General features: G+C 39.0%; 1 protein-coding gene across 1 annotated transcript; it reads right to left on the bottom strand.

Moving 5' to 3' along the window:
- Positions 1–2,660: 2,660 nt before the first annotated feature.
- Positions 2,661–38,471, bottom strand: LOC121375303. Its single transcript, XM_041502728.1, has 8 exons — positions 38,071–38,471; positions 22,836–23,881; positions 22,115–22,313; positions 19,833–20,036; positions 10,182–11,158; positions 8,255–8,453; positions 5,723–5,918; positions 2,661–3,203 (listed from the first exon to the last, which is right to left on the bottom strand). Exons 2-8 carry the CDS (start codon positions 23,849–23,851, stop codon positions 3,127–3,129), a joined length of 2,868 nt encoding a protein of 955 aa, XP_041358662.1. The 5' UTR covers positions 23,852–23,881; positions 38,071–38,471; the 3' UTR covers positions 2,661–3,126.
- Positions 38,472–63,405: the final 24,934 nt, after the last annotated feature.

Below are 63,405 nucleotides of genomic sequence, written 5' to 3'. Positions count from 1 at the left end.
AAGAAACACATTCGATATACAGAAACTGATATTATGAACAATAAACTGTAGTCAAGGGCCCGTGCTTATAAAACTTAAAGTCTAGACTTTAACGTAATGCTATTTGAATGGCGTTACCATGACGTTAAAGTCTGGACTTTATTAAAGTCTAGACTTTAAGGTTTATAAGCATGGGGCAAGATGTAACGTTAGCTGTTAAAAAAACCCGGCCTCGGTGGCGTCGTGGCAGGCCATCGGTCTACAGGCTGGTAGGTACTGGGTTCGGATCCCAGTCGAGGCATGGGATTTTTAATCCAGATACCGACTCCAAACCCTCAGTGAGTGCTCCGCAAGGCTCAATGGGTAGGTGTAAACCACTTGCACCGACCAGTGATCCATAACTGGTTCAACAAAGGCCATGGTTTGTGCTATCCTGTTTTTGTTTTGGGTTTTTTAAATGGTTATTGATATTGACGTTTTAAGTATGTCACCTCCCTAAAATGGCTGCAAAATGGTATTTCAGAGTCTCTAGATTTCAAACCTCATAGTCTCTTGCACCTTCCATGCTCGTTCATTCCAAGAATTCATCTGTACCCCTACACAAAAAATCCTAGCTATAGACCTGGGGCCTAATTCACTAAACTCTCGCAACTTTGCGATCTCGCAGTGCAATGCTAAAATACTTGCAAAGAGAATGCTTTTTGGTCTAGCAGAGTCTAAGAGAGCTTTGTGAATTAGGCCCCGAGATGTTGTGCACATAAACCGATTTTTGCCTTTAGGTGAAATTTAATATTTGAAAATTGGTTTTAAATCATGTTCATGGTTTGGTACTGTTACAATAAATGCAGGCCTTTTGATTTCACAGAAACGATTGTTTCTTGTACTGCATCGGTAGCATGATGGTAAAACCATGGAACCGAAATTTTGTTTCTCATATCGAGTACGACTATTCAACGAAAATAATATACATATACCGGTATAATTACCTCTGATAGGTTCACAAGATCACAAGGCACGGAACTGAAAAAGTGTCTCCCATGAAATCCTAAGGCCTGAAATGACAGACTTGAGAAACTAAATAAGTGTTGCACCTTTCTTAATGGTTAATTACTGGCCTTGGTGAAGCAGTGGTTAAGCCATCGGACTACAGGCTGGTAGGTACAGGGTTCGCCGCTCGGTATCGGCTCCAACCCAGAGCGAGTTCTTACGGGCTCAGTAGGTAGGTGTAAGGCCACTACACCCTCTTCTTTCTCACTAACCACTAACCAACTAACAACTAACCCACTGTCCTGGACAGACAGCCAAGATAGCCGAGGTGTGTGCCCAGGACAGCGTGCTTGAACCTTAATTGGATAAATAAACACGGAAATTAGTGAAAATAATAAATAAATAATGGTTAATTTTACAATAAAGTTAGAACCAGACAAAACATATTTTGCTAAGTTGTAGCCAAATATCACATTACATTAGAAATGTTTTCATTTGCAATAAAGGCCATTTCAATTTTATAAAAAGAAATATTGAAAATCCGGTATTATATTGCTTTTGAGCGTAAATGAAAAAGTACCACTGAGTTAAATCCCTTGAACCATGATCTTTTTCCATCAACTACAGCTATGTAGAGAGAACCGGCCTCGGTGGCACAGTGGTTAAGCCATTGAACTACAGGCTGGTAGGTACAGAATTCGCAGCCAAGTTCGGGCTCCAACCCAGAGCGAGTTCTCATGGGCTCAATGGATAGGTGCAAGGCCACTACACCCTCTCCTCTCTCACTAACCACTAACCCTTTATCCTGGACAGACAACCCAGATAGCTGAGGTGTGTGCCCAGGACAGTGTGCTTGAACCTTAATTGGTACCTAGTTTTCCCCTTTTTTATAAGTGTATGGCCATATTCCACAAACATCTCTGTGACCAACCACTAATATAGCCAGTACTTATTGTTCCCTTAATTACGTGGGTGTCTTGCATAATCGCCACCCAAAGAAAAATACATGTTATATGACAAAGTCACAAAACCATTACAAATATAGTTGTACAATGTAATTACAACAAAAAACATACAATTTTAAATGTAGCTTTTAATTCTTTATTCCTTTGTTACGAATATCAATTGCAAGTCATTGAAAGACATTAGATGCACTGGTGTGTGTATATATATATATATATATATATATATTGAAAGACATTAGATGCACTGGTATATGTGAAGAGTTCAGGCGCAAAGTTCAGGCTTAGTTAAAGCCATTATTGTATGTCAGTAAGGGCTAATCGTAGGCCCGCTGATTTGCTGCAAAACGTGATTGATCCTTATGAAATTGTATTGGGTAAATCCCCGTTTTTTTTTTAATTATCAAAACGCGATATACCGCCAATTAAAACCCCCATTTTTACTCAAAATTAAAAATGGATATATCGCGTTTTGCACCTGAACTCTTCATGTATTGAAAGACATTATATGTTTTGAAGGAACTATCCCGAGTTTGCAGATGTTTTAGAAAGTTTTTGGCCAATAAAATATTTTTACATATTAAAAATGAATTTACTTATATTTCTTTGCTTAGAATATGAATATCTCTATATGTATATGTATAGGGATGGGTAGGACATAGCCTAGTGATAAAGCACTCGCTTGATGTGCGGTCGGGTTAGGATCGATCCCCGTCGGTGGCCCCATTGGGCTATTTCTCGTTCCAGCCAGTACTCCACAATTGGTGTAACAAAGGCCGTGGTATGTAATATCCTGTCTGTGGGACGGTGCATATAAAAGATCCCTTGCTGCTAATTGAAAAGAGTAGCCCAGGAAGTGGTGACTAATATTTTGTAGTGTCTTAATCAATATTAATTTCGGTCTAAAATAAAAATATTTATGTACAAGTTTATTATTTCCTCCAATGGCCAAATGAAATTTGAAATATATACGACCAAAGGTCATTCCAAATATATTTATCCATATAATGCTTGATATAAAAAGGAAAAAAAAAGAGGTAAAAGTAGGATGTGTTTATTTTATTGGGGGAGCAAAATGGAAGTCTTGCTAGCGCTGAAAACTCAGGATTAGTCCCTTTAAGCTACTGAAAGCAGGTGCGTGTGCAGGGGTGGGTTTCGGGTGTCGAAATCCCCTGCTGCTCAAGTGAATTTTGTCATTTTATAACATATTTTCGGAGGGATCATGACTTGAGCCCACTAGAAATTTCGCTTGCCGTAGACTCCTTCCTGCATACCCTGCAAAGACATATATTTTAAGCCACTGAAAGACGTTATATCTTAGGGCTTCTAGATTATGGTTAGTGATATTAAATGTTGGGCTAGTTAATAACTAATATTGCCATGCGCGACGGCTAGTGAAAACCCAAGTTGTCAACTGCTTCATTTAAGTCTATTTTGTAAATATGAATATCCTGCCCCCAATACCTAATCTTAATGGTTTTAAGCTCTATATCCTTCTTTAAGTGACATATCCAATTATTACCATTAGTAAAATTGTACTAATTTTAAAGTAAAGTAGGGCTAGTGAATTTTTAATTGTGGCTAGGAGATTTTTAAAATCACTGATCCCATGGCCAGTGGATTTCATAAAAATTCTAGAAGGCTAAGAAGCTCTGTATCTGCATGGGCAGTGTTAACCAAGATTAAAACTGTTACGTCTAAACAACATATACTAGTAAATTTATAACATGGGTTAGTTCCTCAGACCTTTATTGTCATGACATTTCAGGGCTCAAACTTAAGAATTTATCTCCCACAGCAATTTTTAAAAGAATTGCTATGGGTAAAACAGTCGACCGACGGCAATTTTGAGCCTGCCTATGGCAGTTTTTTAAAATTAACATTTGCAGCAAATATACCTGACTAAAAGGCCATCTTGTTATATGTAGACATCTTTTAAATGTGCAAATGTTAAATAATGGCAGATAATGTACACTACGGTATATATATTTCGACATTGTTGAGGAGCTTTATTGACGGCACAAAAGTGCCATCGGTGATGCGCTCTACCTACGGCAATTTATATCTCAATGACGGCATTTGCCGTCAGTGCCGCTGTTAAGTTCGAGCCCTGCATTTTAAATCTGCTTGATGGCATACAGTGAAACTTCTCTAAACCAGACACCCCCAGGACCAAGTAAAAAGTCTGGTTTTAAGAGGTATTCGGTTTAGAGAGGTTCTCTTATGTACAGATATTTAAAAAGGGCCCATGAAAAATGTCCGGTTTGGCGTGGATTCCGGTTACCAGAGGGTCTGATTTTGAGAGGTTTCACTATATTAGCAGTATTTTAGATAAGAATTCCGCAGAATTAAAAGCCTTGCCTACATCATAAACATTTTTGGTGCACTATGATGAACATCGAAAGTTGCAACTATAAACCAAGTTTCATTGATCTAGGAATTATAGTTTGTGAGAAAGATTTAAACGCGAAACTTTATTGCAAAAGTTCATGCTGATGCTGATACTGCTGGCATTAGAAAAATAATACATAAAATAATACATAATACTTCATAAAAGCGAGACAAAAAACATTTTATAAAAACTTATTTTCATTCTTATGAGGTGGTGTTCAATGTATCTGGTTCATCAGCTGTATTTGTTCTTTGGTCTATTGTTTAGTTTTTATAAAAGTTTTAATGTTTTATTACAAGTGGTAATATATAGTTGATACATTAACTTTTAATAAGTATGGCTTGTGTTTTATATGTAATGATGCTATATTTTGTTTATGCACGCTCTTTTTTGTCATTGGACCTAGTATAAAATGATTTTGAACGAAAAAAAAGTAAGCACCTCTGGACCAATCAGTTTGCCGTAAAGCGTATAGATACAAAGAAAATTTAATTATTCATATTTAAAAGAAAACAAAAATCAAAACAGGTCTGTCATTTACCTTTCAAACTGAAAGACACCTGAATCGTGTTTAAAAGAAAAAAAATCAAAACAGGTCTATCATTTACTTTTCAAACTGAAAGACACCTCAATCGTGTTTAAAAGAAAAAGAAAAGAAAGAAATGTTTTATTTAACGACACACTCAACACATTTTATTTACGGTTATATGGCGTCAGACATATGGTTAAGGACCACACAGATTTTGAGAGGAAACCCACTGTCGCCACTACATGGGCTACTCTTTCCAATTAGCAGCAAGGGATCTTTTATTTGCGCTTCCCACAGGCAGGATAGCACAAACCATGGCCTTTGTTGAACCAGTTATGGATCACTGGTCGGTGCAAGTGGTTTACACCTACCCATTGAGCCTTGCAGAGCACTCACTCAGGGTTTGGAGTCGGTATCTGGATTAAAAATCCCATGCCTCGACTGGGATCCGAACCCAGTACCTACCAGCCTGTAGACTGATGGCCTACCATGACGCCACCGAGGCTGGTTGTTTAAAAGAAAACAAAACTCAAAACCATTGAGAACATCTCAACCATATTTTAACCTGTCATTTACTTCTTAAACTGAAAGACACCTTAATCTGTTTAAAAATTAAACAAAAAACCAACAACAAAAACCCCTCAACCTTGTCAAATACTTCTTAAACTGAAATACAATGTTTTAAATCAATCATGTTTAAAAAAACATTTAAACTATTATTTACTTCTTAAACCATTGAAAACATCTTAATCATCTTAAAAAAAAAAAAAAAAAAAAAAAAAAAAAAAAAAAAAAAAAAAAAAAAATTAATACTTAGAATACTGAAAACCATTCTGCTCATATTTCATTTCTTTGAAATATATGTTTATTTACGTTTTAAACCCTTGTGAATAATAAACACTTCACTAGGGTCGTCTACTCGAATTCCTGTGGTTCCCTCCAGAAAGTGGTGGAAAAACGGACCACGGAAGCATAGGTAGTTTCCAGGAATGACCAGGTTCCAGTAGAAATATGGTTTGGGGTCATTGTCGAAATAAAACATCACAAATGTTTCCTGCCCAAGAGAATCCTGAAAAAGAGAAGGGTAAACGAGTGCATTAAAGCCATTCAATTCTCACGTGTTTTTTTTAAAGTTGTTATTTTCGTACATGAGAAATGTTTTGTAGCCATGAGAAATGTTTTGTAGCCATGAGATTCCTGAAATGCCAATGGGAATGAACACCACTAGTTTGGACATTCGGAAACAGGAAACAAAATGTGCTAGAAAAAAGGGAAACTGGTGAAAAAGAAATGGGGGGGGGGGGGGAAGAAACATTATATAGTCTTTAATACCGTAAGTCTTAAAAACAACCATAATTAGCATATTTCACATGATTTTATAAAAACTACATTAAATACAGCACTATGCATCAATTAACAAAATCATATATTCAAAAATTTAAAAGTATTTGGAAATGTGGATGTTGTGACCAATGCCATCAAGAAAGTCTGGAATCGTCTTAGATTCATTTGCAGAGGCTTTTGAGTCTTCTGAAGACATACATTGGTTGTACTATTACATCTAAAACATTTCATACTATCTATACTGAGCGTCACTATTGAAGGGTCACTCATATTGTTAGTACTACACATGTTAACGATGCCCGTCCAACACACTAATTATGAAAGAAGGTATACATGTATGGCCTTCATGGATTAGGCCCAGAGTGAGGTTTCCTGAGTAGCATTTGGATTTCAATATGAGTAATGGTACTTCCGGTTAGATGCCACAACAAAATGGTAAAAGTTATGCAAACACATGTACCTACTATCACCCCCAACAAATGGGTTGTCTCAACACACCCATGTCTGAAATTCTGTATGTTGTGCCCGTGCAAAGCGTTCTCACCATGGGTATAAAAGTGTTCATGATTGCCATCCACATATTCACGCACACTTCAGTTTAAAATGCGTCGTGTTTTGACTAATGTTGAGAAGGGCAATGGAGTAGGTCGGATACAGATTGAACACGGTCAACGAGAAGTGGCGAGGCACTTTAATGTCAGTAAGAGTGTGATTGGGTGGATGAGGCAACGACTTCAATTGACTGGATCTGTTTCCTATGCACAAAGACCAGGGCTAGCATTAAGCAAAGCAAAAACACGACGCATTTTTAACGGAAGTACCGGTATGCGTGAATATGTGGATGGCAATCATGCACACTTTTATTGAGACCTGTAGTGGCACCGATGGAAGTTCATCACATTTAAAAAAAATTAAAACTTATTTTCGTGCTTGTATCCAATTAAAGTTCAAGCACTCTGTCTTGGACACACACCTCAGCTATCTGGGCTGTCTGTCTAGGACAGTGTGTTAGTTGTTTGTTGGTTAGTGGTTAGTGAGACAGAAGATGGTGTAGTGGTCTAACACCTACCCATTAAGACGTTAAAACTTGCTCTGGGTGGGAGCTAGTTCCCGGGCTGTGAAACCTGTACCTAGCTACCAACTTTATGTCCGATAACTTAACCACGACACCACCGAGGCAGGTTGATCATGACAGTGCACCAAACTACTTTATAAGACTAATAGTTTCTTGCACTCGTTCATTTGTAGATGGTTTTTCTGATACAAGTCTCAAGAAAATCAATCCCCGGAGGTCGCTAAAGCTCACTAAAGCTCACTCCAAGGATTGATTTTCTTGAGACGAGAAAAACCATCTACAAAAGAATGAGTGCCAGATAGATTTTCTAGTTCAATTATTCTTATAATTTTAGTATAATTATTATAAAATTCACTGCATTCTATTTTAGTACTGTGACGTCATACCTTTTCTCAGCTGATATATATTACATCACTAAAAGGAATGCATGCAGTGTTACATATTATGTGACGTCAAGTACTATGTTGATTATGGAATGATGTCATGAACAGGTAGCAATGGATGTCTACCTCCTAAACGACAATCGCAATTAACCAATGGACTACTTTTTTCGATTAGCAGCGAGGGATCTTTTATATGAACCATCCCACAGCTTGTGGAACACCGGTTGGAACGAGAAATAGCCCAATGGGTCCACCAACGGTGATCGATCCTACACCGACCATGCATCAAGCGAACACTGTACCACTGGGCTACGTCCCACCCCTCTTGTTTATTGCTGCACGTCTTCCCTGAACACTAGGTGCCAACATTGTACTCTTTCCTACAAAAATCTCACATCTGCCCTTGTAGATTCCATACTTACCCTGGATCTGCATCAGGCATTTGTGAGGGGGAGGGGGAGGGAGGGAGTCAAACATGTTAAGAGGTGTTTGAACAGGCTTTTATTATTTTTTGACATCTATGACACAAAAGGTAACAGGCACCCCTCTGTGCCTCCCCCTGGATCGGCACCTGTGTATCTGACATGCAGTTTGAACAGTTACCTCGACGTGAACAGCGTGACGTCTTTTGTAAGGATGATATCTCGAAATTCTGGCCAGGAGGACGGTGGACATGTCCCGAGGTGTGAAAAAGAGACACTCCTGTGGTATCCCACGCAGATTCTCGATGATGTGAAGCAACGGGTAATGGTTTCTTGCCAACACCCGAGCATCTGCTATCGACATACATGGTTGAGAGGGCCTGCAAATATTGGAAGGAAGGAAATGGTTTATTTAACGACACACTCAACACATTTTATTTTCGGTTATATCTTAAAAACATTGGCTATTGGGTATCATAAAAAGGTAAGTATAAAAATCATTAATTAAAAAACAAAATCAAAAGTGAACTTAAACATTTGTTTTGTTAAACGACACCACTAGAGCACATTGATTTATTAATCATCGGCTACTGGATGTCAAACATTTGATAATTCTGACAAACATTAATTTTGTATAGTCTTAAAGAGGAAACCCACTACACTTGTTCAGTAGTTCGTCAGGACATAGGGCTTAACGTGCACATTCATAGCAAGCTGTTGTAGTGCACGCCTGTCATGGGTGCAGGTGTCGACTTATTCCAGCTCCTTTGTACATTAGAACCAAAGCATCTTTTATATGCATCATCCAACAGACAGGATAGCACATACCTTGGTCTTTGATATACCAGCCGTGGTGCACTGGCTGGGACAAGATTTTCACTATAATGGGCCCACCGACGGGGATCGATCCTATAGACCGACCATGCATCAGGAGAGCGCTTTACCACTGAATTAATAATAAGCATCAATTAAAAATAATCTTAAATCACAGTGTAATGAGTTGTGCACGAGAAATAAATAAATAAACATCACAAGATGGGACCAAGGCTGACAGACAGAGAGCGTGTCCAAGTTTTTAGGGTTCAGGAAGGAAGAAAGAAGAAGAAGTCTGTTTTGTTTAACGACACCACTGGAGCACATTGATTAATTAATCATCGGCTATTGGATGTCAAACGTTTGATAATTCTGACAGTAAGGCAGCAGTTCAACAAATATTACATCTCACCAGGTTAAAAAACGAAGAAGTTTGTTTTGTTTAATGACACCACTGGAGCACATTGATTAATTAAAATTTAAAGTTTGTTTTGTTTAATGACACCACTAGAACACATTGATTAATTAATCATCGGCTATTGGATGTAAATCATTTGCTGATTCTGACTCGTGGTCATCAGAGGAAATCCACTACATTTTATCTAATGCAGCAAGGAATCTTTCATATGCACTTTCCCACAGACAGGAAAGCACATACCATGGCCTTTGTTCAGTTGTGCCGCAAGGTTCAATGGGTAGGTGTAAACCACTTGCACTGACCAGTGATCCATAACTGGTTCAACAAAGGCCATGGTTTCTGCTATCCTGCCTATGGGAAGCGCAAATAAAAGATCCCTTGCTGCTAACTGGAAAGAGCAGCCCATGTAGTGCCGACAGCGGGTTTCCTCTCACAATCTGTGTGGTCCTTAACCATATGTCTGACACCATATAACCGTAAATACAATGTGTTGAGTGTGTCGTTAAATAAAACATTTCTTTCTTTTGTTCAGTTGTGGTGCACTGGTTGGAACGAAAAAAATCTCAATCAGCTGAACTGATCCACCGAGGTGGTTTGATCCTGCGACGCAAGACCGTGGTATGTACTACCCTGTCTGTGGGATGGTGCATATAAAAGATCCCTTGCTGCTAATCGAAAAGAGTAGCCCATGAAGTGGCAACAGCGGGTTTCCTCTCTCATTATCTGTGTGGTCCTTCAGCATATGTTTTATGCCATATAACTGTAAATAAAATGTGTTGAGTGCGTCGTTAAATAAAACATTTCTTTCTTTTTTTAGTGAGCCCTGAGTTCTTAACATATTCTTATTCTAAACAGCCAAACAAAACATAATAATTACACAAAGCGCATTTCGTGTTCGGATCTCTGGTCTATCATTTCCATCATATCTATGAAGTGTTGTAGTCTGGGATCAGCCGTTCCCGCTCGCTTTTTACGCTCCTCCTCTTTCTTCCATTTCTTAAATTCCTCCGTTTCAATTTTACCATCTAAGTTCAGGCATTCCTTCTTATGTGACGGCCAGTCTTCCCTCTGGCATTCTTTACAGCAGTAGAAAACCTTGCTGCATTTGGCACAACTCTTCAACCGTGCATCCCTCGACTTGCAGGTACGACATTCCTCAATCTTAGTAGAATCGGATTCCTTCCCATTTGTGGGATTAGATCCTGCTGCTGCTGAGGCACCATCATCTGTGAAATCTGACACAGTGATGGGAGAAACATCATTTACCTGCAGGCCACCTGATCGAGACATAGTCAAAGAACACTTTACAAACGTCATATCGTCTTTTGTCTTGCACGTGTCGTGGTGGACCTTAACATCTTTGGAACGACACTCGGCTGAGCAATACACAGTTTCTTCACAAAATGGGCACGCTTTGCCTGATCCTTGTTTAAAAAATGTCTTACAGGATGGACACTTCTGTTCTCTTGGTGTCGAACTGGGAGTTTTTTTTGCTTTGGAGCTGTTGATTTCTGTACTTCTAGAACCAGAATTAGTGGTTCTGGGATCAGTGAGATTGTCAAAGGTCTTGTTGGTTTCTGTACTTCTAGAACCAGAACTGGTGCCTCTGGGATCATTGTGATTGTCAACGGTCTTGTGGCTTTTCGTACTTTTGTTTTCACCTTCCAGTGCACCTGTCTGTTTCTGGATCTTCTTGCACTGGTCTTTGTGTGACTTCCAGTGTTTCCTCTGACACTCCTTGGAGCAGTACACTGCCACGTGACATGCAGAGCACCTCAGAGGGTTCGTCTGATGTTTGGAACAAAACGAACAGGAAGCAGGCATCTTGTTGAAATGATCGATGTACAAATGAGTCTGCAAGAAATGGAAAACACTTATGAAGTTAAGAAACAAGAATGTTAAACTGACTAACCTGCAGATTGAGTGGGTTTACAGGAAACCTTTTTTTTTCTATCTCTATTGATAATACAGCCAGTGCACCACGACCGGTACATCAAGGGCCGTGGTATCTGCTATTCTGTCTATGGGATGGTGCTTATAAAATATCCCTTGCTGTTAATTGAAAAGAGTAGCTCATGAAGTGGCAACAGAGGGTTTCCTCCCTCAAAATCTGTGTGGTCCATATCCTGATGCCATATAACCGTAAATAAAAATGTGTTGCATGCGTCATTAAATAAACCATTTCCTTCCTATTGATAATAAAAATATACCAAGCCACAGGATTTAACGAAAATTAATAAATATTACTGTTTCTGGTAGCAGGTCATTAGCAGATTAGGAAAATCATGGAACTGAATGTCTGTTAGCCATTATCATATAACATACTCACAATTGCCATTATTACTGAAAAACTGTTTCCGATGGGTTCCAGTGATCACAGGATATGGAACTGAAATAATGTTTTCCATAAAACTGAAATCATGTGGCTTGATATACAAATAATTATCTTAAGTGACCAAACTAAAATCTGCAAAACTAATTTCACTTGGTATAAAACCAACTAATACACTTGTGATTTAACTTACAATATAAATTGATCAAACGATTCCTTATCCATTCTCTTGTATCTGAGCAGAAATCCAGTTTTTGTTATATCTGGCTGAGAGAGCAATCATAACCGTCCAAATGTCCGTCTAGCTCTCGAATAGCCAAATACTCGAACTGAATGTGATATGGCCAACTTGGTTTTCAACAACTCCTTATTCCATACACAAAGGAAATCTAACATCAACTACAATTTGATACCAGTGCATATTATCTAAGTTGGTAAAATAAATGCTCTGGTATGTACTATCCTGTCTATGGGATATTGGATATAAAAGATCCCTAGCTACTAAATGAATAAGAGCAGCCCACAAAATAGTGGCAGCAGGTTTCCTCTCTCTTTATTTGTGTTACCCGTAACCATACGTTTGACAACATATAACCATAAATTAAAAAAAGGTGTTGAGTGCATTTTTAAATAAAACAAATTTTCCTTCTAATAGTTGACAACACTGTAGCTTTGTTTTTATTTTGTATTAATAAAGATATCGGAGGATGGGGTGGGGTGGGGTGGGGGTTGAGTAATTGTAACTTGAAAATTGAATGCACTAAAATATAGTGGGGAAACAACATGTAGCCCAGTGGTAAAGCGCTCGCTTGATGCGGTCATTGTGGGATTGATCCCCGTTTGTGGGCCCTTTGGGCTATTTCTCGTTCCAGCCATGGCACCATGACTAGTATATCAAAGGTTGTGGTATGTGTTATCCAGTCTATGGGATGGTACTTATAAAGATCCCTTGCTACTAATCGAAAAAGAATAGCCTATGAAGTCACGACAGCCGATTTCCTCTCTCAATATCTGGGATCGAATCCCGTCGGTGGGCCCAATTGGGTTATTTCTCGTTCCAGCCAGTGTACCATGACTGGTATATCAAAGGCTGTGGTATGTGTTATCCTGTCTGTGGGATGGTGCATATAAAAGAACCCTTGCTGCTAATTGAAAAGAGTAGCGCATGAAGTGGTGACAGCGGGTTTCCACTCTCTATCTGTGTGGTCTGTAACCATATGTCTGACGCCATATAACTGTAAATAAAATGTGTTGAATATTCGTCCTTAATTAAACCATTTCCTTCCTTATTTCTTTTAATTACATAAGAGTCCACTAATGAGGTTAGATCCTGTGTTTAACAGATGAAATGTGTAAAACAAAACATTATTTAAAGATATTTGTCAGAATAGAAGTACAAATTATGAAATCTAGCTAAAATATTTGTTTTTGAAATTAAGAATTTAGCATACCATATTGAATAAATCATAAGATATTTAAATTTTTTTAGGGAGGTTGATTCCCTTCCAACTATCCATGAATTATTCTAATTTTGTTATAAATCATTTCATTAACAAAAGAACAATTCTCTTTTTACAGTACTTACCTTTAAAAATACTGCTATTAATTTGATCTGACAGTTCTTGGAAAACGAAAGTAAAAGTAATTACCCGAAAGAACGCAGTTTAGTCTCGATCAGAAAATACTTTCTAGCTTTGGTAAATTCCTCCTTTGATACATCGTCTTGCTTCTTTAGTAAATTCCACCTTTGTGCTACTTACTAGATATAAAAAATAACGTTAAACTTTAAAGTTTGTCTTTGCTTAACGACACTTCTAGAGCACATTGATTAATTAATCGTCGGCTATTGGACGTCAAACATTTGGTAATTCTGACATGTATTTATCAGAGGAAACACGCAACATTTTTACTAATACAGCAAGTGATCTTTTATATGCACTTTCCCACAGAAAGGGAAATAACGGGGAATAAATATTTGGCCGTTTGTATATAAATAACACATTTTATCTATTACTATTGATATTATTTTAGGATTCTATTTATTTTATTATAGGATATTCTCGATCTGCGTTGAGAATATCATATTGATGCATTAGACAAAGCCTTTTATGGTTGTTTCTCGCCATACTGGAATGGCTATGTGTATTTGGTGTCACGTGATCGTGAGTCAGGTCCGTGCAGCGCTGAGTGTAGACAGTCACAGTACACGTTACATACTTACGACGACTTGCCTTTAACTTTTCCTGAGCCTTTCGTTGTCTTCAGACTTTCTTTTGGCACTTACAGGTTTGACTAATATGCATGTATTAATTGTTATAATGTTTATCACATTATTTTAGATATATGTAAATATAATGCATAATGTGGAAAAGTGTTTGAACGTCCATAATTAATGCTACGTAAATAAGTTTTAAATATTGAATTCACTAAAACACACTAAACGAATAAATATATATATGGACGAGTTAACTTTATAAACAGTAATAAAGTAAAGGTGTTGGATATATACTATTAAACGTATAATTATAGATAGAGGCGCAAGTTAATTGTATAAGCAGAATTGGTGATTAGTGTTGGATGAGATGTCTAATTGCTGTAGTTTTATTATCCATTTGAGTGTTAGCTTATATTTTACCCATTTATTCACAGGATGAAGCCCAGATACATGTAGTAGTGTTATCATCCTATACGGTTCATCGCCCACAGCGAAGGTGTGTAGTAGTAGTAGTATTGTCTATTTCTGTATTACATGCAATTCTTGCAGCGAAGGTGTTTCACGTGCGTCTTAACCAACGTACGTGACTTGTTTCACCTGTGCTGTAACCGAGTATTTTATGTATATATATTTTCTTTTTGAAAATCGAACGTTCCGGTTTGTATTCTGTAATGGTTTTTATTTTAATGTTTGTCATACAAAGCCGAACGTTGTTTTATATTGACAGCATTTGAAATGGGGAAGTTGTTTGTTTTGTAATCGAGTGACGTTGGCAATAATGTTGCCAAGTCTTTACTGCTTTTTGTAAAAAAAAATTATAACCGCATTTAATTATCTTAAATGCATGTAATTATTTTGATGATTGTTTTTGGCACTAATGTCACCGAAACGTATAGGTATATTTTTGAAGGAAAGTATTATGCCAGTAACTTGGCATAATTGTGATAATGGTTTAAATGAGTATATATATATATATAATATATATATATATATATATATATATATATATATATATATATATTGGTATGTAATGACATTTGTAATTTATTTTTATGATTAAGTCGAGGGTTGTTAATTGTTATTATCAGTGTATTTATTGTTTGTAATTATACTACTCAAAAGAATTTAAGGGTCAAAAATTTATAACCAAATAGGTTTCAGAGTGTGTTAGATTGATGATGTAAACTACACCAAATTTTTTATTTATAGTTCCATATTTACAAACAACCACAAATAAACGTCACTGTATACAAGAAAGTCGCATGACATGCTGTCAAAGTTGAAGGTTGTCAAACATGGATTTTACACTTTAGAACATTCGTTTAATAGTGTGTGAATCCACCCCTGGCGCGAATACACTCGACACATCGTTGCCTCATGCTGTTGATCAGACGTCTGAAGAACTCTTGGGGAACGGCCTGCCACTCTGCCGTAAGAAGTTGACCCAGATCATGAAGGTTGGCCGGGGGGGCATGGTTATCCCGAACTCTCCTGCCTAATTCGTCCCAGGCGTTCTCTATTGGGGCCAAGTCAGGCGAATATGCTGGCCAATCCATCCTGGCGATACCTTGTTGTCTGAGAAAGTCCGTTACCACCCTGGCGCGGTGGGGTCTGGCATTGTCATCCTGCAGAACTGCCCCGCCGCCAATCTGCTGAAGGCCTGGGAGAACCAACGGCCGGATAATCTCATTCAGATAGCGGATTCGATTCAGATTGCCATCCACCACATAGAGGGGTTCCTGTGGTGGATAGAGATGCCGCCCCACACCATGACGCTGCCACCACCGAACCGGTGACGTTGTCTAACGTTAACGTCAGCGAAGCGCTCCCCAGGACGTCTGTAGACACGAACCCGACCGTCGTTGAACTGGAGACTAAACCTGGACTCATCAGTGAACATCACTCGACCCCACTGAACACGTTGCCACCGCAGATGAAGTGTGCACCAGTGACGTCTGGCCATTCTGTGACGTGGTAGGAGTGGTGATCGAACAGCCTGGCGACGGCAGCGTAGATTATTGGCTCTCAGACGATTGCGTATGGTTTGATCAGACATTCGAGTTCCAGTCGCAGTCCGCAGATTGTCACGTAATCGGCGTGCAATGGTTGTGCGTTGCCGTAGAGCCATATTGGTGATGTAGCGGTCCTCTCTATTTGTAGTGCTTCGGGGTCTTCCCGAACGTGGACGATTTCAAACAGAATTCGTTGCTTGGTACCGTTGCCAAAGTCGGCCAACGACACTCTGACTGACACCAAGTCTCAGAGCAACATTTCTTTGCGTATTGCCATCCTGAAGCCAAGCAATAGCCCTTCCTCGATCTTCGATAGTCAGTTGACGTCGTACCATTGTCGAATTTGGAGTGTGCACCGTACACGAACGCAAGCTCCAATTATACGGAAATTCAGCATTGGGAACATGGAATACACATGCAAAGCTTGCAAATGAAGCGCTTTGTGAAAAAGCAAGTTATGGGCACTTAGCAGACCTTTCGCTTTCGCCCTAATTTACGTGCAAATGTAAGCATGTTTTCGCCATTAGAACTAGTCGACAGTGTCAATGACAGTGGATTTTAATTCATTTATGGGTTGCTTAGACCCACTTTCGTCAAAATGGAACAATACCATGCGTGACATTATGGTCTAGCTAATATAATTGACATTCAGAAAATAATTTCGAAAATATCGTCTGACCCTTAAATTCTTTTGAGTAGTATATTTTTTACAGAACCACGCGTATGGTGTGATAGAGAGAATAAACCCTCGAACCCTTCCCAGCGTTGTTGTTTCTTTTGGGAAATACTATCGAGTAGGCTACACATCGTCTTGCTTCTTGAGTAAATTCCACCTTTGTGCTACTTACTAGATATAAAAAATAAAGTTAAACTTTAAAGTTTGTCTTTGTTTAACGACACTTCTAGAGCACATTGATTAATTAATCGTCGGCTATTGGATGTCAAACATTTGGTAATTCTGACATGTTTTATCAGAGGAAACGCTCAACATTTTTAATAATACAGAAAGTGATCTTTTATATGCACTTTCTCACAGAGTGGGGGAGGGGGGGGGGAGGAGAGAAACCCGCTGTTGCCACTCCATGGGATTCTCTTTTCGATTAGCAGCAAGGGATCTTTTATATGCACCACACACAGGATAGGACATACCACGGCCTTTGTTACACCAGTTGTGGTGCATATAAAAGATCCCTTGCTACTAATCTGAAAAAGTAGCTCATGAATTGGCGATAGCGGGTTTCCTCTCTCAATATCTATGGTTCTTAATCATATGTGACGTCATATAACCGTAAATAAAATGTGTTGAGTGTGTCGTTAAATAAAACATATCTTCTTTTTTCTTTCTTGCATCGCCACAAAGAAGTGCGGTTAGGATGCAGCTATTGAAATCAATGGTTTCTAAAATAATCGCTCGCGTCCGGTTAGCATACAACTTTAAGCTATATCCTAACTAGCTGCGAGCGACATGAGCGATTATTTTAGAAATCATTGATTTCAATTGCAATATCCTAACCGGACGCGTGGGACGCAACATATTTATCTGTTTGATACAGCTATAGAGTGCTTAAATAAAGAGCACCGCGGCGAAACAATGTTACACCTGTCTGCCAAAATATATAATATGAGGCATTTCATTTTAAATTACCGGCCTCGGTGGCGTCGTGGCAGGCCATCGGTCTACAGGCTGGTAGGTACTGGGTTCGGATCCCAGTCGAGGCATGGGATTTTTAATCCAGATGCCGACTCCAAACCCTGAGTGAGTGCTCCGCAAGGCTCAATGGGTAGGTGTAAACCACTTGCACCGACCAGTGATCCATAACTGGTTCAACAAAGGCCATGGTTTGTGCTATCCTGCCTGTGGGAAGTGCAAATAAAAGATCCCTTGCTGCCAATCGGAAGAGTAGCCCATGTAGTGGCGACAGCGGGTTTCCTTTCAAAATATATGTGGTCCTTAACCATATGTCTGACGCCATATAACCGTAAATAAAATGTTTCGAGTGCGTCGTTAAATAAAACACTTCTTTCTTCTTTCTTCATTTTAAATTATTTTCGTGTTTATATCCAGTTAAGGTTCAAGCACGCTGCCCTGGGTACACACCTCAGCTATCTGGGCTGTCTGTCTAGGACAGTGGGTTAGTTGTTAGTGAGACAAGAGGGTTAGTGGTCTTACACCTACCCATTGAGTCGTTAAAACTCTCTCTGGGTGAGAGTTGGTACCGGGCTGCGAACCCAGTACCTACCAGCATTACGTCCGGCACTATCGAGGCTGGTAATGTGAGGCAGTTTGGGACCGCTCATCAGTTACGTAATCCTAAATGTGGCCATTTATTATAAATCACCAATAATGACACTAAAAGGCTGCTGAATTCTGTAAAAGTGTAACACGGAAATCAGTAAATGAAAATAAACGTTTAAACAGTGTTTTGAATATACATATATTATTTTTTTACAACAATATTTATTCAATAAACAAAATGGTTACATTTAGTTTCTTTTATTTCTTCAATAGTTTTAACATTGGATTGGCAATGCACATGTTAGTCTTCCCAAAATACAGTTAATAAAAACTTCCGTTTACAACAATGATATAGTATGTACATGGAACTGAAAAGCAAACATGCTGCTCTTATTATTGACAATATTTCATACAAAGTCGCAGACATTAATTTCAAGTTTTCAACCCATGAAAAAGGATACCAAGTTTGGTTAATCTACAAACCTGCAAAACATCTGGTTAAAGGCGCAGACTTAGTTTTAAGCCGTAAAAAAATGGACACTAAGTTCAGTTAATTTACAAACCTGTAACTCATTTGAAGGTTAGTTACTTTATAAAACTATAACTTATTTGGATAAAGTTACAATAGATTGAAAGAAGAGTCTGTGACGTTAAAACAGGAAGGGTGGGATGTAACCCAGTGGTAAAGCGCTCGCTCGATGCGCGGTCGGTCTGGGATCGATCCCAGTCGTTGGGCCTATTGGGCTATTTCTTGTTCCAGCCAGTGCACCACAGTAGTAGCAAGGCCTATTTAGCGCTATGTGCAGATGGTACCCATGTGGAAAAGTCTACTTAATCAATAGTTTTACAGAACTATTTACAGTAATAAACCATGTCCATTACCATTTTAGGGGCAACAGGTAATATTCCACAATTCCGGTATGTATTTTTGTGTCTAGAGAGCGTCAAGTAATTGGCTCATCTGGTTACCAATCAAATACACACCTGCCAATCAAGAATCACAGGTAGAAGGAACCAACAGCATAGACCAATGAACTAAGAAAACACTCATGTATCATTTCAGTATGTAGGTTAATGCATGGACAAAACATTGTTAATTATTTCAACTTGTTGTGTAGCCACTTTGACAATGGTATTTTATTTTGTATTGAAAACTAATATATATAGTGCTGGATATACTTATTGCTGGCTTACTAGGATGTGTATTATTACAGAACATTGCAAAGTACGACTATTCATCATCCCGCAAAAAACAGGTAGATTGTGTTTCTCTAGTTCTAAGGCTCATTCCTGATGTTATGCGTTAAGTATTACGTAACCACCAGCTCGTCAGAGGGCGTATTCACTTGGATGGTACAAAATGGCTGCGCCCGTTATATATAATAGCCGTCACATTTAACCGTTTTATTAATTAACTATACGATTATACTTGTTAATATTAAGCAATAATATGCATTATATATCGTTGAATATGCATACCAGGCCAATGCCTTAATTGTCCCCTCCTTTAAATTGAAAGACACCTTAATTTGTTTAAAAATTAAACAAAAACCAACAACAAAACCTTGTCAAATATTTCTTAAACATGATTAAAAAAATGTAAACTATTATTTACTTCTTAAACCACTGAAGACATCTTAATCATATTAAAAAAAAAAAAAAAAAAAAAAATTAATACTTAAAATATTGAAAAACATTTTGCTAATATTTCATTTCTTTGAAATATATGTTCATTTACGTTTTAAACCCTTGTGAATAATAAACACTTCACTAGGGTCGTCTATTCGGATTCCTGTGGTTCCATCTACAAAGTGGTGGAAAAACGGACCACGGAAACATAGGTAGTTTCCAGGAGTGACCAGGTTCCAGTAGAAATATGGTTCGGGGTCATCATCGTCAAAGTAAAACATCACAAATGTTTCCTGCCCAAGAGAATCCTGAAAAAGAGAAAGGTAAACGAGTGAATTAGAGCCATTCACTTCTTACGTCTTTTTTTAATAGAGTTGTTATTTTCGTACATGAGAAATGTTTTGTACCCATGTTTTGACATCTGTGAAACAAAGAGTACCAGTGAGGTACATGATACGCCCATCAGGAGTTTGATGGAAAATCATATCTATATTAATGAATATGTTATGGGTATGATTCAAGTCTAATTATGTGAAATTTTTGCAATGGGATGGATGAACAGTTTGTTTTGAACCAACCACTATCCCTACTGCAGGAGACAATTTCTCCTGTTAAATGACATTTTTGTAGGCATAAAGAAAAAATCGATCCCCTTTTGCCAAAATAACATAAAGGAAGTAGCTATGACAGATCTGAAGTGCCAGACTCTGGCCCAGAGTTGACAGCAATACACACAATGTTAAAATCACATGTCACAGCAAGACAAAGAAAATACCAATTAGCTATATAAACATACTTGTGTCAGTTAATTTTGTATGTTTGTGCAGTTGATAATAAGGGTATACTTCAATAGATTTTATTTTTTTAACAATTAATAAATGTTGTGTTTGATATAAAGTTATCCACGAAAATGGGTATAATTCCGGTATATTTCACACAATGTCCGTTTTACTTATGATTAATGGAAATACAAAGTACCACATCACTGTTCCTCATTTTAGTAAAAACTGAATATTAATTTATAAGATTTATATAAATTTGTCTTGGGTAATTCAATTTGGGTACACTAGCCACAAATGATGATGTAACGTAACCTGTAAGTGTAATGCTGTAAATGTACTAATTAAAAAAAATTATTTCTTGTTATGTTCTTAACATTTTTGGATAAAAGAGATTTAAAAAATTTTTTTTTATTAAATCATAACAATATTTAAACTTTAAAAAGAAATATATACACATATTTTTTTTTTTTTTTTTATTATTATTATTTTTTTTTTTAAGGTTCTAAGGTTAAAAAGTATATATGACATTATGTAGTGTTCATATAACTTACTGTAATAATATTTACAACAATCTTGCGATTTTGGGTTAAATTGTGTGAAGTTAAAAAATCTCCTGTTTTTTGACAAAATCTCCTGCTTTTTCAACACACACCTCCTGCTTTCTCTTGACTAAAGGTTGACAGGTCTGTCCCTACATGTGGTTTGATGGTCCTGTACATATGCATCTGTATGCAAGATAGGATCTGGACAAGGATTTACTGTTACACGCAGTAGACCATGAAAAGTAGGTTACAGTGACCTAGTAATAGTATCCGACACACCACCATCCCAAGTTCTTACATGTGAGGTTTGATGTTCCTGTATATATCTATATGCAAGATATGGTCCGAACAAGGATTTACTGTTATGTGCAGTAGACTGTGAAAGGTAGGTCACAGTAACCTAGTAATAGTACGTGACACACCAAGTTGTTTCTACATGTGAGGTTTTATGGTCCTGTATGCATGATATGATCCGGACAAGAAAAAGTTAACAGACGGACGGATGGACAATGCCATACCATAGTCTGACCCATCATAGATGGGTGTATAAAAAAGGGAACAGGCACCCTCTGTGCCACCCCTGGACTGGCACCTGTGTATATGACATGCTCAAGTTCAAGTTCTTATCAGCATAAATAAATACATATATGTTCACAATATATATACAATCACAATATATATACAAATACAGGTGGAGAGTGATTTAAGAATTAATGGTAAAATTAACATAGTATACTAGTAATAGTGCTGGGGTGTACATATGTATGTGCATTATAAACATCGTGGTATAGTAATAATTATATATATTGATGTATACCAGATGAAATATGATTAATATACTAACTAATGAAACAGCAGGTCAGTGGATGTCATATTTTAAGTAAGCTGCAGTCAATCGTCTCTAACTTTATTTGCCAAAACTAAATATTTTTCCAGGTTATTGATGTCTTTATTGTTTTCAGTTATTAATAGTTCAGTGAGCCTAAATATGCTTGGGCATCTGTGGTAACATTGTTTAATACACTTATTCCTCAAATCATTCATAGCAGTTTGAACAGTTACCTCGATATGAACAGCATGGCGTCTTTTGTAAGGATGATATCTCGAAATTCTGGCCAGGAGGATGGTGGAGTTGTTCCGAGGTGTGGAAAAAAGACTCTCTTGTGATATCGCACGCAGATTCTCGATGATTTGAAGCAACGGGTAATGGTTTCTTGCCAACACCCGAGCGTCTGCTATCGACATGCATGGTTGAGAGGGCCTGCAAATATAGAAAAGAAGGAAATGGTTTATTTAACGATGCACTCAACACATTTTATTTCCGGTTATATGGCGCCAGACATATGGTTAAGGACCACACAGATATTGAGGGAGGAAACCCGCTGTTGCCACTTCATGAGCTACTCTTTCCGATTAGCAGCAAGGGATCTTTTATGTGTACCATCCCATACAGGATAGCACATACCACGGCCTGTGATGAACTAGTCGTGGTTCACTGGCTGGAGCGAGAAATATCCCAATGGACCCACTGATGGGGATCGATCCCAAACCGACTGCGCATCAAGTGAGCACTTCACCACTGAGCTATGTCTCACCCCTGCAAAAATAGATACAGTGTAACGTTTTTTTGTCAGAGTGAATGAATGTTTAACAACATCCCAACACACAAACAACAAAACAAAAACTCCAAAACATTAGCTATCGGGTGTCATGAAAAGGTAAGTGTAAAAATTAATTAATAATTAACATAAAGTAAAAAAAAAAAAAAAAAGGTAATAATTACACAAAGTGCATTTCATGTTCGGATCTCTGGTCCATCCTTTCCACCATATCAACGAGGTGTTGTAGTCTTGAATCATCCTTTTCTGCTTGCTTTTTATGCTGCTCCTCTTTCTTCTGTTCCTTAAATTCCTCTGTTCCAATTTTACCATCTATGTTCAGGCATTCCTTCTTATGTGACGGCCAGTCTTTCCTCTGGCATTCTTTAGAGCAGTAGAAAACCTTGCTGCATTTGGCACAACTCTTCAAACGTGCATCCCTCGACTTGCAGATACGACATTCCTCAATCTTAGTAGAATCAGATTCCTTCCCATTTGTGGAACTAGATCCTGCTGCTGCTCCTGAGGCACCATCATCTGTTAAATCTGATATAGTGATAGGTGAAACATAATTTACCTGCAGGACACCTGATCGAGACATAGTCAAAGAATGTTTTACAAACATCATATCGTCTTTTGTCTTGCACACGTCGTGGTGAATCTTAACATCTTTGGAACGACACTCGGCTGAACAATACATAGTTTCTTCACAAAATGGACAAGGTTTGCCTGATCCTTGTTTAAAAAATGTCTTACAGGATGAACACTTCTGTTCTCTTGGTGTCGAACTGGGAGTTTTTGCTTTGGAGCTGTTGGTTTCTGTACTTCTAGAACCAGAATTAGTGGTTGTTCTTGGATCATTGTGATTGTCAAAGGTCTTGTTGGTTTCTGTACTTCTAGAACCAGAATTAGTGGTTGTTCTTGGATCATTGTGATTGTCAAAGGTCTTGCTGGTTTCTGTACTTCTAGAACCAGAACTAGTGCCTCTGGGATCATTGTGATTGTCAATGGTCTTGTGACTTTTCGTACTTTTGTTTTGACCTTCCCTTGCACCGGTCTGTTCCTGGATCTTCTTGCACTGGTCTTTGTGTGATTTCCAGTGTTTCCTCTGACACTCCTTGGAACAATACACTGCCACGTGACACGCAGAGCACCTCAGAAGGTTCGTCTGTTTGGAACAAAACGAACAGGAAGCAGGCATCTTGTTGAAATGATCGATGTTCAAACGAGTCTGCAAGAAATGGAAAAAAACGTATTAAGTTAAGAAACAAGAATGTTACACAGACTAACCTGCAGATTGAGGCCAGTGGGTTTACACGTAAATTTACAGGTAAACTTTATTTTTCTATCTCTATTCATAATACAGCCAGTGCACCATTTCTGGTACATCAAAAGCCATGGTATGTGCTATTCTGTCTATGGGATGGTGCATGTAAAAGATCCCCTGCTGCTAATTGAAAAAGAGTAGCTCATGAAGTGTCGACAATGGGTTTCCTCCCTCAATATCTATGTGGTCTGTAACCTAAGGCCATATAACCGTAAATAAAATGTATTGAGAGTGTCATTAAATAAACCATTTCCTTCCTATTGATAATAAAAATATACCAAGCCACAAGATTTAATGAAAATTATTGTTTCTGGTAGCATGTCATTAGCATATTAGGAAAATCATGGAACTGAAAGTCTGTTACCCATTATCATATAACATACTCACAATTGCCATTATTACTGAACAACTGTTTCCGATGGGTTCCAGTGATAACAGGACATGGAACTGAAACAATGTTTTCCATAAAACTGAAATCATGTGGCTTGATATACAACTGATTCTCTTAAAGGGACATACCCTAGGTTTTCAAGACCAAGGCTTATTTTAGACTATTAGAGCCGTTTTTGATCACTGAAATACTTTACTTAGATTTTATTGTTTAGATTATCCATTTCCGTACTTTTGAAGTGTTTTTGGTCATCCTGGTGTTTTTAATATCACAAAATGCATTTCTCATATTTTAAAAAATTCACGTGTCTGAGAGGTAACAGTTATGGAGTCGAGTTTTAGTCTGTTTTTAGCAGGTATTTCACCATTTCAAAGTTTCACTCAATTGTAACTTTATCCAGATGTGTTACAGGTTTGTAGATTAACTAAACTTCGTGTTAATTTTCATGGGCTGAAACTAGGGTCGGTCCCTTTAGGTGACGAATCAAGAATCAACAAAACTAATTTCACTTAGTATAAAACCAACTAATACACTTTTGATTTAACTTGCATAAACTATATGTATTTCTGTACCAATATAAATTGACAAAATGATTCCATATCCATTTTCTTGTATCTGAGCAGAAACCTTTGCCTACCCGGTGGTAGGCAGAAATTCTGTTTTTGTTATCTCTGGCTGAGAGCGATTATAACCGTCCAAATGTTCATCTAGCTCTTGATTAGCAGAATACTCAGACTGAATGTGATATAGCCAACTTGGTTTTCAACAACTCCTTATTCCATACACAAAGGAAATCTAACATCAACTACAATTTGATACCAGTGCATATTATCTAAGTTGGTAAAATAAATGCTCTGGTATGTACTATCTTGTCTATGGGATATTGGATATAAAAGATCCCTAGCTACTAACTGAATAAGAGCAGCCCACAAAATTGTGGCAGCTGGTTCCCTCTCTCTATATTTGTGTTACCATAACCATACGTTTGACAACATATAACCATAAATTAAAAAAAGATGAGTGCATTTTTAAATAAAACAAATTTTCCTTCTAATAGTTGACAACACTGTAGTTTTGTTTTTATTTTGTATTAATAAAGATATCGGAGGATGGGGTGGGGGTTGAATAATTCTAACTTGAAAACTGAATGCACTTAAATAAATTAATAATGGGGGGGGGGCTATTTCTCATTCCAGCCATGGCACCACGACTGGTATATCAAAGGCTGCGGTATGTATTATCCGGTCTATTAGATGGTGCGTATAAAGATCCCTTGCTACTAATCGAAAAAAGTAGTCTATGAAGTGCCGACAGTGGATTTCCTCTCTCAATATCTGGGATCGATCTCCGTCGGTGGGCCCATTGGGCTACTTCTCGTTCCATCCAGTACACCGTGACTGGTATATCAAAAGCCGTGGTATGTACTACCCTGTTTATGGGATGGTGCATATAAAAGAACCCTTGCTGCTAATCGAAAAAGAGTAGTGCATGAAGTGGCGACAGCAGGTTTCCACTCTCTATCTGTGTGGTCTGTAACCATATGTCGGACACACTATAACTGTAAATAAAATGTGTTGAGTGCATCCTTAATTAAACCATTTCCTTCCTTCTTCCTTTTAATTAAATAATGAGTTCACTGATGAGGTTAGATCCTGTGTTTAACAGATGAAATGTGTAAAACAAAACATTATTTAAAGATATTTGTCAGAATAGAAGTACAAATAATGAAATCTAGTTCAAATATTTGTTCTTGAAATTAAAGGGACACACCCTAGTTACGGCTAGTTGTTAACCATTACGGCGTTGTTTTTCGCTATTAAACCCATTTTTTTCACAAATAAAATTGCACTTTACTTACCGTTTATTATTTAGAATATACATTTCCGTTCACCTGAAGTGTTTTTTGGTAATCCTGGTGTTTGTAATACCACAAAATGCATTTTTCGTATTTCTGAAAAACGGATGCACGTTTGAGAAAAAACCGTTGAGCAGACAAGGTCTAATCTATTTTTAGACGGGATATTTCCATTTCAATGTCACAGACGATGGTATACCACGTGACCGTTATCATTTTGGTTCGGTTTGTTTTCTCGTGCACGGTTCGCGCAATCAACATCCGATTTGTTGTTGTTCATTTGTGAGATTTTTCTTCACAGTTCGTGAACATTTTCAGTAACAATAAAGTTCAGACAAGTAAGTACCTCAATACAAAACGTTACAAACCCTTAAAACCAATAATGTCCAGGAGAGGTGAAAAGAACGCACCCCAAGTCTGTGAAATTGTCGTGACGTACGCATTGTTGTGCTTCGAGCGACATCTACCGGTGTCATCAGAATACAAACTTTCAAAATTATTTCAAGCAATTGGGACATGGGGATTCCCATGGTATTTATCGATATAAAACCTGCTTTTTCAGTCCATTTGATAAAAACGTGATCTAAGTGTGTTACAGGTTTGTAGATTAACCAAATTATAATTTATTTTCGCTGGATGGAACTAGGGTGTGCGGCTTTAACAATTTAGCATATCATACTGAATAAATCATAAGATATTTTCAAATTTTAGGGAGGTTGTTGATTCTATAAGAGCGATCCCAGTTACGCAATATTTTTCCCGTGATGCAGTTCGGTCGGCCATTGTGAAGACAACCAAACCTTACTTTTACATGCGCTAAACGGACAAGAATCAAGAAATCGTAAATATGTGATACTTTTGTAATAAATCGGACAATGGCTAAATCGAACAAAGACTGCTTATCTTATAGGGATACACTGGACACGTCTGTACGGCTTAGGTACGACAACAAAATAAAATTAATTGATGGTAATGATCCGTATGAACTAAAGAATTGGTCAGACAATGTGGACATTTTGCCAGGTATAACATACATGGACATTGTGAATTATCTTTTATTTACTCCAAGTGCATACACTGCTGATGATTTGAAAAGTTATAAAGGACTCGACGCCTACAACCAATTTGTATGTGGATGGGTTAGAGAGAGAACTGCCATCGGATTTGAAGAACAAGTTTTAGTAACTGCAAAGGTAAGAACCACATGGATATATATGCATGTAGGCGTAATAATTATTTATATATATATATATATATATATGTGTGTGTGTGTGTGTGTGTATATATATAGAGAGAGAGAGAGAGATAAGATACATACATGGCTTCTAGAATTTTTATAAAATCCACTAGCCATGGGATCAGTGATTAAAATATTTTTACTAGCCACATTTAAAAATTCACAAACCCTGCTTTACTTTTTAAGTTACTACAGTTTTACTAAATAATTGTAATAATCAGATATGTCACCTAAAGAGGGAGATATAGCTTTAAAAACATTAACATTAGGGGTTGGGTGGGGGCAGAATAGTCATATTTACAAACTAAGACTTAGCTGCAACATTTGACTTTTTTTTCTTCTCACTAGCTGGCAATAGTAGCTATTTACTAGCCCAACATTGAATATCACTAGCCATGGGAGTGGGGCTACTATATTCTAGAATCCCTGTATGTATGTATGGCTTTCCAGTCGATTCGTCCACTGGACAATTCGTCCGTGGATGATTCATCCACCGGACAATTCGTCCACTCACCTCGGACAATTCGTCCACTCGATGACTGCATTTTTTTCAAACATATTAATAGTTATTTCTTTGACATTGTAATCGTTTCTTAACATTATTTTGTGTATACTATAACCAAAAAAGTAAAATAGAGTTAGAATTCAACATTACTATCCAGTTTTTATTAACTGTTTGTATTCATTATCATGCGGATGATTCGTCCACGGACGATTCGTCCACGGACGATTCGTCCACTCGCTCGTACACAATGTGGTAAATAGGTAATGCAAGCCTCCGTGGATATAAAAGATCCCTTGCTGCATTAGGAAAAAATGTAGCAGCTTTCCTCTGATGACTACAAGTCATAATTACCAAATGTTTTGACACCCAATAGACAATGATTAATTAATCAATATGCTCTAGTGGTGTCGTTAAACAAAACAAACTTCTTTTAAAAAAAACATTCTTGAGGTTTGGCTACAAATCTTGTGGCTGTTCTTTGGGTATTATTGCACCCAAGTTGCAATTTTATAATTTTACTACATACAGAAAAATAACATTTTAGTCTCAAAATTGTTGTCATCCATGACAATGTTTTTTAATTTATTTTGTTTAAAAATTGCTGTAGGTGAAACATTTTTAAGTTCGAGCCCTGATATATAGAGAAGGGCTTGAACGTAAGAATTTGACTTTTACAACAAGTTTGTTTTTATCAGGGCTCATACTAGAACATATTTTGGGTTAGCCATATTTCAGATATATAGAGTAATTCCTTGAAACTTATAAACATTTATTTATTTAAAGGAATATTTTATTAGCTGAAGATTAACTGTTGTAGCCACTTATATCAATTTCCGAGCATATGTGATTGCAGAATTTTTTTTATATTTTAAATTAGGCCTTAAAGCAAATATAGGTCCTAAATGTGCAATTAACAATATTTATTTCATTTAGGTTCTTCATTCACAAAGACTGAGGGAAAAACCGCTGCGACCATGGGTAATTTCACATAAAGATGGTGTTGTCAAGGGCACCCATTGTACATGCATGGCCGGCCTCGGAGAAGCGTGTACCCATATTGCGGCTCTGCTGTTTTCCATAGAGGCCACTGTACGGATACGGAATTCAGCAACTGTGACTGAAAGGCCTGCCTACTGGATGTTGCCAGCAGCCATAAAAAATGTGCCGTATAGCCAGCTTACCGACATTAATTTTACCTCTGCAAAAGGTTTAAAAAAGAAAATTAGATGACAATATTGATCAGATATATGATACTCCACAGGCATCAACTTCTGCGGTTTTTGTTCAAAGCTTCTTCCACCGTCACCACATGAACTGGACACCCTCTTCAAAGAACTGCACTCGACAGGAACAAAACCAGTTCTGTTGGCTACAATTGAGCCATACTCAAACTGGTATATTCCAAAACCTATAACATCATCGTTTCCCCAGATGTTAACCGACTTGAAAGATGACAGCTGTATGAACATGGAGTATACAAAGTTACTCGAACTCTGTGTTAATATCAAAGTACAAACAAGTCCTGAACAAGCAAAGGAAGTAGAGATTGCCACCCGTACGCAGTCTCAATCAAAACTGTGGTATCGATTCAGGGCAGGGAGGATAACGGCATGAAATGCCAAGTCGGCATGCAACACCAATGTTTTGAATCCAGCTAAAAGCCTGGTGAAGACCATATGTTATCCAGAATCGTCAACATTTTCTAACGAAGCTACTCGGTGGGGATGCAAGCATGAAAAAACTGCAAAGGCAGACCTTCTTGAGAAAATGGCCCCATTTCACGAAAATTTGAAAATCGAGGATAGTGGTTTTATTATTAGCACCGACTTCCCACACCTTGGAGCTTCACCGGATGGGGTAGTATCCTGTGACTGTTGTGGGAAGTTCTGTTTAGAAATAAAATGTCCATTTTCAGTCCGAGAGAATTCCTTGGACAAATGCTGTGACCCAAAGTTCTTCTTAGGAAAAAAACGACAATGGCATTATACAACTGAAGAGAGATCATGCATACTTCTACCAGGTACAGACTCAGTTGGGAGTAACATCATTGGGGACATGTTTTTTTGTTGTATGGACAAATGCGATTTGCATGTGGAACTGATCATTTTTGATCCAGAGTTGTGGCAGGTTATTTGTAGCAAAAAACACACTGTCTATTTCAGAGGGCAATTTTACCTGAACTGGTGGGTAAATACTATTCAAGAATGACGACAGACAATGCTTTAATACCATCAAATACAACAACTGACACACAGGGTCAATGCAGTACATCTGAGGAAACGTGGTGCTACTGTGATCAAGTTGAATCTGGGTTCATGATCTGCTGTGACAACGAAAATTGTGACATTCAGTGATTTCATTATCTGTGTATTGGAATGGAGAAAGCGCCCAGGGGGAAATGGTTTTGCAGAGAATGTCGGAAATTGCCTCAATTTGTTAAAAAAAAATTCACTAAGACAAAAGAATCCGAATATGCAAATATAACAAATATACCTTACACATTTTGTTCACTTGTACCATATCCCAACTAGTGCTGTATTGTCCAGTCTGGTTAAAGTACATATATAAAAGAGCACTAGCTGCCACTCAACAGCAAGGCTCGAAATTCATTGTGTGATATAAGAAGCAAATATTAGAAAATTAAAATTTACTTTTACTTTTCAGTACATGATGTACTGCCGGTCAGCATATTGTGTATTTTGAGTGGTTATTGCATATTGCTCCATGTCAGTTTCGAACCCTGTTTCAGTGAAAACGTCATGGAACATTTGACAGTAAATTTGTTTTGTTTTGAGATATTTTATTGATAAAAAAAGAATCAAAAGGATTGCACAACAGGCAGAGCCTATATAAGTGCTCTCCTAAACAAGATGGGCATTGGACAATATTCATAATCATATATATCTAAAGCATAATAACAATGTCTAATGGCATAAAATATGTACAATAGTAAATATGACTTATTTATCAGATTACATATATTTTACACTGCTTCATTGGCAAACATGATTCCAAGAAATGGAAAATGGAAATTAACAGTGTAAATTTCGGCAGGCCTGTAAAGTACTTGACTTTTTCATCATCTCCTTCGAATTCAAATACCTTGAACTGTGATGATGCACTACAGATTTGTCGACTTAATGTTACATTTTCAGTCCTAAGTGACTGTAATTCTTCATGCATGGCTGAAAAGAGTGGCTGGTCAATATCGGTCTGAATAGCAGTACCTGTTTCAGCATCCGAAACACAATCTGAATCATCATGTGCATCTGTTTCAAACATTGTGTTTAGTTCTAGCAAAGTGTTAGCTGCATCACATTTCTCTGCTCTGTCAACTTTTCTCTGGTACCGTTTGTTAGCAGCAGGTGACTTTGAATCTGGTTTTTCCTTTGCTGCTTTCGACATATCAAACTGTTGGTATCCAGTCTGGACTGTTTTTTTGGTACAATTCAGCCTTTTTTTCTGAAAATATATTATGTTATTAATACATGCACAAAAAATTGAGATTAAACAAGCCTTTTTCAATAATTAATTCTAAAACTGCCTTTATAAAACACTTCAAAAGTGTATTATTAATTAATAAAATTTGCCATTAATTTATTGGAGCAAGCACATTAATTACATTTATTTTTATTTCAATTAATCTTTTTTTTTCATCTTTAATCAACCAAAACATGTGCACTGAAAATGGTGAAACTGCCCCAAAAGTGTTTGTCTTGCCATGGCAGGGTTTTTTTTTTTAGAAAACACTAAATAACTAATTTATCCTCCATTTTATATGATGGTGTTGGTGTTTTCATATGTATATAAAGAAAAGTAATATTAAATGTAAAATTTGCAATTTGTTGGGTCTGTCCTGGTGAACACTATTATCCTGTTCAATTATTTAGACCCAAAGTTTTTTGCAAATGTTACGTTTATTTCCTATTCGATATTTGTTTTCTTTGCATTTACATGAAAACAAACCCAAACCCCGACAGGTTTTATATACAAATCATCATATAAAATGCACGAAGTTGACTTAATTCCACTTTTTAAAAATCTCTGTGTGTTCGGAATGCACGTTATTTCTCCTATAAATAACTAAGGTCATTTGCATATCAAAAGATTGGGATCTGAGGCTACGTGAAGGCCATTATAGCTTGTTTCACTAAATCAAGGTTATTATTGTTTTGCAGTGTGTAACAGCATTGTCTAATCTTTCCGTTAAACATAGATGTAAACAAACAGAACATGTAACCCTTTCTGTAGGTGCATTATATTTAATCAATTTAGCTAATGTATTATGTATTTTTATTTTATTATATCAATTATATATTAGCATACCATACCTAACCTAACACAACTGAGGTCTAGCACAGTAATAAACACAAATCACCCCACACACCGCAGGAATGTGCTTTCCAAATTTATAAATAAATTTAATGCAGAGCCGGACCCAGAAGACCTGGGGGGGGGGGGGGGGGATAAAATGTCAAAGGCCACCAACATCAAATAATAATAAAAATGTTATTTAATTTGCCTCTAAATTGGGAACTCATACGTATATATATATATAGATATATATATATATATATATAGTATTATGGTGGTGCTAGGGGCTGGGGTTTGGGGGTGGGGTGTTACATTTGTAATGCGAAAAACCAAAGGGCTATTGTTCGGACTCGTATGGGTTCAACCACTTATTCCCTGAATGTCCAAAATACGATAGCATTGCTTGGTCAATAACATCATTATTTCGATCTATGACTGCACGTGCTATTGTAGCAATGTGTAAACCACGTAAAATACAAGTTAGGTAGGGTATATAAATTCATTGAAAATGTATTAGTCGACATTCTTGTTATTGTTATTTGAGGAAAAATAGGGGTAAATCGAAAACACTTCAGTTGATGTAAAATCGTGTATTAAGAAACGTTTTCGATGTATTGTGAAGATGAATATCAGCGCGGTAGACCTAGGTATGCTCTTATCGAATTGTCGATCGAGTTGCCGCTGCACTTAAAGTTTCGGTTTTCAACAGTAAAAAGAACTGTGAAAAATCTAAGCTCTACGAATCCGAGCACAGAAATCACGTGTTAAAAAACGCGACCGGAAAACTACATCGATTTATTTGATAAAGATGTTATTAGACGACGAGTATACAGATTTTATAGAGAGGGCGAAATTACCTACATTACATAAGATTAACGTGGCTTTAAGGGAGGAATGTGGAATCAACATATCCATATGAACTTACGAAGAACACTCCATGACCTCGATTTTAAATACCAACAACCGGAAAAGTGATTTTTGAGGACGCCCAATATATCAGGCAGGAGACTGTCTTATCTCCATGAAATATCCAGTTTACGAGAACAGGGGTATTAATAGTGTTATCAAGATGAGACCTGGGTGAATGTCAACCAACACAACATCCCACCACTGGGACAGATATCCACCCGGGCACAAGTACCGCCAATCACCTGCCGAAATCAGACGCTGCTGATAGAGTCCTAAACTTAGTTCGGGACTGGGAAGGGAAAAAAGACTTATTATTTGTCATGCTGGCTGTGATAAAATATGGATGATAGATAGCTGTGAATTGATCTTTGAGGCTAAAAAACACAGACGGAGACTATCATGGTGAGATGAATCATGACAATTTCATCAAATGGTTTGAAGAACAACTTATGCCTTCTCTACCAGAACCTTCTGTTATCGTCATGGATAACGCGCAAGCTTACCACAACAAATTAACTGAGATACACGATGTCCTGCACTAAACGCTAAAAAGGACGAAATTCAGTCGTGGCTACGAAACAAAAATATACCTTTTGAGAGTAACATGACAAAGCCAGTTCTTTATGAAATTGTGAAAAGTAACAAATGTGCACAGCAATTTGTTACTGATGATATTGCTGAACGCCATGGGCACTTGTGTATAAGATGCCGCCAAGACATTCTGAACTCAATCCGATAGAACTGATCTGGAGGTCAAGTCAAAGGGCACATAGCTCGTCATAATGATGGTAAAATGACCACGGTGCGGAGAGAGAACTTGCACATGCATTGAACTCTGTCACAACTACACACTTCTGACGCAGTTAAAACATGTAATAAAGATCGAAGAAGATTTAGAAAAACAAAATAGTTTTATAAGAAATAAAAATACCCCCTGTGATTAGTCCCCCTTAACGAGATAGTGATGAAAGAAACTGAGTTGTCCGACTGATTAAGTTATTTCTCCATACCCATCAGGAGTATTACTTTAATGTATGCATGAACTCTTTAACACCCAAAAACAATTTATTTCCATATCATCACTATCAAACAACCTAACAACCTATAAACTTATCGACTAGAAATGCATATAGACTACACATACATACGAGAGAAATGTTTATTTAACGAAACACTCAAAGCATTTGATATACGTTATGTGGCGTCAGACAAAACGGTTAAGGAGCATTATGACAGTGAGAAAGAAACTCGCTACCGCCACATGGGCCACTGTTTCCGATAAGCAATTTTGATAAGCAATAAGTACGTTTTATATGCACCATCCCATAGACAGGATAGCACATACCACAGCCTTTATACATCAGTTGTGGTGCACAGGCTGGAACTAGACACAACCCAATGGGTCCACCATGTGGGATCGATCAGTCGACCTACCATGAGCGAACGCTTTACCTCTGAGCTACGTCCAGCTCCATATACAAAAAGAAGCCTTAAGTTGGGCTGGGGTTGTGCAGAGGGTCACACCTCCACCAATCGCATGCATACAATATTCTTCTCTCTCTCTCTCCCTATAACACATATAACCATAGATTAAAATATGTGAGTGCGTCGTTACATAAATGACGTCTCTCTCTCTCTCTCTCTCTCTCTCTCTCTCTCTCTCTCTCTCTCTCTCTCTCTCTCTCTCTCTCTCTCTCTCTGTATGTATGTCTCTCCCTTCAGCGCGCGCGCTTGTATTCCACAATATAATTATAATATTTGATACATATTTTTTTTTCAAACTGAGGTTTTGTCACTTGAACTCCCCACCTGAATCCGCGCCTGCTTCATGTTTACAGATATTTTCTTAAATATAGGTCATACTACAATTTGTGCGGATAGGACGATAGAACCGAACATTAGTTTGAAACGCACTATAGAATGATGCTTTTGGTATGCAAATGACCGTAGTTATTTATAGGAGAAATAACGTGCATTCCGAACACACAGAGATTTTTAAAAAGTGGAATTAAGTCAACTTCGTGCATTTTATATGATGATTTGTATATAAAACCTGTCGGGGTTTGGGTTTGTTTTCATGTAAATGCAAAGAAAACAAATATCGAATAGGAAATAAACGTAACATTTGCAAAAAACTTGGGTCTAAATAACTGAACAGGATAATAGTATACATGTGCAAATTGTTGAGTTCATAACATAATTAAAAGTTGATCGGTTGGTATAAACTGATTCCCAACACTAATTTTAGGATATGTAGAGTATGGCACAAAAAAATTATAAAAACTAAGAGTGGCCAGGTTAAAAAAGAAAATGTATTTGCCCTGATGAGCAGGGGATGTTAAAGGGACATTCTTGAGTTTGCTGCATTGTAATAAAATATTTATATGATTAATTCTGGGGTCTTAATATTTATAAGAAAGACCAAACTGGATTTTGTCTTCAAATAATTTTGTAGGTCTACGAAAAAACAACATTTTAGGGAAATAAGATGAAATTTAACTAGTACAAATATTAGAACGACCAGAAATATGTTTAATATACAGCCACTAATATTTTATGCAGAAAAAATATATTTGATATGTAATTACAAATCGTTAAAAAGTCTGTTAGTCGATAACATCTTAAAAAGTGCAGCAAACTCAGGAATGTCAAGATAGGCCATAACAAGTTAAATAGTATATGAACTTGTGCATTGTTTTTTTTATAATTGTTTTGTTTCTTTTTTTAACTTCAAAATACATTATCTACTATGCTGAAAGGTGTGTGTGTGTGTGTGTGTGTTTTTTGGCTATTCCAATGCTACTGTTTTAATGTGCTTTGTGTAGGGCCTACAGGCAGCTTTTTTCATATTATGATATGTGTATGTATATCAATTATATGCATTGGATTTTAATAAATAAATTGAAATCATTCCAAAAAACAAGTGTTTATTATTCTGTGTGCCCCAGTGCATGTAGTAGGAAATATGTACATAGCCCGAAAAACAACTAGATGGTGTGGGTGTTCAAATAATAATTTAAAAAGGAACTAACCCACAGTTACAGCTATAATTGACAAGAAGATATTTCTTAACTTAGTGAATGACTAGGGCTTTTTTTTCTGGATTTAATTTTCCAACCAAAAAGAAAATAATAAATGTACAGTTAGGTTCCCTCTTTGAGTCTTTATTATATTATATATAATCAATTATATAATGGGGTAGGGGACCAGGTGGGGTATATTTCCCAAAATTAAACAAGTATTGCATATACTTACTATTTTATAAAATGTTCTGAACAAATGCGAACATTTGATAAATTTTTGCCGTCCATGTTCTGGTTCAACTTTGAAAGCCACAATTGTCGTCGGTCAGAGCTGAGATTTTCACATTCTTTCCCTTGGTTTCTAATAACAGCTGGTAGTCTGTAGTAATGTTTCTTATTTTCTTTGTCTGTTTGTGATCGATTGTGACATCCCTCAACATTACAATAGTTCCCCTTCACCTTAGGCATTGTATCGCTGTTCGTATAACACGCTTCGACTATTGAAAACAAAGAACCGTTGTCTCCAAAATGGCGGACAGCCGATCTGTGACGTCACGTGCAACCACTCTATTAAGCCAACTAGAGGGCTCACATTGGAACAAATTGTGTTTAGCCAATTTTCAGATATAGTAGAGTATTTCCTTGAAAATTATTAAAATGTGCTTAATTTGGGGAATATTTTATTAGCCAAAGACTAAATGTTCTAGCCACTTTGTACAAAAATTAGCAATTCTCGGAACCGAACGTACGGGTACTTCGGCCCTATCCGCCATTGTTTATCACGTGATGTGGTGAAGCTTCTCCTTAGTTACGTATGATTTGATAGTGAATTTAGTCAACTTCGGTCGATCATTTACAACAGTTAACGGCTAAGATGCCTAAAACATGTTGTGCAGTTGGCTGCATAAACCATAACTTGATGTTAAAACAAAAAAATTGTTTTACAAATTTCGAAAAGAAGAGGCCAGACGGCGTTTCTGGGTAGAGGCACTAAAACGTGACAAACCTGATGCAACGCCATGGCTTCCCACACAGAATGTGTCTATGTTGAGTTTAATGTTGTTGCTTGTCGATAATAACCGACGTTAATAGCAACCAAAATGGTTAAAGCATGTGCAATGATAACATTCCCACATTATACTCTAAATAAAATACACAATTCCATCTACTTCCATGAAAACACAAAACAAAAACAAACCCAGATGCATCCAGTTCCTGAATAAAGAGTATACTCTTTTTATCATCAAATTTGTGTGGTCTTCATTTTTCATTTAATCTAATTTTAGAGTTGATGTCCAATCAACTCTATACTTGTATTTATTTTGCCATCTTCGGCTGCTACATCTATTTATTTATTTAATTTTTAAAATAAAAGTATATGCAGTTAAATTACACACACACACACAATAATTTATTGTAAAAGTTCTTTTTTAAACTTTATTAAACAAATTTTTTGTGCAAATGTTTGTAGCAGGCCTGCAGTACAAAAATTTAGGTTTTCTTCTACTTTATATATAAATATGGCTTCTCCCCCTCCCAAGATTGTCTCTACTAAAGATTTCGCCCCTACCCAACTCCAGATATTGTACCTGCGGACGTGTAATAGCCCAAATTTATAATGTATTAAACAATAAAGGTATACTTGTATCTCGGATACATACATACATACATGTGTATAATATACATTATATATATATATATATACACACACACAAACACACACACACACACACACACACACACACATACATGTATATGTTTCTGGGCGTTTTTTTAAATTTACTCTGTTATGAATCAATGTAATTTGTTGATTGTGGCACATTTGTAGATTTTGTTTCTGTTCAAGTTAAAAGACTTACCTTTTTGCATCTAACATGTCGTTTTATGGTATTCTGCAGTTCTTTGGATTATGTGTGGGTGTGTGTGCGCACGCGCGTGTGTGCACACAATCTGCTTCAGCAGTTATCTGCAATAAAATTAATGGTCATCTGTCATCTGATATTTGTTTTCCTTTCTGAAATCACCTGTTTCACATGGAGAATAATACTGCATTTAACCATCTCATTCATACATTTTCCTTGAATATGCTACATAAGTGCATCTATACAAGAGGTAATTTAACCCATGTTAAAAACAACTTAGGTTAAATATGTGTAGTCTAGCAGAAGGCATATTGATACAGATCAGTTTACTAACAGTCATGACAGTAATCTCATTTCTCCACTTGTATCTTATGAAAAAAAATTGTTTTGTACATATTACTTAAATTTTAATTGCAATAACAATTCCAATACAGCCCAAGACTGAACAAGAAAATATCAATAATATCTGACTAGATATAAACAACACCAATATATATGTGTGTGTGTGTGTGTGTGTGTGTGTGTGTGTGTGTGTGTTAACCATTATTTACTCAGGTAAGTTTTTGTGTTTTATTAATAAATATATCATGTTAAACCCAATATTTAAACATTTGTATGTTTGTTTGATGAGGTAACACTATATTTTAGTAGGTTGTAGACCGTGACATGAAAATAACCGAGGGGAGTTAATTGCTTCCCTAACTTAGATTATGGGGGGCAATTTAAAATATTAATATTCACATGCCAAAGGGAGCTATATATTATTCTCCTTGAACTAATCTCAGGGGAGTGATGGGTAGCTAGAGAGATACAACTCCCCTTAGATGACAAGGTCTGAGGTTGGCTATATTTTATTATTGAAATTTTCTTTTCGCCTGCATTCAACCGGTAAGAAAGGCCAACATCATGAGATAATTTCACAATCTGTAAAAACAAAATCATTTGATTATTTCAAGAAACTAGGGTGGGTTTTTTTTAAAGTATAAAAGAATGTATTCAGTGGAACATTTTCACTGTTGCCATTACATCTATATAATAAAATGACAATAATAATAATGTAATTTAAAGTTGTAAAGTAACAACTTTGCAATGGTTTAATTATATGATAAAAATAATTATCTTGAATCATGCATACAAATTTTATTATTATACATACACCTTAGTTATATATTTTGTAGCCTACATCATAATTATAATATTAATAATTATCCTATTATTTCAAAGTTGTTAAAATTTATAATTAATATTACCTGAAAATGGCATCAACAAAAAATTATATTTTGCTGAACCTGCCTCTAGTCCGGTCCCTTCGACATACTAGCTATACGGAAACACGTAGGTAAAAAAATATAGATTGTACTAATTAAAATTCCCGTTGTTCGCTTCTGTTATATGACAACCCAAGCTGCTATAATACTCATAAGATATGCTGCAACTATGTGTTGGCTATAAAAAATAAATGACAATATGCAAGTAATGCAAAAGGTTAATAGGAAAACTTTATTCTATGTAAACAGTAATCACTAAGGCTTTGATTCACCCCCAAAGACCCGGATGATCGGTAACTAGGCAGTGTGACGTCCGTGAAATTGGCAACTATCCATGAACTATCCTCATTTTTTAAAAATAAATAATTTCATGAACAAAATAACAATTATCTTTTTACAGTATTTACCTTTAAAAATACTGCTATTAATTTGATCTGACAATTCTTGGAAAACGAAAGTAAAAGTAATTATCCGAAAGATAAATACTTGCTTGCTTTGATACATTGTCTTGCTTCTTTAGTAAATTCCACCTTTGTGTTGCTTACTTTAAAGTTTGTTTTTGTTTAACGACACTTCTAGAGCACATTGATTAATTAATCGTTCGGCTATTGGACGTCAAACATTTGGTAATTCTGACATGTATTTATCAGAGGAAACCCGCAACATTTTTACTAATACAGCAAGGGATCTTTTATATGCACTTTCCCACAGACAGGAAAGCACATACCATCTCCTTTGACCAGTTGTGCTGTACTGGTTGGAACGAGAAAACCCCCAATCAGTTGAATGAATTCACCGAAGTGGTTCAAATATATACTACTCAAAAGAATTTAAGGGTCAGACGATATTTTCGACATTATTTTCTGAACAATTATATTAGCTAGAAAATGTCACCATGGTATTGTTCCATTTTGACCCTAAGCAACCCATAAATGAATTTCCACCATTGACACTGTCGACTAGTTCTAATGGCGAAAACAAATTTGTACGTAAATTAGGGCGAAAGCGAAAGGTCTGCTAAGTCATAACTTGCTTTTTACAAAGCGCTTCATTTGCACGCTTTAATTCCATGTTCCCAAGCTGAATTTCCGTATAATTGAGCTTGCGCGTGTACGGTGCACACTCCAAATTCGACAATGGTACGACTTCAACTGACTATAAATCGAGGAAGGCTATTGCTTGGCTTCAGGATGTCAATAAATGTTTTGCTCTGAGACTTGGTGTCAGTCAGAGTGTCGTTAGCCGACCGTGGCAACGGTACCAAGCAACGAATTCTGTTCGAAATCGTCGTTCGGGAAGACCCCGAAGCACTACAAATAGAGAGGACCGCTACATCACCAATATGGACGTCAACGCACAACCACTGCACGCCGATTACGTGACAATCTTGCGACTTTTTGATTAACGTCTGAGAGCCAATAATCTACGCTGCCGTTGCCAGGCTTCGACCACCACTCCTACCACGTTCACTGGTGCACGCTTCATCTGCGGTGGCAACGTGTTCAGTGGGGTCGAGTTGTTCACTGATGGAACCATTGTTTAGTCTCCAGTTCAACAGACGTCCTGGGGAGCGCTTCGCTGACGTTAACGTTAGACAACGTCACCGGTTCGGTGGTGGCAGCGTCATGGTGTGGGGCGGCATCTCTATCCACCACAGGACCCCCCTCTATGTGGTGGATGGCAATCTGAATGGAATCCGCTATCTGAATGAGATTATCCGGCCGTTGGTTCTCCCAGGCCTTCAACAGATTGGCGGCTAGGATGACAATGCCAGAAGCGCCAGGGTGGTAACGGACTTTCTCAGACAAACAATGCCAGGATGGATTGGCCAGCTATTCGCCACAGGCCCCAATAGAGAACGCCTGGGACATTAGGCAGGAGAGTTCGGGATAAACCATGCCCCTCCGGCCAACCTTCATGATCTGGACCAATTCTTATGGCAGAGTGGCAGGCCATTCCCCAAGAGTTCTTCAGACGTCTGATCAACAGCATGAGGCAACGGTGTCGAGTGTATTCGCGCCAGGGGTGGATTCACACACTATTAAACGAATGTTCTAATGTGTAAAATCCATGTTTGACAACCTTCAACTTTGACAGCATGTCATGTGACTTTCTTGTATACAGTGACGTTTATTTGTGGTTTTTTGTAAATATGGAACAATAAATACATTTTTTGGTGTAGTTTACATCATCAATCTAATACACTCTGAAACTTATTTGGTTATACATTTTTGATCCTTAAATTCTTTTGTATATAAAAATTAAGGCTGAGTCGTGTACATGTGTAAACGTCACCGGTTCATTTCGGCCTACAAGCCAAAAAATAAACGTAAAATGTAAATAAATGTTTACAGATTTCTAAACGTGTTCATAGAAAAAAATTCCGAAGACGTAAACTGTTTATTTTTATGATCAGCAATTATCTTGTAAATAAATTATGCAGTCGAGTTTGAGTGAAATCAATTTGTAATAAGTGTATATTTAAGAAAATTTACAGAAGGAAGGAAATGTTTTATTTAACGAAGCACTCAACACATTTTTTTACGGTTATATGGCGTGAATATATTTACGGAAATCGGGTGAACATTTTCGTTATAATATCTCAAGGATGGATGCAGGATTTTTCTAGGGAGGGGGTGCAACATTAAAACCCCCCAAAACAACCAGTATTCAGCGAGTGGATGCAAGATTTTAAAAGGACACCTACAGTATTCAAAAGTACACTAACATGTTCTATCTATATGGTAATTTTCCCAGAGAAAAAAATGACACTGGAGGGTGGGGTGGGGGTGGAGGGGAGGTATTGGGCACAAGACATCCCCAATCACCCACACACACTTTTTATATTTGTCTGTCGCCCCATAACACGTGTAAAAACAAAAGAAGAAAAGGACCTTACCCTTTAAGAAGCGCTATAACTTTTGCTCCCCATTGCTCTTCTGAAACTAACTCAAGGCGAGTGATTTTTTGCTCCCCTTAGCATGTGAATTTATATATATTGTGACGGAACATGCTCTTATCTTTTCGCCTGTGGCGATGTTAATTGTTTTAGAGGGCCGTGTGCAGCTTGGTTACGTAATACCTCCGCGCGACCGTTACCCCCTAATACACACCCAGACCATGTGTGGAGGCCATGTGGCCAGTAGTTACGTAATACCTCCGATAGTGCGGTTTTACGACCGTGGTTTCTGGCGAACTAGGCGACAGTAAGTCTGGCCATCTAAGAGAAATATACCGACACTGGGAGTTGTGGAATATCACATGATAGGTGAGGTACCGCGTTGTGCCCCCAGGCGATATTCGCTGTCTGAGATTTTTGAATAAATAGATAGGATTTTAGATATATCGATTACCTTTCGACCGACCGTTCAAAATTGCGCCAAAATCTCTTCAACAAAATTGCGCACCACTTTCTCTTTGGCATTAACGGCTCCATTCAAATTACATAGCACCACCACCACCCCCACCCGCCTGCTACCGATTCAATCGGGCTGCTGGTGCTCCCTTGCACCTGCCAGTGCAGGCGGTCCCTCCTTCCCCTACCCCCACCTTTCCTGTCATGGACGGAAGCGCCGACCAAGGCGCCCACGACAGGCGTGTGCTACAACAGCTTGCTCTGAATGTGCACGTAAAACCCTATGCCATGACATGACATGATATATCGGGGAGAAACATAGGAAGGCTCCCGGGGAACGTTTGTCCGTCTGGACTGGTAAATATATTTTTCTGCTCTGTTGTATAACCTTGATGTGATTGATGTGACTTTAAATATTTTAATACTGTATTATACCAATATTCTTTAGACAGTGTCTACGGTAATCTGACGAAGTAAATTGTAGGCTTCACTGTTCTAATATTTTTATACGAGTATTTGGTAATATAAAGCTTAGCCGGTCATCCTAGAGGACCTAGGTAAACTGTAGTTATTGTCTTTATTATGATAGGTACCAGTATTAATTCTGTATTACAAGGTTACTGAATGAGTAGTTAAGGGTTAATTAAAAATTAACCAGTTAGGAATAGAGTTGTAATTCCTTTATTAATTAAGTTCCCCTGGAAGCGTTTCTCAATTATCACACGTGTGTGTGTTGTATTACCGTGAAGTGATTAGAATATTGTGTAAACTAGACACCTAGTGATTAACTAATTAAGTGATTAGTTCTGGGTTGTTATTATATTGTTGTTGTTAATTAACTACTGCGGCAAGTACATTTGTCAGTGTAGTGTTAATACAGATTGCAAAGTGTATTGTGTTTTGTTGTGTTTTCTAGTGAACGAAACGTGCTACATATATATATATTTATATAAGATCTTATCTTTGATTATACGTAGAGCCGAGCCACTCGGGTATTAGACTGCCCGATACAGAGAGATCTAATAGATATACAGTTAGGAGAGATATTAAGATAATCGTGTTTTATTCAGTTACGGGTATTATAGGATCCCCGTGACAGGAGTAAAAATTGGGGCGCTCGTCCCGGATCTGAAACGGGACATGCATATTTAAAAAGTATTGTTTGTAAATGGGGGCTTTATAAATTATTTTTACAAATTAACTAGAAATAGCAACGTTGTTAACTAGAAAAAATAATAATAAGTGCGTCATATCTAAACATGGATAAGAATTTGCTGGATACGCTCAGTGTAGTGGAGATAAAGCGAGCGCGTAAGGCCGAGTTAGTTGAAATCGCGAGTGAGCGGGAAATTGATTTAACATCAGCTAAAACATTAGGAGATATAAGGACAATTATTATCCAGGAAGTTTTTGGTGATAGTCCTGTTATGGAAGAAAGTGAGATTGTTCCAGAGATAGAGATAAATGACGAGTATGGAATAACAGTTAGCTTTTAAAAAGCTTGAGTACGAAAGAGAAGAACGTGCATTAGATAGAGAGAGAGAGAAAGAGAAGAGAAAGAGAAGAGAAGAGAAGAGAAGAGAAGAGAAGAGAGAGAGAGAGAGAGAGGGAGGGGATAGAGAGAGGGGATAGAGAGAGGGGATAGAGAAAAGGAAGAGGAGAGAGAGAGAGAGAGAGAGAGAGAGAGAGAGAGAGAGAGAGAGAGAGAGAGAGAGAGAGAGAGAGAGAATTCCAGTTACAAAATTAAAAGTGGAACATGAGTTAAAGTTGAATACTGAAGCAGTTGGACGGGAGGCAGGAAATGGGTTTAACATGTCGGAAGCTTATAGATCAGTGCCTGTATTTGACGACCAGGAGGTAGATATGTTCTTCCAACTTTTGAACGGGCCGCTAAGCAGCTAAATAGGCCGCAGTCTAAGTGGACATTAGCCGTGTCTAAGTTTAAGGGGAAGGCTAGCGTAGCTTATAATTCAATGAGTGATGAGCGAGCAAGTCAGTACGACCTAATGAAGTCTGCATTGTTGAGGGCTTATGAGTTATGACCTGAGGATTATCGTTTACGGTATAGCGAGATGAAAAAAACGCAGGGTCAGGGCTTATGAGTTACGACCTGAGGATTATCGTTTACGGTATAGCGAGTTGAAAAAAACGCAGGGTCAGTCTTATAATGAGTTTGTGGCTAAGAAAGCAGGGATGTTTGATAAATGGGTGGTTTCTCATCAGGTAGGGTCATATACCGAGTTACGGGAATTGTTGATCTTACAGGACATTAAAAATGGATTACCAGTTAGCTTACGTATTCATTTAGAGGATCGTGATATCAAAAAAATAGAGGAGGCAGGCATAGTGGCAGATGATTACGTGTTAATACACAAAGCTCAGGCAGTACAGGGTAGCTCTATACAACAGGGTGATAAGAAGAAATTTCAGCCAGGTTTTTCCCGGGAAAGTAACTATCGGGGAGAGTAATCGAGTTGGTCAGCTAGTCAGGCAAGGAATGCACCTGGTGGGCAAAGTAAGGATAAACCTGCACTATCAGCCAATGCACGAACTTTTCGTCCACATTGCAGTTACTGTAAAAAGGATAACCATCTTGTCAGGGACTGTTTTAAAAGGAAACGCGATAATGCGCAAGTGGTCGGTTTAGTGAGGTCAGATCCGTTAGCGAGAGAGTTAATGGTTAGTCCCATGGCAGAGAAAGTAAACCCGTATGTGTCCACTGGTATGGTTTGTGACATAAAACAAGAGTTGAGTGCTAAGGCAATATCAATCTATCGGGATACAGGGTGTAGGCAGGCGCTTATAACGTCAGATTGTTTAGCTGGTATTGAAAATTCAGATACAGGACGTAGTTTGGCCTTAACCTCGGTTACTGGAGAAAAAATGGTTGTCCGGTTACATAACGTTTTCTTGTGTTCGAAGTTTGTGACGGGACCAGTCGTTATGGGTGTTGTGAAGGACTTGCCTGTTGAAAACATAGGAGTTTTGTTGGGTAACGATTTGACTAGTCAGTGTTGCCAGCCGCAAGGTGACAAATTGTTAATTGAAGACAGCCCTTTACCAATAGAAGAGTGTGAGGTTGATGAGATTAGATATCCTGCGTGTGTAATGACTAGGGCTATGGCCGGAAGGGTAGCACGAGACCCAGAGGAAAATTGTGATTTGTCTGATACGTGTGTGAGCCATGAAACTGGAGTGGATGAGGTTATCAGTAAAATGGTAGATAAGTCAACTGAGAAACTAAAGGTGGTGGAACCTGTTGACCTCCCGCAGAGGGTAAATGAACCAGTTGTGTTTGATAGAGGGGACTTACCTTGTAATAGACAAGAGTTAATCCTAGAGCAGGGGGCTGATCCAAATTTGTTGGCAGCTCGCACTACACTGTTAACAGAGGGTGAGATGGAGGATCAGATGTCAGTTATTATATGGACAAGGAGTATTAATGAATAAGAGAGTTAGAGATAGGAGGTGGCCGGTGACCGAACTAGCTTGGAAGCATCTGAGCTATGCTCAGAGCAAAAAAACCCCAGTGTTTGATAGGAAGGCTAGGAGTCGGGAATTTAAACCAGGGGATAAGGTGCTGCTGTACCTTCCCATTAAACGGGGTTCATTGCAGAACAGGTATTTCGGGCCCTATGTTGTGCACAAACGGGTTAATGAGACAGAGTATGTGATAAACACTCCTGATAGGGTTAGGAAAAGTAGGTATTGTCACATCAATTTGCTAAAAGGTTATTTTGACAGACTGCCGATAGTTCCAGTGTTACCTGTCCAAATTGAGAGTCACTCAATTTTTCTGTGATGACGTCAAGACTGCAGAGATCAAATTAACCAACAACCAGATTCTAGCAGACTTGAGTCCGGACTTGCACCTTGACAGCCCCCAGCGAGCAGAGCTGACTACGTTGATACAAGAAAATGTTTCCATATGTCAGGACCTTCCAACGGTTACTAATACCTTAATCCAGGATGTGCGGTTGGAACCCAACGCTACACCGATTCGACAGCATGCCTATCGGATAAACCCTGTAAAACGTGCGGCACTAAAGAAGGAATTGAAGTTCCAGTGGTCAGACGAATGCGAGAAGTCATTCAACCGTCTCAAGCAGATGCTCTCCTTGTCTCCCGTGATGGCAGCACCAGACTACCGAATGCCTTTCAAGCTGGCTGTAGATGCCAGCGACGTGGGAGCTGGAGCTGTGCTGTTCCAAGAAGACGAAAATGGACTGGACCATCCTGTAAGTTTCTTCTCCAAAAAGTTTGACAAACACCAGGTGAACTATTCCACTATAGAGAAGGAAGCTTTGGCCATGGTACAAGCTCTGAAGCATTTTCAGATCTACGTGAAATCGGCATTGCATGAAGCGGTTGTCTTTACTGACCATAATCCGCTTACCTTCATTCACAGAATGAAAGCCACCAACCAGAGAATTTTGAGATGAGTCTTCTTCTGCAGGAATTCCCAATTACCACTGAACATATCAAGGGCACATCCAATGTAATCGCTGATGCCCTGTCCCGAAGTTGAACGTTGTGATAATGTGTTGACGTTCTTGATTTCTGTTTTGTTTTTATATTGTTTTATTGTATACCAGGGACTCAGAGACTCAGTGTGATTACTGGTAGTCACCTTATTACTATGTGTTATAAATGCCCGGATGCGTCGGTTAACGCACATTTTGTTTTGTTTAAATGTAGTATATTTCCCTATTCCTAGAGTAGAGGAAATATCCTTTTTGAGGTGGGTGTGTGTGACGGTACATGCTCTTATCTTTTCGCCTGTGGCGATGTTAATTGTTTTAGAGGGCCGTGTGCAGCTTGGTTACGTAATACCTCCGCGCGACCGTATCCCCTAATACACACCCATACCAGTTGTGGAGGCCATGTGGCCAGTAGTTACGTAATACCTCCGGTAGTGCGGTTTTACGACCGTGGTTTCTGGCGAGCTAGGCGACAGTAAGTCTGGTAGATGAGGTACCGCGTTGTGCCCCTAGGCGATATTCGCTGTCTCTGAGATTTTTGAATAAATAGATAGGATTTTAAATATATCTGGGAGAAACATAGGAAGGCTCCCGGGGAACGTTTGTCCGTCTGGACTGGTAAACATATTTTTCTGCTCTGTTGTATAACCTTGATGTGATTGATGTGACTTTAAATATTTTAATACTGTATTATACCAATATTCTTTAGACAGTGTCTACGGTAATCTGACGAAGTAAATTGTAGGCTTCACTGTTCTAATATTTTTATACGAGTATTTGGTAATATAAAGCTTAGCCGGTCATCCTAGAGGACCTAGGTAAACTGTAGGTTATTGTCTTTATTATGATAGGTACCAGTATTAATTCTGTATTACAAGGTTACTGAATGAGTAGTTAAGGGTTAATTAAAAATTAACCAGTTAGGAATAGAGTTGTAATTCCTTTATTAATTAAGTTCCCCTGGAAGCGTTTCTCAATTATCACACGTGTGTGTGTTGTATTACCGTGAAGTGACTAGAATATTGTGTAAACTAGACACCTAGTGATTAACTAATTAAGTGATTAGTTCTGGGTTGTTATTATATTGTTGTTATTAATTAACTACTGCGGCAAGTACATTTGTCAGTGTAGTGTTAATACAGATTGCAAAGTGTATTGTGTTTTGTTGTGTTTTCTAGTGAACGAAACGTGCTATATATATATATATATATATATTTAATAAGATCTTATCTTTGATTATACCTAGAGCCGAGCCACTCGGGTATTAGACTGCCCGATACAGAGAGATCTAATAGATATACAGTTAGGAGAGATATTTAGATAATCGTGTTTTATTCAGTTACGGGTATTATAGGATCCCCGTGACATATAGTAAAAATTGGGGCGCTCGTCCCGGATATGATATATACATGCATATTTAAATATATTGTTTATATAGGGGGCTTTTTAATCATTCCCTTACAAATTAACTAGAGTTCTGAGAAATGTACTTGTCCAAAATAATAGTCGTCATATCTAAACGGATAAGAATTGGCTGGATAGCTATCTAGTGGTGAGGGACACAAGCGCAGATTTCTATCTTTATTTATATCGAGGTGGTCAAAGAACGTATATTTTCGTCTTCAAGTAGAGGGACAGAGACCCACGCACCCGCCCACGGTTCCTATAGGCCTAAATATGAAGTAGTATCACTGCATCTCAGAGCACTGAAATGAAAAGAAAGGAACTGCTTGAGTACGAAAGAGAAGAACGATTTTTTAAAAAGCTTTAACGACGCACTCATATAGAGAGAGAGAGAGAGAGAGAGAGAGAGAGAGAGAGAGAGAGAGAGAGAGAGAGAGAGAGAGAGAGAGAGAGAGAGAGAGAGAGAGAGAGAGAGAGAGAGAGAGAGAGAGAGAGAGAGAGAGAGAGAGAGGAAACCCGCTGTTGCCACTCCACGGGATTCTCTTTTCGATTATCAGCAAGGGATGTTTTATATGCACAACCACACAGACAGGGTAGGACATACCACGGCCTTTATTACACCAGTTGTGGAGCACTGACTGGAATGTAAACTAACCCAATGAGCCCACCGACCGGAATCGAACTTGTGCTAAGAGTGTTGTTTCCAATATTCTATTCATAGGAATGGGTTTCCAGTAATTGTCCAATTGTTACATGAATATCTGACATCAATGCCTCTTATTAATGTGTACCAAACTATTTAGCCAGATGTTTTGAATAGTATGAAGCATTATTCTTGTGTCAGATTCATCATGGTTGGTCATTAGATGGGTTCCCTCCCATTCTGCCTAAAACCCACTTTGCCTACACCCATTCTGCCTACAACCCACTTTGTCTACACCAATTTGGCTTACAACGCTCTTTGTCTACACCCATTCTGCCTACAACCTACTATGCCTACACCCAATCTGTCTACAACCCACTTTGCCTACACCCATTCTGTCTACAACCCACTTTGCCTACACCCATTCTACCTACAACCCACTTTGCCTACACCCATTCTGTCTACAACCCACTTTGCCTACACCCATTCTGTCTACAACCCACTTTGCCTACACCCATTCTACCTACAACCCACTTTGCCTACACCCATTCTACCTACAACCCACTTTGCCCACACCCATTCTGCCTTAAACCCACTTTGTTCGTGCTGGGGTGTCATTAAACATTCACTCATTCATTCATGCCTACAACCCACTTTGCCTACACCAATTTGGCATACAACCCACTTTGTCTACACCCATTCTGCTTACAACCTATTTTGCCCATACCCATTCTGCCTACAACCCACTGTCTACACCCATTCTGCCTACAACCCACTGTCTACACCCATTCTGCCTACATCCCACTTTGCCCACACCCATTCTGCCTACAACCCACTTTGCCCACACCAATTTGGCTTACAACCCACTTTGCCTACACCCATTCTACCTACAACCCACTTTGCCCACACCCATTCTGCCTACATCCCACTTTGCCCACACCCATTCTGCCTACAATCCACTTTGCCCACACCAATTTGGCTTACAACCCACTTTGCCCACTCCCATTCTGCCTACAACCCACTTTGCCCACAACAATTTGGCCTACAACCCACTTTGCCTACACCCATTCTACCTACATCCCACTTTGCCTACACCTGTTCTGCCTACAACCCACTTTGCCTACACCCATTCTGTCCCCAACCCACTTTGCCCACACCCATTCTGCCTACAACCCACTGTCTACACCCATTCTGCCTACAACCCACTTTGCCTACACCCATTCTGTCTCCAACCCACTTTGCCCACACCCATTCTGCCTACAACCCACTGTCTACACCCATTCTGCCTACATCTCACTTTGCCCACACCCATTCTGCCTACATCCCACTTTGCCCACACCCATTCTGCCTACAACCCACTTTGCCCACACCCATTCTGCCTACAACCCACTTTGGCCTACAACCCACTTTGCCTACACCCATTCTGCCTACAACCCACTATGCCTACACCCATTCTACCTACAACTCACTTTGCCTACACCCATTCTGTCTACAACCCACTTTGCCTACACCCATTCTGTCTACAACCCACTTTGCCTACACCCATTCTACCTACAACCCACTTTGCCCACACCCATTCTGTCTACAACCCACTTTGCCTACACCCATTCTGTCTACAACCCACTTTGCCTACACCCATTCTACCTACAACCCACTTTGCCTACACCCATTTTACCTACAACCCACTTTGCCCACACCCATTCTGCCTTAAACCCACTTTGTTCGTGCTGGGGTGTCGTTAAACATTCACTCATTCATTCATGCCTACAACCCACTTTGCCTACACCAATTTGGCATACAACCCACTTTGTCTACACCCATTCTGCTTACAACCCATTTTGCCCACACCCATTCTGCCTACAACCCACTGTCTACACCCATTCTGCCTACAACCCACTGTCTACACCCATTCTGCCTACATCCCACTTTGCCCACACCCATTCTGCCTACAACCCACTTTGCCCACACCCATTCTGCCTACAACCCACTTTGCCCACACCAATTTGGCTTACAACCCACTTTGCCTACACCCATTCTGCCTACAACCCACTTTGCCCACACCCATTCTGCCTACATCCCACTTTGCCCACACCCATTCTGCCTACAACCCACTTTGCCCACACCAATTTGGCTTACAACCCACTTTTCCCACTCCCATTCTGCCTACAACCCACTTTGCCCACACCAATTTGGCCTACAACCCACTTTGCCTACACCTGTTCTGCCTACAACCCACTTTGCCTACACCCATTCTGTCTCCAACCCACTTTGCCCACACCCATTCTGCCTACAACCCACTGTCTACACCCATTCTGCCTACAACCCACTTTGCCTACACTCATTCTGTCTCCAACCCACTTTGCCCACACCCATTCTGCCTACAACCCACTGTCTACACCCATTCTGCCTACATCTCACTTTGCCCACACCCATTCTGCCTACATCCCACTTTGCCCACACCCATTCTGCCTACAACCCACTTTGCCCACACCCATTCTGCCTACAACCCACTTTGGCCACACCCATTCTGCCTACAACCCACTTTGCCCACACCCATTCTGCCTACAACCCACTGTCTACACCCATTCTGCCTACAACCCACTTTGCCCACACCAATTTGGCTTACAACCCACTTTGCCCACTCCCATTCTGCCTACAACCCACTTTGCCCACACCAATTTGGCCTACAACCCACTTTGCCTACACCCATTCTACCTACAACCCACTTTGCCTACACCTGTTCTGCCTACAACCCACTTTGCCTACACCCATTCTGTCTACAACCCACTTTGCCCACACCCATTAGGCCTACAATCCAGTATGCATACACTCAGTTTGCCTTAAGTAAAAGAACGTGACATCCCCAATTAAGAGTGGAACACTCCCTATTATTTCCCTGTCTCAAACCAATACAATAATATTGTATTATATACTCTTCAAAAGAAGAAACGCAAAACCACATTGTCGTAACATTTGGAGAATTGATTTAATTATTGAATGGTGAGTCCGATAATTACCAAATGTTGCAGGATTGTTCACAATTCACTCTAGTCCATTGTGAGTAAGTGATAGGACACCAAGGTCAAGGTCATCTGGAGTCAATACCGGGTGTGGCCTCCGCGTGTGTTGACAACTGCCTGGCACCGCCTGCCCATTGAAGCAACCAGAGTACGGATGACGTCCCGGGGGATGGTGGCCCACTCGGCCTGCAAGGCTGCTGCCAGCTCGGGCAGGGTCTGGGGCTGTGGTTGTCGCTGTCGGAGGCGTCGGTCCAACTCGTCCCATAGATGCTCAATTGGGTTCAAATCCGGTGATGTCGATGGCCAAGGAAGGACATTAATGTTGTTGTTCTGTAGGAAAGCCGTTGTGAGACGTGCTGTGTGAGGCCTGGCGTTGTCATGTTGGAACACTGCGTTGGCGTTGGCCATAACTGGAACGATGTGTGGCCGGAGGATCTGGTCAATGTAGCCCTGTGCATTCAGGTTGCCCTGCACGTGGACCAGGTCAGTTCTGCCAGTGTGTGAGATGGCTGCCCACACCATGACACTACCCCCGCCGAATCTGTCCACTTCCTGCACGCAGTTTGCCGCATAACGTTCACCACGACGCCTATACACGCGACATCTTCCATCATGACGTCGGAGCAGAAATCGGGACTCGTCACTGAACCACACCTGTCTCCATCGCAGTTGAGGCCATTGTCGATGAATCTGGCACCACTGCAGTCGGAGTCGACGGTGTTGTGGTGTTAAGATGACACCTCGAACTGGACGTCTGGCACGAATTCCTACCTCACGTAGGCGGTTCCGTACGGTCTGGTCGGATATCCTGCACAAACCTGGTATTGCTGCGGCTGTGGAGGTGGCAGTAGTCAATCGTTCCCGAAGGTGGCGTACCCGGATGTAGCGGTCCTGCCCGGGGGTAGTGACCCGTGGTCGACCGGATCTAGGGAGGTCACGTGTTGATCCATGTTGCTGGTAACGGTCCCACAGTCTGGAGATGGTGCTTGGGGACACATGGAATGCCCTGGCAACGGCCGTTCTGGATTCGCCTGCGTCTAGTCGGCCGATGGCATTGTTTCTCTGCGGTTCACTGAGACGTGGCATGTCCTGGATTGTCAACTGTCGGCCAGATACAGAGGCCAGGCAAGCGAACACCCTGCACTTTTATACTGTCGGTGTTCATGTTGCACGTGCAGACAACGCACGTGCAGTGGTGACATGGTTTGCACGTGGCTGCGTTTTTGCGAATATTCACATTTTGGAACTTTATTGTACAGTAGCTGCGTTTTATCGAATGTAACCGTGGGAATGTGTTTGGGACATGCAATGACCTTATATTCACAAAGCATGAACCGGTAGGAAACATAAAATCGGAGTTATAACCCATTTGTACCCTTTTGCGTTTCTTTTTTTGAAGAGTATATAAACAATTAAGATTACAATGAACATAATTGACGTAATTGGGGCTTACTTGCGCTACATTAATCTCAGTGTTCCTCTGCGAACCAACCACCCCACCCCACCCACCCATAATCATTTTATAATTAAGGCAGAGCGTAAAAAGGTTTCGGAGAGAAATTAGCTATTTTAAATCTGAACGACAAAATCTTGTTTCCGTGATCAAGACCGTATGTCTGCATAATACAGAGTCGAACGGAAAAACAGTGGTTGATTCCATGGATTTCTATCTGGTGTCTCGTCTATAGGAGGACAGCCACTCTCGAGGAAATCATTTACTGAAAAGTTCATCCTTATTGTATCGGAGCAATCTAATTTAAATTAGCCCCACTATTACATGTGGATCTAATAGCAGCCCGTTGGAGCTCATGTCCAGTTGATCTTTCATTCCACCAATCAAAACCTTACTTGCAAAATCATGCCAGTGATTTGAAAATATTCGGGATTATGCCGAGGATATACGAAATGATTCGGGTGAATTACGAAGTATGCCGGAAACTAATTTCAATATAAAATTCGTTTAAAGACGAAAAAACAACAACAACGTGATGGTATAGCCATGAAATCTGTTTATACCAGTATGCAATCCAGAGTTTATTGCATAAATAGTCTCGCCCGATATTTTTAGAATTTGTATGCTTCCGAATGACGCTATAAAAGGCGATGTGTAATTGGTCGATATTTAAATTGTTATTTATAGACGGAATGTCACATGGACGTGGGAGTCCACGCAATGCTGTTAGATCTACTGGTAGAGCTAATTTTAATCAGATTGGCATCGGGGGCGGGACGTAACACAGTGGTACAGCGTTCGCTCGATGCGCGGTCGATGTGGGATCGATTCCCGTCGGTGGGACCATTAGGCTATCTCTCATTCCAACCAGTGCACCACGACTGGTATATCAAAGGCCGTGGTATGTACTACCCTGTCTGTGGGATGGTGCACATAAAAGATCCCTTGCTGCTAATCGGAAAGAGTAGCTCATGAAGTGGCGACAGCGGGTTTCCTCTCTCAATATCTGTGTGGTTCTTAATCATATGTGTGACGTCATATAACCGTAAATAAAATGTGTTGAGTGCGTCGTTAAATAAAACATATCTTTCTGGGTTTTTCTTGCATCGCCACAAAGAAGTGCGGTTAGGATGCAGCTATTGAAATCAATGGTTCCTAAAATAATCGCTCGCGTCCGGTTAGCATACATCTTTAAGCTGTATCCTAACCAGCCACGAGCGATGCGAGCGATTATTTTAGAAATCATTGATTTTAATTGCAGTATCCTAACCGAAGGCGTGCGACGCGACATATTTATCGGTTGGATACAGCTATAGAGTGCTTAAATAAAGAGAGCACCGCGGCGAAACAATATTACACCTGTCTACCAAAATATATAATATGAGGCATTTCATTTTAAATTATTTCCGTGCTTATATCCAGTTAAGGTTCAAGCACGCTGCCCTGGGTACACACCTCAGCTATCTGGGCTGTCTGTCTAGGACAGTGGGTTAGTTGTTAGTGAGACAAAAGAGGGTGTAGTGGTCTTACACCTACCCATCGAGTCGTTAAAACTCGCTCTGGGTGAGAGCTGGTACCGGGCTGCGAACCCAGTACCTACCAGCATTACGTCCGGCACTACCGAGGCTGGTAATGTGAGGGCATATTTGGGACCGCTCATCAGTTACGTAATCCGTTAAATGTGGCCATTTATTATAAATCACCAATAATGACACTAAAAGGCTGCTGAATTCTGTAAAAGTGTAACACGGAAATTCATGAAAATAAACGTTTAAACGGTGTTTGAATATACATATATTATTTTTTTTAAAACAATATTTATTCAAGACAAACAAAATCTGGTTACATTTAGTTTCTTTTATTTCTTCAATAGTTTTAACATTGGATTGGCAATCTGCACATGTTGGTCTTCCCAAAATACAGTTGGAAAACTTCCGTTTACAAGGTGAAATGAACGCACCCCATATAGTGCTGTACATGGAACTGAAAAGCAAACATGCTGCTCTGTTGTGCTTTGACCATATTTCATATAAAGTCGCAGAGAATACTAATTTCAAGTTTTCAAACCAATTGGGAAAAAGGATTCCCAGTTTGGTTAATCTAAAACGGCTTGCAGCACATCTGGTTTGTAGTTAACCAGGCGCTGACCCTAGTTTTAAGCCGTAGAAAGGCGTGCGGCTTAGTTTAAACAACCTGCAGCACAAACGAAATGGTTAAAGGCGCGGACCCTTCAATAGTTTTAAGCCGTGTAGAAGGCAACTTAGTTTCTTCCCAAAATACAGTTAATACAAACCTGCAGCACATTTGGTTAAAGGCGCGGAACTAGTTTTAAGCCGTAGAAGGTAACTTAGTTTACAGACCTGCAGCACATCTGCTTAAATGGAACTGAAAAGCAAACATGCTGCTCTTATCATTGACCATATTTCATATAAAATCACAGACATTAATTTCAAGTTTTCAAACCATGAAAAAGGATACAAGTTTGGTTAATCTACAAACCTGCAGCACATTTGGTTAAAGGCGCGGACCCTAGTTTTAAGCCGTAGAAGGTAACTTAGTTTACAAACCTGCAGCACATGTGGTTAAAGGCGCGGACCCTAGTTTTAAGCCGTAGAAGGTAACTTAGTTTACAAACCTGCAGCACATTTGGTTAAAGGCGCGGACCCTAGTTTTAAGCCGTAGAAGGTAACTTAGTTTACAAACCTGCAGCACATGTGGTTAAAGGCGCGGACCCTAGTTTTAAGCCGTAGAAGGTAACTTAGTTTACAAACCTGCAGCACATCTGGTTAAAGGCGCGGACCCTAGTTTTAAGCCGTAGAAGGTAACTTAGTTTACAAACCTGCAGCACATCTGGTTAAAGGCGCGGACTCTAGTTTTAAGCCGTAGAAGGTAACTTAGTTTACAAACCTGCAGCACATTTGGTTAAAGGCGCGGACCCTAGTTTTAAGCCGTAGAAGGTAACTTAGTTTACAAACCTGCAGCACATCTGGTTAAAGGCGCGGACCCTAGTTTTAAGCCGTAGAAGGTAACTTAGTTTACAAACCTGCAGCACATCTGGTTAAAGGCGCGGACCCTAGTTTTAAGCCGTAGAAGGTAACTTAGTTTACAAACCTGCAGCACATCTGGTTAAAGGCGCGGACCCTAGTTTTAAGCCGTAGAAGGTAACTTAGTTTACAAACCTGCAGCACATGTGGTTAAAGGCGCGGACCCTAGTTTTAAGCCGTAGAAGGTAACTTAGTTTACAAACCTGCAGCACATTTGGTTAAAGGCGCGGACCCTAGTTTTAAGCCGTAGAAGGTAACTTAGTTTACAAACCTGCAGCACATTTGGTTAAAGGCGCTGACCCTAGTTTTAAGCCGTAGAAGGTAACTTAGTTTACAAACCTGCAGCACATGTGGTTAAAGGCGCGGACCCTAGTTTTAAGCCGTAGAAGGTAACTTAGTTTACAAACCTGCAGCAGATCTGGTTAAAGGCGCGGACCCTAGTTTTAAGCCGTAGAAGGTAACTTAGTTTACAAACCTGCAGCACATTTGGTTAAAGGCGCGGACCCTAGTTTTAAGCCGTAGAAGGTAACTTAGTTTACAAACATGTAACCCATTTGGATAAAGTTACAACAGAGTGAAAGAAGAGTCTAAGACGTTAAAACAGGAAGGGTGGGACATAGCCCAGTGGTAAAGCGCTCGCTCGATGCGCGGTCGGTCTGGGATCGATCGCCGTCGGTGGGCCTGTACTACCCTGTCTGAGGGATGGTGCATATAAAATATCCCTTGCTGCTAATCGAAAAGAGTAACCAATGAAGTGGCGACAGCGGGTTTCCTCTCTCAATATATGTGTGGTCCTTAACCCTATGTCTGATGCAATATAACCGTAAATAAAATGTTTTGAGTGCGTCGTTAAATAAAACATTTTCTTCCTTCCTTTTTAAAACAGGAAATATCCTTAAAAATAGACTAGAACTTGAATCAATAAACCGCTACTTCTCAGACGCACGTGCGTTTTTAAAAATATGAAAAATGCAATATTTGGTACTACAAACACCAGGATGACCAGAAACACTTCGGTTTCACCGGAAATGGATAATCTAAAGAATAAAATATAAGAAATGTTTGATTTCAGTGATCACAGACGGCTCTAACAGTGAAAAATATGCTGTAGTGTTTAAAAACTAGGGTCTGTCTCTTTAAAGTAACAATAAAGTGAAACGAGAGTCTGTGACATTGAAATGGAGGAAATACCAGGTCTAAAAATAGACTAGAGCTCACCTCCATAACTGTTACTTCAGTTTAGAAAAAAAGAAAAAAAAAGAAAGAAAAGTATTTTATGGTATTATAAACAGCAGATGACCAGTTTCATTTCGAATGTTGAGAAATGGATAATTTAAACAATAAGTAGAGTCTTATTTCAAATGTAAAAAAATGGCTTTAAGAGTGAAAAAACTAAAACGTTGTGGTATTTAACAACTAGAGTCTGTCGTGGAATACATTATATACTACTCAACTATGTCTTACAATGTATATAATTTAAAGTGGTGTTGCAGGTGTTAAGTTTTAACATGTATATATTCTATGTTTTGTGATTATTTTTATTGTGATTTACATAGAGCATAAATTCGGATTTTTGTGTATATCCTTCTGTAGTCTCATCTATTGGTTTGATTCATTTTCTTTATAATACTTTGTTTTAATGGACCAGTTTTGTTTTCCTGTGGGTTCGTGGAGTTAGTTACGTATCCGAAATAATTCCTTCTTTCGATCACTTAACAGGCATTGTGGGAATACGTTTTTTCAGCTACCCAGTAATAGAGTCTGTAACATTTTGATTAAAACCATCAATATTATTGGCATGGCTGTCTTCCTGTCACAGTTTCCAACAGCCGGCACAAAAACCCTCAAATCGGCTTTATTATAACAGTTCTCTTATGGGAATACCTTTGGGAAAAGCAGCTTATTCGAGCTGAAGCTAAGGCTTCTTTCTGCAAATGGTGAGATATAATGGCGCAATTCAAAACATTGAATATTTTCTCTTAAAGGGACATTCCTGAATTTGTTACATTGTAAGATGTTTCCGAAAAATAAAATATTTCTACGATTAAACTTATATATTAAATATATTTTCTTGTTTAGAATATCGGCGTCTGTATATTCAGCGTGTTTCTGGTCGTCTTAATATTTGCAAGAAGCCGAAACTGGATTTTGTCTTCAAATAATTTCGTACGTACTAAAAATATATATTTTAGGAAATAAAATGAAATTTAACGTAGTACAAATATTAGCACGATCAGAAACACGTTTAATATACAGTCACTAATATTTTATGCAGAAAAATATATTTGATATGTAATTACAGTCGCTAAAAAGTCTCTGTTAGTCGATAACATCTTAAAAATTGCAGCAAACTCAGGAATGTCTCTTTAAATTGTTGTTATTTATTAGCCTGCGGAATGACAAAGATTTGTCATCGAAGTAGGCCTATAGTTGTGATAGATGGGATGATATAAGGCTATTTAAATATTCAGATCTGTATATCAGATGACAAAACGTTGACCATGTCTGTCTTCTTCTTTTTCCCGCTTACTGCGAGAAAGAAAGAAAGAAAGAAATGTTTTATTTAAAGGCGCATACTCTAGTTTTAACCCGTAAAAAATGGACACTAATTTTAGTTAATTTACAAACCTGTAACTCATATGGATAAAGATACAATAGAGTGAAAGAAGAGTCGTTGACGTTAAAACTGGAAATATCCGTAAAAATAGACTAGAACTCGAATCAATAAACCGCTACTTCTTAGATGCACGTGCGTTTCTAAAAATATGAAAAATGCTATTGTTTTTGGTACCACAAACACCAAGATGACCAGAAACACTTCGATTCTACGGAAATGGATAATCTAAAGAATAAAATATAAGAGAAAGAAGAGAGGATCGGAATATTTAATATTTACCCCCCCCCCCCCCCCCCCCCCCCAGTAATTTCGACATAAAATTTCAGGTCTAAATGTTTAAAGTCCGATATAGGCATATATATATATATATATATATATATATATATATATATATACACACACAAACCATCGTTGCTGCTACCTTGATCAAGAAAAGTGATATACAGTGACAAACAGTAATCACATTTGTATTATTGGGAGGAGTGGTGGACTTTCTTTTGACTATGGCGTGCCAAAACCTATTTACGAAACACCATGTGAGAAGACAGACTGGCCGGACAAGCCTTGATGCATATTCTTATGAATATGAAATACGTATTCGTAAGTATTTCTGTTGAGCACAAAACATAGTGTACATTTTCTTTTCTGTGAAAGAAGGAGATTGCACACAATCTGACAAACAGTGATAGTAATATAAAACTGTATTAACGTATAAAAATAATAGAAGAACATGTCGATAACTACTCCACAATTCAGTAGTGACAAAGGGTCTTTGTTGCAAGCGACTGGAGCGTGAACGCGCTGGAAGTCATTTAGTGGCTGGTTGGGGCCGCTTAGCGCTATGCAAATCAAAGGCAAATAAGTATGTTTATAATAGACGCTATATGTCCACGTGAGTGGCCTCGTTAAGAACGTTAGGGTGCATAGCTTGTAGGGACGAGATGGTTTGCATTCCGTCAAGAAAACCCCTAGATTGACAGTCAATAGACGTTGAAGGTGTAGTGCTGTGCTGAAATACAGATCTTGAGAAGCCGGATCCGTCTGAACGAGAGAGAGAATCAGACTAGGGCATAGTTCAGTCGTCATGGGTTGGTATAGTGGTGCGGACGGGCCCGACTCCGGAGGATACGAGATGGTATCACAATAAAACAAAGTAAAGTCTAAAAAAGAGTAGTAGGGGCCGACCCCCCTTCCTATTTCTTCTTAGAGTGGGGCGGTCAATCTTCCAGTACTGCTAGGACAGGCTCGGACATGTAGAGACTAAACGCGAACAACCGTGGCGTTCTGCAGAATGGCCGACATACGAGTCACGAAAAAAACCAAGTCAACATAGTCAGACGGAGAATTGACGTGGAGGCAAGGAATCTCGCTAAAAAAGAATCCCACCTGGTGGTGCAGACTGTCGAAACGAGAAGCGTTCCAGCGATTTGAAAAGAATTTGAAAACATTCGGGATTATGCCGAGAGTATACGAAATGATTCGGGTGAATTACGAAGTATGCCGAAAACTGATTGCAATATAAAATTTTATATAAAATTCGTTTCAAGACGAAAAACCCCAAAACCGTAATGGTATAGCCATAAAATCTGTTTATATTAGTATACAATCCAGAGTTTATTACTGCACTTTTCCCCCTGTTTTTTCAATGTTCGCCTATTGCATAAACAGTCTCGCCCGATATTTTTAGAATTTGCATACTCCCGAATAACGCTATAAAAGGCGAAGTGTAATTGGTCGATATTTAAATTGTTATTTATAGATAAAATGTCACCTGGACATGGGAGTCCACGCAATGCTGTTAGATCTACTGGTAGACCCAGTAGAGCTAATCAGATTGGGGATCTTTTATATGCACCATCCCACAGACAGGATAACACATACCACGGTCTTTGATATACCAGTCGTGGTACACTGGCTGGGACGAGAAACAGCCCAATAGGCCCACCGACGGGGATCGATCCTAGACCGACCGCGCATCAAGCGAGCGTTTTACCACTGGGCTACGTCCTGCCCTCTTGGCAAATGATCAGTGCCGAGGTACTTCTAACGTGCCCACATCCACATGAAATTCACCCAACCAATTCCGGGCACAACAGGTGCGTATGCAGAGACGGCCATGCAGAGAGGGGGAGGTTGGCGGTCGAAAACCCCTCTGCTCCAAGCGATTAAAAAACAAAAAGTGTTTTGTTTGGGCAGCACCTAAAAACTCGCTCACCACAGTCTAGACGCCCTTTACATACTGACGCCATATAACCGTAAATAAATGTGTTGAGTGCGTTGTTAAATAAAACATTTCCTTTCCCTTTACACAATTTGCTGCGCACGCGCCTTCACAATATCCGACCTCCCCAAGAATTCCATCAAGGAGACTGAACAAATCGAGAGAAGAAGTTTGTTTTATTTAACGACACCACTAGAGCACATTGATTTATTAATCATCGGATATTGTATGTCAAACATTTGGTAATTTTGACATATAGTCTTTGAAAGGAAAGCCTCTACCGTTTTTTCCATTAGTAGCAAGAGATATTTTATATGCACCATCTCAAAGACAGGATAACACACTCCACAGCCTTTGTTACACCAGTCGTGGTGCACTGGCTGGAGCAAGAAATATCTTAATGGACCCACCGACGGGGAAGTATCCTAGACCGACCGCGCACCAAGCGAGCGCTTTACCACTGGGCTACGTCATGCCCCCTAATAAATCGAGAGCTGCTAACCAGAATTAGTTGTGTCCACACCTTTTTTTCTCTAGTGGATTGATGGGTAGCTAGATGGCATATATGTAATAGGAGTGCTGTAAATTTACATAATTCCATACAATAAATACGATTTCACGATATTAAAGCTCATAGGGGTATTCTAAACCACAGATTCAGTTTTCTCAACCATAAACCCCCATATTAGACACAAAACATTAATTGATAGGGCAAATAGAACCTTCAGAAAAAGGATTTTTGTTATTTTGGCAGCCATTTTGGATTATGACGGTCATCTTGGAGTTGAGGCCAAATTCAAGGTGGCACAGAAGCTAATTTCAAAGGGCATAGGCTATAGATGATGGAACCACTGAGATAACTTTGACCGGAAAAGAAACAGTTTTGTCTTGGGTGAGTCCTGTCTATTTAGCATTTTTTTCGGATTTAAAAACCCCAAAAACAAAACAACAACAACAAAAACCCCAACTCCACAACAATAAAATCCAAAACAAACCCAAACAAACAAACAAACCAATTTAAGTATTAAGACTTGTTTTTATGAAAACCATAACTTCGGTCAGTTGTGGCCGTAAAAAATTAAAGTTTGTTTTGTTTAACGACACCACTAGAGCACTTAGATTTATTAATTATCGGGTATTGGATGTCAAACATTTGGTAATTCTGACATGTAGTCTTCAGAGGAAACCCGCTACATTTTTCCATTAGCACCATGGCGTATTTTATGTACACTTTTCCACAGACAGTTCAGCACATACCACAGCCTTTGATATGCCAGCCGTGTGACACTGGCTACGACGGGGAAAATTGTGGCTGTAAACCCTCGAAATATTCTTAAGAGAACCATAGGCGTACGGGATCCCATTTTTGTTGGAGACAAGACTGATTTTTGCCCGCAGTAAACGAAAGAAAAAAAGAAATGTCTTATTTAACGACGCACTGAACACATTTTATTTACGGTTATATGGCGTCAGACATATGGTTAAGGACCACACTGATTTTGAGAGGAAACCCACTGTCGCCACTTCATGGGCAACTCTTTCCGATTAGCAGCAAGGGATCTTTTATTTGCGCTTCCCACAGGCAGGATAGCACAAACCATGGCCTTTGTTAAACCAGTTATGGATCACTGGTCAGTGCAAGTGGTTTACACCTACCCATTGAGCCTTCCTGAGCACTCACTCAGTGTTTGGAGTCGGTATCTGGATTAAAAATTCCATGCCTCGACTGGGATCCGAACCCAGTACCTACCAGCCTGTAGACCGATGGCCCAAGCACGACGCCACCGAGGCCGGTCACAGTAAACGAAAACCGCCCAAATCTGAAT

This window comes from Gigantopelta aegis, chromosome 1 (assembly GCF_016097555.1).
Source record: "Gigantopelta aegis isolate Gae_Host chromosome 1, Gae_host_genome, whole genome shotgun sequence".
NCBI classification, from domain to species: Eukaryota; Metazoa; Mollusca; class Gastropoda; order Neomphalida; family Peltospiridae; genus Gigantopelta; species Gigantopelta aegis.
The sequence above is the reverse complement of the archived record's forward strand: the minus strand, read 5'-3'. Positions and strand labels throughout refer to the sequence as shown.

Bases quoted from the DNA above. Each gene is read 5' to 3' on its own strand.
- LOC121375303 (XM_041502728.1), bottom strand. From the start codon at position 23,851: ATGCCTGCTTCCTGTTCGTTTTGTTCCAAACAGACGAACCTTCTGAGG. The intron at 8,454-10,181 runs GTAATTATTATG...CAATATTTGCAG, and splicing joins GAACACGAAATGCGCTTTGT to GCCCTCTCAACCATGTATGT. The intron at 3,204-5,722 runs GTAAATAAACAT...ATGTCTTTGCAG, and splicing joins TATTCACAAGGGTTTAAAAC to GGTATGCAGGAAGGAGTCTA.